The sequence below is a fragment of the Rutidosis leptorrhynchoides genome, chromosome 3, assembly GCF_046630445.1.
Source record: "Rutidosis leptorrhynchoides isolate AG116_Rl617_1_P2 chromosome 3, CSIRO_AGI_Rlap_v1, whole genome shotgun sequence".
NCBI lineage: Eukaryota > Viridiplantae > Streptophyta > Magnoliopsida > Asterales > Asteraceae > Rutidosis > Rutidosis leptorrhynchoides.
In genome coordinates this window covers 526,468,923-526,541,011 of record NC_092335.1, presented here as the reverse complement: position 1 = coordinate 526,541,011, position 72,089 = coordinate 526,468,923, and the positions used below count along the sequence as shown (strand labels likewise).

Here is a 72,089-nt window from a genome sequence, read left to right as displayed (position 1 = left end):
GAGATGGCGGCACGATAGCGGCCTGACTCGATCTCTTTGTAGCGACGGCGGCACACGCATGAGGGCCTGACTTGGACTCGCTTTGTAAAACCGCTTACCTGAGCTCTGATATCATGACAGAATTAATAAATCGTATAGCTCAACAACATGTACAACATATAAGTCCAAGAGTCCATCCTTTTCTAAAACCAATTGGTGATAGAAGGACTTTCCCTTAGACTTATATACTTACATTTATTTTATCTCATGGCTGATGTGGGATAACTTCCCAACACGCCCCCTCACATCGAGGTGTGGAACGGTTATAGATATGGCGGTAAGACAACGGCCTAACTTGGTCTCTTGTGTAGCGACGGCGGCACACACATGGGGGCCTGACTCGGACTCGCTTTGTAAAACCGCATATATGAGCTCTGATACCATGACAGAATTGATAAATTGTATAGCCCAACAACATGTACAACATATAAGTCTAAGAGTCCATCATTTTCTAAAACCAATTGGTGATAGAGGGACTTCCCCTTAGACTTATAAGTACACATTTATTTTTGTCTCATGGTCGATGTGGGATAACTTCCCAACACACTTGAGCAGCCTTTTTTTCCAAAATCACTGTGAAAAAATTTCTTGATTGCGCCCCCCAGCCGTACATGAACACATTCTGGGTATGATCCCTAGTGGGGTGCCATTATGAAGGTATTCCAATCCATATCCAGGCCCTAGGGTGACCCTCATTCGTTGCATCCAAGAATAATGAGTTGCTGAAAATAGTGAGGTGGATACATGAATTTCTTAAACATTCTTCTTAGACCGTCTGGACGCCACATCTGTAGTGACCCGAACTTTTCCATGTTTATATATATATATTAAATGAAATTGTTATTTACATGATTAAGTGTTTCCAACATGTTAAGCAATCAAACTTGTTAAGACTTGATTAATTGAAATAGGTTTCATATAGACAATTGACCACCCAAGTTGACCGGCGATTCACGAACGTTAAAACTTGTAAAAACTATATGATGACATATATATGGATATATATATATAGTTAACATGATATTATGATAAGTAAACATATCATTAAGTATATTAGCAATGAACTATATATGGAAAAACAAGACTACTAACTTAATGATTTTGAAACGAGACATATATGTAACGATTATCGTTGTAACGACATTTAATGTATATATATATATATCATATTAAGATATAATAATACATCATGATATCATGATAATGTAATAATTTAATATCTCATTTGATTTAATAAATAATGGGTTAACAACATTTAACAAGATCGTTAACCTAAAGGTTTCAAAACAACACTTACATGTAACGACTAACGATGACTTAACGACTCAGTTAAAATGTATATACATGTAGTGTTTTAATATGTATTCATACACTTTTGAAAGACTTCAAGACACTTATCAAAATACTTCTACTTAACAAAAATGCTTACAATTACATCCTAGTTCAGTTTCATCAACAATTCTACTCGTATGCACCCGTATTCGTACTCGTACAATACACAGCTTTTAGATGTATGTACTATTGGTATATACACTCCAATGATCAGCTCTTATTAGCCCATGTGAGTCACCTAACACATGTGGGAACCATCATTTGGCAACTAGCATGAAATATCTCATAAAATTACAAAAATATGAGTAATCATTCATGACTTATTTACATGAAAACAAAATTACATATCCTATATATCTAATCCATACACCAACGACCAAAAACACCTACAAACACTTCTATTCTTCAATTTTATTCATCTAATTGATCTCTCCCAAGTTCTATCTTCAAGTTCTAAGTGTTCTTCATAAATTCTACAAGTTCTAGTTTCATAAAATCAAGAATACTTCCAAGTTTGCTAGCTTACTTCCAATCTTGTAGAGTGATCATCCAACCTCAAGAAATCTTTCTTATTTACAGTAATATATCTTTCTAATACAAGGTGATACTCATATTCAAACTTTGATTCAATTTCTATAACTATAACAATCTTATTTCGAGTGAAAATCTTACTTGAACTTGTTTTCGTGTCATGATTCTGCTTCAAGAACTTTCAAGCCATCCAAGGATCCTTTGAAGCTAGATCTATTTTTCTCATTTCCAGTAGCTTTATCCAGAAAACTTGAGGTATTAATGATGTTCATAACATCATTCGATTCATACATATAAAGCTATCTTATTCGAAGGTTTAAACTTGTAATCACTAGAACATAGTTTAGTTAATTCTAAACTTGTTCGCAAACAAAAGTTAATCCTTCTAACTTGACTTTTAAAATCAACTAAACACATATTCTATATCTATATTATATGCTAACTTAATGATTTAAAACCTGGAAACACGAAGAACACTGTAAAACCGGACATACGCCGTCGTAGTAACACCGCGGGCTGTTTTGGGTTAGTTAATTAAAAACTATGATAAAATTTGATTTAAAAGTTGTTCTTCTGGGAAAATGATTTTTCTTATGAACATGAAACTATATCCAAAAATCATGATTTAACTCAAAGTGGAAGTATGTTTTCTAAAATGGTCATCTAGACGTTGTTCTTTCGACTGAAATGACTACCTTTACAAAAATGACTTGTAACTTATATTTCCGACTATAAACCTATACTTTTTCTGTTTAGATTCATAAAATAGAGTTCAATATAAAACCATAGCAATTTGATTCACTCAAAACGGATTTAAAATGAAGAAGTTATGGGTAAAACAAGATTGGATAATTTTTCTTGTTGTAGCAATGTGAAAATTGGTAACAAATCTATATTAATCATATCCTAGCTAACTTATATTGTATTATACATGTATTCTAATATATTATATAATCTTGGGATACCATAGACACGTTTGCAAATGTTTTGACATATCATATCGACCCATGTGTATATATTATTTGGAACAACCATAGACACTCTATATGCAGTAATGTGGGAGTTAGCTATACAGGGTTGAGGTTGATTCCAAAAATATATATACTTTGAGTTGTGATCTAGCCTGAGACGTGTATAAACTGGGTCGTGGATTGATTCAAGATAATATATATCAATTTTTTTCTGTACATCTAACGTTGGACAACTAGTTGTAGGTTACTAACGAGGACATCTGACTTAATAAACTTAAAACATCAAAATGTATTAAAAGTGTTGTAAATATATTTTGAATATACTTTGATATATATGTACATATTTGTTATAGGTTCGTGAATCGACCAGTGGCCAAGTCTTACTTCCCGACGAAGTAAAAATCTGTGAAAGTGAGTTATAGTCCCACTTTTAAAATCTAATATTTTTGGGATGAGAATACATGCAGGTTTTATAAATGATTTACAAAATAGACACAAGTACGTGAAACTACATTCTATGGTTGAATTATCGAAATCGAATATGCCCCTTTTTATTAAGTCTGGTAATCTAAGAATTAGGGAACAGACACCCTAATTGACGCGAATCCTAAAGATAGATCTATTGGGCCTAACAAACCCCATCCAAAGTACCGGATGCTTTAGTACTTCGAAATTTATATCATATCCGAAGGGTGCCCCGGAATGATGGGGATACTCTTATATATGCATCTTGTTAATGTCGGTTACCAGGTGTTCACCATATGAATGATTTTTATCTCTATGTATGGGATGTGTATTGAAATATGAAATCTTGTGGTCTATTGTTACGATTTGATATATATATATATATATATATATATATATATATGTTAAACCTATAACTCACCAACATTTTTGTTGACGTTTAAAGCATGTTTATTCTCAGGTGAATACTAAGAACTTCCGCTGTTGCATACTAAAATAAAGACAAGATTTGGAGTCCATGTTTGTATGATATTGTGTAAAAACTGCATTTAAGAAACATATGTCGATGTAATATATTTTTCTATTGTAAACCATTATGTAATGGTCGTGTGTAAACAGTATATTTTAGATTATCATTATTTGATAATATACATAATGCTTTTGAAACCTTTATTGATAAAATAAAGGTTATGGTTGTTTTAAAAATGAATGCAGTCTTTGAAAAACGTCTCATATAGAGGTCAAAACCTCGCAACGAAATCAATTAATATGGAACGTTTATAATCAATATGAACGGGACATTTCAACATCCTTCAGCATGAAGTGAATAAATCAGCATATTAGAAAATTATTGTAAAGCATATTCAACTGTGTAAAGCAAGTGAGTAGCATGCCTGAGAACTAACAATTTATCGGTATTAAAATATTTTTATAAATTTGTTTATTAGAAAGTTTTAAAGAGAAAATTTCTCCATGTTTATTTATGTCCTCAAGCCAAATAATATAATCATGAAAAAACATTCTTCTTAGACTGTCTGGACGCCACATCCTTCAACATGAAGTGAATAAATCAGCATATTAGAAAATTATTGTAAAGCATATTCAACTGTGTAAAGCAAGTGAGTAGCATGCCTGAGAACTAACAATTTATCGGTATTAAAATCTTTTTATAAATTTGTTTATTAGAAAGTTTAAAAGAGAAAATTTCTCCATGTTTATTTATGTCCTCAAGCCAAATAATATAATCATGACACGTGTTGGTGGCCTGCCTCCTTTAAAGGAGGTCAGGAGTTCGACCCTTGTTGGCTACATATTAAAAACACAATTTCATCTCTACCATGAAGTATCCACCCATGTCACTTTTCCCATATCGTTTGGGGGGGGGGGGGGGTAAAAGGGAGTGGGGTTTTACTTGGTCGTGCCCTTGGATCGATTTCAAGGTTTCCTCCCGAGCAGCGATGGGGGCGGGGTTATTATCGCTGCATCGACATAGTCGAAAAGGGAGATGATCGCAACGGGTGGTTTAGTCCCCCTCGGGTGATCCCAATCACTGTTCAAAAAAAAAAAAAAAACTTCAAACTTACCTAAAAATGTGTCACGCTGATGTTAGCATAACATAATTCCTTTTTGTTATGGTAGTGTTCGATTTCCTTTTGCTTTGCTTGTGTGGTTGTTTTGTTAGGCATTTTGTAATTGTCGTTAGGCTTCAATCATGTTTGTTAGTTGAGGTGTTGTAATTGTAAGTTTGTGATTGCTTTTCGGCAAGGCTCACGTGTAGATAGCCTTATATATAGTTAGGCTCATTAGGGTGTTAGGTTTTCACTTTCTAGTTGTGAGGCCTACCGTCACTTCAGTACTTGTTAGGTCTTTCATGAGTTGATGAAAGCCCATCGGATAAAGCATATATGAAAAATTGCTTGATCAGTTGTTTGTCGGTTTTATGTTTTCTCAAGGGTGGTGTTATCCCCTTGTAGTTGTGTCTAGGGGTGTTCATTGGTTTGGTTTTTAGTATTTCAGTTTATTCGGTTCGGTTTTTTCTGTTTTGAAACTTATAAAATCAAAACCCAAAACCAAACCGAAACCAAATTTAAATATTAAAACCATAACCAAAATCGAACCAAAAACCGAATTTGATTTCGGTTTGGTTTCGGTTAAAACCGAAAATCACTAAAAATAAAAATCTCAACCAATATAAACTTACATATAAATTAGGAATAACGGTTGTGGAATTAATTTAAGTATACATGGTATATAATGTTGGAAATTTAGTGTAATTGAGGGATTTAATCTACACTTGTAAATGGGTTAGGAGGTACGGAGTGTACACCCATTAAGTGATAGATTACCCGGACCCGAAAGTGGTTTTCCATTATCACAAATTTGAGTGATTACGGAAGTATTATTCCTGCACTAGGTGAAACATCTCCATCGTGGAAATAAAACAAACAACTTTATGAAAAGGATTTAATCGATTTCCTTGATTTGGTTGTTGAAAATAAAACAAACAACTTTATGAAAAGGATTTATTTTAGATTTGAAAAGGAAATTAGTTAGTGAAACATCTCCATCGTGGAATAATACTTGTTTTTGGGTGCCTATAAATAAGGACTATCATTCATGAGAAAAAATAGATAAAAAAACCCATTAATACTCTTATGCAAAAGAGTTCTTGTTTACTGCCAATAACAAGAACTAATCTCTGTCTTATCTCAAAGTGATATTCGTGTAACCCAGGCAATAAGGGTCGAATAATCACTTTCGGAAAGTGATACCACGATTCAGTGATTTATCCGACTATCGATTATTTTACCCTACACGAAATTTCAATAAAACCTCCAACAATCGAAAGTAATTATTTGTTATAATCGATGGCGGCTACGATGAAACACATGACGATGAATTTCTCTAAAGTTGATAAGTTTGAGGGAATTGATTTTAGGAGATGACAAAAGAAGATGCACTTCTTTCTGAGCAGCATGAGTGTGGTGTACGTACTCAGCACACCAATTCTTGAAGATCATGGTGATGATGCCATTGTTGAACAAATTCGGAAAAGGTTCAAGTGGGAGAACGATGACTACATCGTTAGAGGTTTAATCCTCAATGGTATGGCTGATTCCCTTCTTGATATTTACCTAAATGTTGAATCTGCTAAAGAACTATTGGACTGTTTAGAAACCAAGTATATGTCTGAGGATGCTTCTAGTAAAAAGTTCCTTGTGAGTAATATTAATAATTACAAGATGGTCGATTCTAGACCGGTCTTGGAACAATACAATGAGCTCATTCGTATACTTGGTCAATTCACATAACATAAGATGAACATGGATGAGTCTATTCAAGTCTCAAGCATAATTGATAAACTACCTCCATCTTGGAAAGAATTTAAACATTCTTTGAAACATAATAAGGAGGAGTTAACTCTTGTTGAGTTGGGTAGTCATCTGCGTATTGAGGAATCTCTCAGGTTGCAGGATAATGACAAGCCAAAGAGCAACGAAATTTCTGGTACGTCTGTTGTCAATATGGTGGAACATAAAAAGTTCACTAGTAATAATGACAAAAAGGGAAAACGTAAACATCAAGGTAATAACAAAGTTGATCCTAATAAGAAGTCTAAATTGACTTGATGGAAGTGTGGTAAATCTGGACACTTGAAGAGGGATTGTAAGGTTATTTTTGGCACTAACAATGCTAAAGGATCTAGCACAAATGGTTCGGGCAATGGTTCGAACAACCAAGCCCCGAAAGGTCAGAATATATTTAATAATTCAATTGAGAATTATTATGTTTCGTATATATCTGAGATTTGTTTTGTGCAGGATGATGATGTTGCGTGGTGGGTTGACTCTGGAGCTACTATTCATGTATGTAAGGATAGATGTTGGTTCAAGACTTACGAGTCGGTGACTGATGGATCAATTCTTCATATGGGAAATGAGTCAACAGCCTCTATTCATGGACGTGGTTGTGTGGATTTAAGTTTTAGTTCTGGAAAGATTGTTTCTTTGTTTAATGTATTGCATGTACCACAAATTAGGAAAAATTTGGTTTCAAGTAGTATGTTGAATAATTGTGGTTACAAGCAAGTTATTGAATCTGACAAGTTTGTTCTATCTAAAAATGGTTTATTTGTTGGATTTGGTTATTTGAGTAATGGAATGTTTAGACTAAACATTGAACATGTAAGTGTTGATATTGCTTGTTTGTCTACTACTAGCATAAATAATTCTATTCTTTGGCATGCTAGACTAGGACATTAACACTTTAAAAGAATGCAAGATATGTCTAAAGATGGATTAATACCGGCCTTTGATATGAACAATGAAAAGTGTAAAACGTGTATGTTGACAAAGATCACTAAGAAACCTTTTCAAAATATACATCGTGATACTGAGATTTTGAAATTAATACATAGTGATTTATGTGATTTGCATGCAACTCCTACTTTAGAGAACAAGAAATATTTTGTGACTTTTATTGATGATGCTTCTAGGTTTTGCTATGTTTATTTGTTACATACTAAGAATGAAGCATTAGATAAATTTAAAATATTTAAAACTGAAGTAGAATTACAACAAAAGGCATTGATTAAAAGACTTAGAATGGATAGGGGAGGTGAATACATTGACCAATTGTATTTCCAATCCGTTGGTATTATCCATGAGACCACAGCTCCTTATACTCCACAACAAAATGGTATATCTGAGAGGAAGAATAGGGTCCTCAAAGATATGGTTAATTTCATGTTATCCTATTCGGGTTTAAGTAAGGGATTTTGGGAAAAAGCTATATTAACAGCTTGTTATTTGCCTAATAGAGTTCCTAACAAAAGGAACAAGATTACACCTTATAAACTTTGGAATAAAAGAAAACCTAACTTGAACTATCTTCAGGTATGGGGTTGTAGGGCTGTTGTAAGACTGCCTGATCCCAAGAAGAAAAGTTTGGGTGAAAGAGGTATAGATTGCATATTTATTGGATATGTTGAACATTCCAAGGCGTATAGGTTCTATGTTATAGAGCCTAATGAGTTTGTCTCAATTAATTCTGTGATTGAATCAAGGGATGCAATCTTTGATGAAAATCGATTTTCATCTATACCTAGACCAAAGGATATGATTCCAAGTAACAATGGAATCAATAAGGATTGTAATGATAAAGTCTCTGAAAAGGCTGTTGATCAGTCACTTGAGATTCGAAAAAGCAAAAGAAAAGGGAAACCTAAATCATTTGGACCTGATTTTCAGTTATACTTAATTGAAGGTTCTAGGGATGATGTTTCTACCCAATATTCGTATTGTTTCAATGTTGATGATGATCCTAAAACATATGATGAAGCAATGAGGTCTCAGGATGTTGCATTCTGGAAAGAGGCAATTAATGATGAGATGGATTCTATCATGGGCAATAACACTTGGGTGTTAGCTGATCTACCTCCTGGTTGCAAACCTTTGGGTTGCAAATGGATCTTCAAAAAGAAGATGAAGGTAGATGGAACTATTGAAAAGTTCAAGGCAAGGTTAGTCATTCAAGGCTTTAGACAAAAGTCTGGAATTGACTATTTTGATACTTATGCTCCCGTGGCACGTATCACTACCATTAGACTGTTGATTGCTTTGGCTACAATTCACAATCTGGTTATTCACCAGATGGATGTGAAGACAGCATTCTTGAATGGTGAATTGGATGAGGAGGTTTATATGAACCAACCTCAAGGTTTTGTCATGTCAGGTAATGAAGGTAAGGTGTGCAAACTTGTGAAGTCCTTATATGGTTTGAAACAAGCACCTAAGCAATGGCATCAGAAATTTGATGAAGTGGTTTTATCTAGTGGTTTTAAATTAAACCAAGCAGATAAATGTGTATATAGCAAATTTGATGATTCTGGTAAAGGAGTTATAATTTGTCTATATGTTGATGACATGTTAATCTTTGGGACTGACCAAAGTCAGGTTGATTTAACAAAAGAATTTTTGTCATCAAAATTCTCCATGAAAGATATGGGGGAGGCTGACGTTATCCTTGGCATTAGGATCAAACGTGAAAGCAAAGGAATTTCGATTTGTCAATCTCATTATGTTGAGAAGGTGTTGAAAAAGTTCAATTGCTTTGAATGTACTTCTGTGAGTACCCCTGTTGATCCAAGTGAGAAGCTTATGCCTAATCAAGGTGAAGCTGTATCACAACTTGAGTATTCTCGGGTGATTGGCTGTTTGATGTACGCCATGACTTGTACAAGGCCGGATATTGCTTTTGCTGTGGGAAAACTGAGTAGATATACTAGTAAACCTAGTACTCATCACTGGCAAGCAATTAGGCGGGTACTGAAGTACTTGAAGAAAACTATGGACTATAGTTTATCTTATAATGGGTTTCCTTCGGTAATAGAAGGATATTCTGATGCGATTTGGATAACCAATATTGAAGATCATTCTTCAACGAGTGGTTGGGTGTTCTTGCTTGGGGGAGGTGCTATTTCATGGGCTTCTAAGAAGCAGACATGTATTACCAACTCAATGATGGAATCTGAGTTTGTTGCTTTAGCTGCTGCTGGTAAAGAAGCAGAATGGCTTAGAAACTTGATCCATGAGATACCATTATGGCTTAAACCTATAGCACCCATGTCTATCCATTGTGATAGTGCTGCGACATTGGCAAAGGCTTATAGCCAGATGTACAATGGAAAGTCTAGACACTTAGGTGTCAGACATAGCATGATTCGTGAACTCATCATGAATGGGGTGATTTCTATAGTGTTCGTGAGGTCACAACAGAATTTAGCTGATCACTTGACGAAGGGATTGGCAAGAGACTTGGTTGACAAGTCTGCTGTGGGGATGTATTTAAAGTCCACATAAATGTCTAATTATAAGATACCCAATTCCCTTCCAATGAAAATTAGAAGTTGAATTCAATGCGGAAGGCTTATACTTAGAAATTTGGAGTACATAAATTTTATATCATCCCAAGGTAAGGTATGTACTCGGACCTGCTGAAGGTGAGGTTGAAGTCTAGCTTCTTAACAGTTCATTTGAAAAAGTGCAAGAGCAGGTGCATGACTGAAGTGAACTACCTATGTGAATGTGAAGTTTTGACGCTTCAACAAAGCTTGGACTTTTAGCTTTGGATACATTCATGAAAGGATATGGACACATGGCTTGTAAAGTGTCAGGATAGCTTTAGAGTATTTGAAAACTTATGTGTATATTATTTTCAGTTATTCAAATGGGTTGAAGGGTTCAATTCTTAGAACACCCTGATTCTCGAATATTTGGAATGTGTAATGTACTAAGGTGAAAATTCAATCTTCAAGATATTTTCATTTATGCATGAGTTTTTGTTTTAATTTGTTTAATTCTCATGAAACGAATTGCACTAAATTGGGGAGGATTGTTGGAAATTTAGTGTAATTGAGGGATTTAATCTACACTTGTAAATATGTTAGGAGGTACGGAGTGTACACCTATTAAGTGATAGATTACCCGGACCCGAAAGTGGTTTTCCATTATCACAAATTTGAGTGATTACGGAAGTATTATTCCTGCACTAGGTGAAACATATCCATCGTGGAAATAAAACAAACAACTTTATGAAAAGGATTTAATCGATTTCCTTGATTTGGTTGTTGGAAATTAAACAAACAACTTTATGAAAAGGATTTGTTTTAGATTTGAAAATGAAATTAGTTAGTGAAACATCTCCATCGTGGAATAATACTTGTTTTTGGGTGCCTATAAATAAGGACTATCATTCATGAGAAAAAATAGATTAAAAAACACATTAATACTCTTATGCAAAAGAGTTCTTGTTTACTGCCAATAACAAGAACTAATCTCTGTCTTATCCCAAAGTGATATTCGTGTAACCCAGGCAATAAGGGTCGAATAATTACTTTCGGAAAGTGATAACACGATTCAGTGATTTATCCGGCTATCGATTATTTTACCCTACACGAAATTTCAATAAAACCTCCAACATATAACATGTTTATTGTATAATAAAAATATAATAATACATCAAATATAAGATAAATATATAAATATCATAAATATAAATATGTTTAATATGTTATTAATTTGAATTCGGTTTTTAATTCGGTTTTCGGTTAACCGAATTTAAAATTTTCAAAACCGAAAACCGAATTACAAATTCTGTTTCGGTTTCGATCGATCCGAAAACCGTTTAAAAATTTGGGTTTGTTTTTTTTATTTTTTGGATTCGATTCGATATTCAATTTTTTTGGTTCGAGACCAAATGGTGCACACCCCTAGTTGTGTCTAGCATATGTTAGATTTGGGTTTTTTGGCTTGTATTTGGACTATAGAGCATTTCTATAGTCTTTGAACTTTCTTGTAAAATTTTCTACTACTAATCCAATTTGCCGGGTGAATTACCCTTTAAAAAAAAATAAAAAAAAAAATCCATTGTAATTTTAATATTAACAGACCAGAGGTGTTGTCTTCTCCATCCATCCCCATGTAACAAGGTATCACAAACAGCTTATGATACAACGAATATCAAAGTTCTTTTTATTATCTCGCAGAAAGTTTTGAATTCTTTATCTGCAATACTATATGATGACATCATCATTCTTGAAACACTGATATATTAGTACATTTTACTGTTACAATTCACATCGAATAGAGACATCGCTAGGGCGACTGCCAGGGCCACCATCTAGAAACAATACAGTTACACTTATATCGTCATGGAAGTGACGCCGCACCCCCTTATCAATCTTTCGCAAATGTGAAAATCGCATCTCTCTTCTTTTTGCAGCTTCATGAAGAGCAACATCCACTAGCCTCTTGGCTATTCCCTGAAACATGGGAACCATCAACGACATTATATAGTTGCATGAAGGTAATAAAACATAAATGTGATGGTCAACACAGTTCTATATTTATCATGTGATGTACCACACATTTACTCGTAGCACAAAATGCAAATATAAGAAAAGGAAGAAGAAGAAGAAGAACAAAGATGAGGAACTCTTACAGTGCGTGGATTATTGTGAACGATATCCACAGCTTCTTGATTACTCAATAATTCCCATAAACCATCGGAAGCAAATATAAGAAAAGAATCATTTGGCTCGATATGACGTGTAAGGATTGATGGAGTGGCAGACAGGATAGGCTTAACCAATGGTTCACGAAGTCGGAATTTCATTGGAATTAGGTCAGTATTGTACTCCGAGTGTTTCAAGTAAACATCTCCAATGGATCTCGAAAACTGCACCACAAACATATATTATGGCTCCAAATAATGCAATGTATCTATATCTACAAAAAATCTGAAGTTCGGTACATAAAAAATGAATCAAATTTACAAAAGATACAAAGCAATAAACAATATGATCACTGTGTGTCGCCAACTTTATTACTTAGTAGATAGGAACTATAATTGTTCAGCTTAATAACTTACACTTTTCATATTTTAAAAGGGGCACCGTTGGTTGATTGGTTCATCCTACCAACTCCAAAAAAACTTAGCATATAACCTCTAAGTTAAATTTATAAGGTTTTTCCCGAATAATCTAGGAGGGCGAGTATTCCGTCCCCATATTCTAATATATGTGGCCCGGCCAGATTACTCTGTGTGGTGTTTCCAACCTATTCCTAACCACCACAAGATTTGAACCTGAGATATCTTGTGAGGATATCAAGGGCCCAACCACATTGTGCTATCTTGTGATGGTTCCTAACTTTGTAACCACTTGCAAGGGTAACAATGGAATCATAGTCGACATCTTACGCCTATAACCTAAAAATATTTATGGTACTCTTAACTATTTTGAGCTGAAAAGTTGTTGCTTGCTATTTTTAAATACATCATCAAATGTTGCTTCCTTTAAATTATCGTTTTTTCGGTCCTTCCTTCATTTGTCTTTGCAACACATATGTAGGTCCCATGGTCACATTTTTGTTAATTCTCACATCATAAACAGAACCGACAAAATCAAAATGTGAAAGTAAAGGTTAAACAGGGTTATATGTGTAATGTGTCACATATAAATGATAGTTTGCATCATATCCTGATTTCACATGGGTATGCACATAGAGCAATCCACGGGACAACAAAATCAAATATTTATCAAGGAAAGCGAATATATATACTCAATGAAAAAAAAAAATATTGGCATGGAAGAATGAAGATACAAGGGTAGCTTAATTCCAACAACATTAGACATTACCTGAACAAGGCCTTTGACTCTCCAGATATTATGTTTGAAGATGACAATTTGCGGATCATGTGGATGTAAACTTCGCAGCTCGTGTCTAACCTCCTCACTTTTAACAGTATGCTCTGATGACAGCTGTATGGCTTCCACACCTTTGGAATTATCTTTTTTACCAAGTACAACACGAGAATCTCCAAGATTGGCAATGAAAATAGTTTGCTGATGTATTACTCCAACCAAGCAACATGATCCAACAGTCGCAATGAGTGGTTGTTTATTAAACAGCTGAGATACATGATCAGTGAACCCATCCTCTGTTTGAAGAAAAGCATTTTCAATTGTCTTTGGGGTCACAACACCGTGATTCTTGGCAGTTGTGTCTACATGAATACCAAACATGAGAACAATGACTTGAAAATTCGTACCATTTTTACTCTCATATAAAAGTAGTAAACCTAGTTGCAGCAATTTCAACCCATTGTTATAAAGACCAGTTATTTGGGTCATATTTTATTGCTATAGGAGGTAAAACAACGAATCAGTTAATAATGGAACTGATTAAGCCGCTAGAAATTCACCTAACATGTATCCAAGATAGCCTAGTGGTTGGGGCTCTCAATATCTCTAGAAGAGGCCTCAAGTTCGAATCTTGTGGTGGACGGGATGGCTTGGAAACGGTCGTGGAGTAATACGACTGGGCCGCGTAAATTAGATTATGGGTTCGCGGAATACACGCCCTTCCAGGTAACCAGAATAGGAAAAAACCTTTTAACCGTAACCATATTTAATACACTAGCTAATAGAATGGACCAATTATTATTTGCGACCAGGGCCAATTTCACAGTCTCTTTTGACTCAACCCTATCTTGATCTACGTGTGACACCGTGACTATGACCCACTCATTTTGCCACTTCTAGTAAAATCCAACGTTCACTAGGTTCTAGTGTTAGCTTAGTCTTTCACCCCACCATTCTTAAAAGAAAAGTAGTGTTATCCTTTTTCATTCAACTCCAACTAATAAAGCTTGTCATATTTCAATTTTAGTCCCGCTACTTATGTTGTGAATTATTAGAAAAAGTATAATCTTAACTTAACCCCTATTACGTAAGGGGGATTTAGTTAATAAAATCGTCTAAATAACACAAAGATACAATTCGAGTCGTATTTCCAACGCTAATTATTACCTCACCATCTGGTATTGTAGCTCATTCGATAACGTTAGGATAATTCAATATCAATATATCACATGATCACACTCAAATCACGTCAAAACACCACCATTACAATGTTTTCCCTAGAATAAAAAAAAAATCAATAATAATCAATCCATGTATTGTGGGGTCAAAGAAAAACAAACCTTGAAGATTCCTGAATAAGTTATCACAAACGTAACGGGCAGCCACAGGTCCTCAATGGCCATCATAGATTCCAACAAACGTACCGAAAAGCCCGGATTCGATCTGGCATTGGTCTTCAAGCATATTGTTGGCCTGAACCACGGCCATGGAATACTGACCACCAGTGCACTTCCCAATATTTTGAAACCACAACAAACCATCTTTTTCACCACTCTCCTTCTTAATGACCGGTTTCTGAAACACAGATAGCAGACTCATCAACCTTTTAACCAATTTCTGGCTCACATATGTTATTATTATTATTATTTAATTTTTTTAAATATTACGCGTATCATTTAAGGCCAAGATTTTTAGAAAATATGAATTTTTGAAAAGTTCAATCTTTAAGTGCAAATCTAGAAATGTAAGGTATCTTAATTTTACCAAAAGAAAAAAAATCATAAACATGCAAATATAATTTAAATAATGTCACTCTCACCTCAAGTGCTAGTGCAATTACTTTACGTGAATTCCACTGTATTTAAAAAGGTAAAGGTATGATGTATGTTGAGTATCATTAACTCTTATGAGCGTGGCCTATCCGAAACAATCCACGACGGTTTCCAAAACCCACCCGACTACCCCAAGACTTGAACCTAAGACCTTTAACAAGGATATCAGGTCCATACCACCCCTGCTATCTTAGTTCAGAAGCAGGACAGTGTAAGTCAATATATTAGCCAATGAGGTTAGCCTAGAGAAAATTATAGTACATATGACTACGATAAATTTATCTGAATAATGAAAATGCCTTCTTTAAGTAAAAAACCTTCTCTGTTCCACTGTTATATTGATTTTCTTTTCAAATTTGCTTGTTATATAAGTCAGATTTGGTAGATACAATGATCAGTATCAATATCCATTTCTTTAGCACTGATTATGATTTGATTATTATCAGCTAGATACCACGGACATAATAAAGTTGGAAGGTTTTCCCTGTTCGGGTTACCCGGGAAGGGCGAGTAATCCGACCCCATACTCTAGTGTACGCAGCCCATCAGGAATACTCCCTGGCTGTTTCCAACCCTTCCCTGGCCACCCCAAGAATTGAACCTGAGACCTCTTGCAAGGATCTCAGGGCCCCAACCACTTAGTGCTAGTAATTTAAGACTCATTTAACATATTTTTGAAGGTAGTAATGCAGTATGTATCATTAATGAAATGTGAACCATGAAACTGAAATTTACCTTGGCTCTTTTAAAAATCGAAAGTCCCTTTTGAAAAAGCGGGGTAGTGCTTTGTTTTAAAGTAGCTAATACATTCCATCCTCCCGATAACCTGCTCACCGACGCCTTTTCCTATAAAACCATCACAACCTCACATTTATGTCAAATGATTCGGAGTATAATACTAAGAGTAACCAAACTCTGATACAATGTAATTAACACAACAATTATATTGAAATATTCTCATATATTTCTCACATGCAAATGATATCCACAACCTATTTATAGATACAAAAAGATAGATATGTTAAAGGTCAGGAGGCAAACCAATAGCCTCTATTATTAATTAACTACATACCAAATAATGCACTTAAATGTTTTCTAACAATATACATAGACTAACAACTCATATATATACTCAAGAAAAAGCTTTTTCCAAAAGTTTTTTTTTAGTCGTAAAAACTTTAGAAGAAAGCTACTGCTATAGATGATCGGAAGAAGAATTTTCAAATTGTTTCTTAAAGAAAGTCAATTTCCTACATCTGAGATATTAAACACTTCAAACGTAAGCTCCATTACTATTTTTGTGTAGACCTAGTCAGAATATGTTTATTACCCGATGACAGATTTAACTCATTTCATTTGTAAACTAGGTTAAATGGTGTATTACCTTTGTTTTCGATTCGCTAGATGAAGATGTGGCATCTGGTTCCGTTTTCTCTTCGACCAAGCTTTTTGTAAACTCCAAAGTCTCATCGATGACAGATGATTCAGATATTTCCAATGCCTGTTGGTTGAAATCTTGTAAGTTTTGGGGAAACACATAAAGTTTCTCCACAACAAAACATTGAATTTTCATTTATCATCAACTTAATTTTTATATACCTCTATTTCAGTATCACTAAACCCAGACGTAATTCCTGATATGGTTGTCTCCCCAACTATGCTTGAAGTGAACCCCACAGTTTCATCGGCAAAAGATGAACTAGAAATCTCTGCAATCTTTTTTGATAAAGAACATAGCAAAATAAAAAAAAATTAATAATAAAAACAGATTATCATACAAGTTACAATTAAATTGTTAAATAATTAATTCATTCCATAGTGAAATATTTCACGTAATATTTACCGTTAAGGGATAATGGATGATGCATCCGACGCTTTTCAGTTCGGTAAATGATTGATATGAGAGAAAATTGTGCGGTTGGCCCTGTAGTTTACATGAAATGGGGTGTTTAGTCCCTGAACTTCATTTTCGGGGTTGTTGGTCGCTGTGATTTTCAAAACACGTGTGGTTGGTCCCTGACAGGAACCAACTACACAAGTTTTGAACTTTCATTTTCGGGGTTGTTGGTCCCTGACAGGGACCAACCACACGTGTTTTGAAAATCACATGGACCAACAACCCCGAAAATGAAGTTCAAGGACCAAACACCCCATTTCATGTAAACCACAGGACCAACCGCACAATTTTCTCTTGATATGATTGTCGAGGTCGACCAGCCATTCTCCATCCTCGTACCTCTGTGACAGTGTGTGGTATCAGGATTTTTTTGTTATTTTTTTGCAGTTTAGAATTAATTTCCAACACCCAAAAATAGAATTTTGAAAGAGGGGATACCTGTATCATCAATGGTATCACCAACTATTTTACCCAACCATCCAGGAGTCAGTTTGCCCACCTCCATTAACTTATAGAAATCACGCCTGCAAAGATAGTACGATTCGTTGCTTAATTTAAATCCAGACAAGTCTCTTTCCACAGTTTCTACCCATCCCAGTTTATTTTCGTTCTTTTCACGTGCTACATTATCATCGGTGTACACCAGGCTTGCACCACATTCAATTACTTCCAACCCACTCATGACAACGATAGACACAGTAATTTCATCTCCAACGTCCAATAAGTTTCCAATTGGCCAATAGCTCAGCCATATACAAACTTCACCCGAACCAGGTCTTCCGAATACTCTGGGGTTGTAAATCAAATCACCTCTGTTGTTCATAGTGATTTTAGCAAACCAAGCCCAATCTTCACCGAATATTTTATATCTTAGAATAACTGTTAAACCTAAGAGGCGACGAGCAATTGGACAAGTAGGCACGTCAAAAGACACGGACGCCGATTGTGACGTATACTCGGGAACCAGGTTAGGATGCTTTATGTCTAGCAGAGATGCGCTCATTATGTCATATTCATATAACATTAAGTTATAATTAGCTGTAGTGTTTTGATTAATTAGAAGTGTTGATTAGTTTTGATTTAGATGTAGTAAGTTTGTAGTGTTTAGTTGATTTGTATTGAAAGAGGGGATGTGGAGAAGATTTGTGATTTAGAATAATTTGAGTGTTTATTAATTGAAATGTCTTATGTGTTTGGTTACATCAAAATGGCGAGGCCTTATGCCTATTTATAGGCCTCATGAGTGAGTCTTAGATATTTTAATAGAAATATCTAGATTTCTAATAAATAATATCTAGATATTTTTTGTTAATAATATCTAGATATTTTGTGATTATATCTAGATATTTTTAGTTAATAATATCTAGATATTTTTGTTTTATAAATATCTTCTTCTACTAATTAATTCTAGAATACTCTAGAAATACATTAACATTTTAACACTCCTCCTTAATGTATTTCGATGTTACTCCGAGCATGTTGCGTAAGAACTCGAACTTTGGTCTTGGTAGTGCTTTAGTGAATATGTCTGCAATCTGCTCTTTGGTCTTGCAGTATTTTAATTCAATATCTTTCTTGGCGGAGACTTCTCGCAAAAAGTGATATTTGATATCAATGTGTTTTGTTCTACCATGGAACACTGGATTCTTTGCCATCGCGATTGCAGACTTGTTATCGCAATATATCTTTGTTGCTTCGTCTTGTTTCTCGCCCATATCTTCTAGTATTCTTCTTAGCCATATAGCTTGATTAGCTGAGTTTGCGGCTGCGACGTACTCGGCTTCTGCTGATGATTGTGCCACCGTTTCTTGTTTCTTTGATGCCCATGAGAAGACACCGGATCCAAGTGTGAATGTGTATCCTGAAGTACTTCTCATGTCATCTACCGATCCGGCCCAGTCACTGTCTGTGTATCCATGAAGCTTCGAGTCTGTAGTCGGCTTTTACCATATTCCATAGTCTATGGTACCTTGCAAGTATCTTAGTATTCTTTTAGAAGCTCTGTAATGTATTTGATTAGGGTTTTGCATGTACCTGGATAGTAGACTGGTTGCGTACATGATATCTGGTCTTGTTGCTGTCAGATAGAGTAGGCTTCCAATGAGACTTCTGAATCTTGAAGCGTTTGCTTTCTCAGATCCATCTTCTTGTCTCATCTTCTCATTGGCAACTAGTGGCGTGACTACGGTTTTACAACCGTATAGTTTAAACTTTTTTAAGAGATTTTCTGTATATTTCTTTTGGCATATGAAGATGCCTTCATTTTCTTGACTGATTTCGATTCCAAGAAAATAGCGCATCAATCCAAGGTCGCTCATCTCGAACGTTTTCATCATGTCTTCTTTAAACTCTTGTATCATTCTCTCATTGTTTCCCGTATATATAAGATCATCTACATACAAGGAAATAATGAGAGTGTCAGAGTTACCTTGGGTTTTGATGTAGAGTGTGGGCTCACTTTGACTCCTCCTGAATCCTGAACTTGTGAAGTAGCTGTCAATACGACTGTATCACGCACGCGGCGCTTGTTTAAGTCCGTATAAGGCTTTCTTTAGCTTCAGGACTTTGTCTTCTTTTCCTTTTTGAATGAACCCTTGTGGTTGCTCGACGTATATTTCTTCTTCTAGAAACCCATTTAGAAAGGCTGATTTCACATCTAGTTGGTAAATCTTCCACCTTCGTTGAGCTGCTAGCGCTACAAGTGCTATTATAGTATCCAGTTGTGCTACGGGTGCGAAAGTTTCATTGTAGTCGACTCCAGGCTGTTGTGAATAGCCTTTAGCTACTAGCCTTGCTTTATGTTTTTGTATAGAACCATCAGGATTGAGCTTTGTTTTGTAAACCCACTTTACTCCAATGATTTCTTTATTTTCAGGAGGATCAACTAACTCCCATGTGTTGTTTTTCTCGATCATTCTTATTTCTTCGTTCATAGCAGCCACCCACTTTTCATCTTTGGCTGCAACTTCATAGCTTTCAGGTTCTATAGTTGTGAAGTTACATGCCTCGTATACCTCTGCTAATGCTTTGACTCTTCCAGGTGTGGACTCTGGGCTTGACTCGTCTTGCGCCAAAGGTAATCTTGTCGACGGAGAAGTTGGTGTAGTAGGACTTGTTTCTCCGGTACTTTCCTGTTGTTGAGAATGCTCCATTTGTAATGGTTGTTGAGCTGGAGTTTCCATAGATATCTGCGGCAGATATGTTTGTCTTTCAACTTTGTCTTTCTCCCAGTTCCAAGAAGCGTCTTCGTCAATCTCCACGTCTCGGCTAATCACGATGTTATTTGTTTTCAGATTATAGACTCGGTAGCCTTTTGACTGTGTAATGTAGCCTAAGAATATTCCCTTCTCTGATTTTTCTTGGAGCTTGTGACGTTTCTCCTTTGGAATATGGATGTAGCAGATAGATCCAAATACTCGCAGATGTTTCGCCGACGGTTTCCTTCCACTCCATGCCTCTATCGGAGTCTTATTTTCGATGGCTTTCGTGGGGCATCGATTTAGTATATATACAGCTGTGTATACAGCTTCAGCCCGGAAACTGTTTGGAAGGCCTTTTTCATGTATCATTGTTTTGGCCATTTCCATTACAGTTCTATTTTTTCATTCAGAGACACCATTTTGCTTAGGGGCATAACCAACAGTGTGTTGGCGTTTAACTCCTTCATCTTCGCAAAATTTATTGAATTGTGTAGAGGTATATTCCTTTCCTCTATCACTCCTTAGTGTTTTTATATGATGGCCACTACTCTTTTCTATGAAATTCTTGAACTTCTTGAATATAGTAAATACTTCAGATTTTTCACGCATGAAGTACACCCACGTCATTCTAGAATAGTCATCGATAAAGAGAATAAAGTACCTGTTTTAGTTAAGTGACGGGGTCCTCATTGGTCCACAAACGTCGGTGTGCACAAGCTCCAATATATCTTTCGCTCTCCAAGCTTTGTCACGAGGGAAAGGTTTTCGATGTTGCTTGCCCATCACACAGCTTTCACACGTGTCGGTGATCTCTTCTATGTTAGGCAAGTCTCTCATCATATTCTTCTGTTGGAGGATTTTTAGTGCGTGAAAGTTAAAGTGGCCAAATCTTCGATGCCATAGCCATGATTCTTCAACTTGAACTTTCATGGCTGTGTCTTGGATATACTGCCAACGAAGCGGAAAGTTGCGGTTCTCCATTGGCACTTCGGCTATTAATTTATAGTTATTTTTCTTGTTACGAATAACACATGATTTATCTTCGAAGAGTAAAGAGTATCCGTGCTCCATCATTTGTCCAACACTTAGCAAGTTACTTGCTAAGCTTGGTACTAGAAGAACGTCATTAATAGATCGAGTGCAGTTGTTAGTTTGAACAGTTATTGTACCTTTTCCTTTAGTGTTAACAAGCGCTCCATTCCCAAATTGGACGCGGGACTTGACGGAGGTGTTGATATTATGAAATAGCTTCTCATCTCCTGTCATGTGATTGCTGCACCCACTGTCGATAAACCAAGTGTCGTCCCTTTGTTCATTCGCAACATGGCAGGCATAGAATAGCTGGTTTTTATTCTTCGATATATCTTCATTTTCTTCCGTGAAGTTAGCTCGATGATTTTGTTTTAGACGGCAATCTTTTTCTAGATGCCCAAATCTTTTGCAGTTATTGCATTATGGTTTCCCTTTGTGAAAACAATCTTTCTCCAAGTGGTTTGTCTTTTTGCAGATACCACATGGAGGGTAGCTTTTTCTTCTCGGATCGAACTCGGTTCTGGGTTTTTCTCCTCCTCTCGAATTTTCTTCAAGATTTCTTTTCCCCCCATTATTAGATTTTTGAGACCTTAATTTGAGTTTAGACTGAAAGGCACTTTCGAGTGAGTTTTCACTACGCCGACTCAGTCTAGCCTCATATGCTTCAAGAGAGCCAATTAATTCCGTTACTGACAGAGTCTCAATGTCTTTTGACTCTTCAATAACGGTAATTACATGATCGTATTTCTCGGTCATACTGATAAGTATCTTTTCTACGATCCTCTTATCAGTTATGTTATCTCCATAGGCTCTCATTTGATTTACTATTTCTTTAATTCTAGAATAGTAGTCTTTAACGGTCTCAGTTTCCTTCATATTTAAATTTTCAAAATCTCGTCTTAGAGTTAGTAGTTTAACAGATCTCACCTTGGCATTTCCTTGAAATTCTTCCTGAAGGATCTTTCACGCCTCCTTGGCTGTCGTAGCTCCCATGATTCGTGGAAAGATAGACGGTGTCAAGGCTTGTTGAATGTAGCCTAAAGCAGCAGCATTTCTGACTACATTTTTGTTGTATTTTTCTTGATCTCCTGCGGACAGAGTTTCGTTGTCTTTTGGAGTTGTAAACCCGACTTCGACAATATCCCACAAGCTTTGTGCTTCGAAATATGACTCCAAAAATCATAGTTGTCGCCATCAAAGATGGGGACGGGAATATTGTACGCACCAACGGTAGTCATGGTGTACACGAACAACGCCCAACACGGCTCTTGATACCACTTGTTAGAATTAGTTGTAGTGTTTTGATTAATTAGAAGTGTTGATTAGTTTTGTTTTAGATGTAGTAAGTTTGTAGTGTTTAGTTGATTTGTATTGAAAGAGGGGATGTGGAGAAGATTTGTGATTTAGAATGATTTGAGTGTTTATTAATTGAAATGTCTTATGTGTTTGGTTACATCAAAATGGTGAGGCCTTATGCCTATTTATAGGCCTCATGAGTGAGTCTTAGATATTTTAATAGAAATATCTAGATTTCTAATAAATAATATCTATATATTTTTTGTTAATAATATCTAGATATTTTGTGATTATATCTAGATATTTTTGGTTAATAATATCTAGATATTTTTGTTTTATAAATATCTTCTTCTACTAATTAATTCTAGAATACTCTAGAAATACATTAACATTTTAACACATCTGTGCCACACAGCCAAAGAACTTCATTCATTAGTTGACACACTATAAGAAGTACCCATCTAGGTAGCCTAATGTTCCTATACGTGTGTGTGTATATACACGTACATATATACATATACTTTTTTTTAAACGGTGAGATTTTATTAATGAACCAAAAACGGCTCTCTGACAAGGAGCTAGAAGAGCGTGACAATGGGCATAGCCAAGAGGTTCAATTAGAAACAAAATATAAAAGCCAAGAATTCCAATTAAAAACATATATACATATACTATATGTATATCTATATGCGTATATATATACATATGTAGTGAAATGATCTGGTGAGAATTTTTTAAAGGTGAGAACTGCGAGAACCAGATACTAACTGACAAACTAGTGGAAAAAAAATGAACTGTTTCCTGGTTATGAAAAGAGAATTCATACATTATCTAAAAAAAACATATTACGGAGTATTATTTTGCGACGTAGACTGAGTCTGCATGACACGTAGGCTCGGTGTGTGGTGTGTAGTGTGTGGCATGTAGGCTCAGTGGCATGCAGACTCTGTCTGCATGACAGTTAAGCTCAGTCTGTGCGTGCCAAGCTGGCTCAAAAAAATCTTTTTAAAAAATATATGAAAAAGATTTTTATCAAAAATATATAAAAAATGAATTTTTTTTATTCGCCAGTCCTATTCCGTTGGTCTGTTAGTCTGTCAATTAGTAAACTTTTGTTTCTCAGAGTTCTCACCCTTACTAAGTTCTCACATCATCCCTACATGTAAGCTCAGTATGTGCCATCGGATCCATTTAAGTGGTATCTCGCTGTACATGTATCATGTATGTGTTTGAGAGAGGGATCAAAAACCTGGAGAGAGCAACTTCTGCCTTTGGTGAGATCATAATCACCAACAAGACACACTTCATGATTTTGATATCTTTAACCCAATACATATGTCCCAAATCAGTTTCATCAAGTTTAGCTACCAGCAACAATTTCAACAGCCCCTCAATTTCACACAAATTAGAGCAGCCTTCGTAACCAAACTTTTGCAACGTAAATCGACCTGATTCGAAAGTAATTTTCTCTAATGACATACAGTTATATATATCCAATTCTGCAAGTGAACTCGGCAGACATAGAAGTCTTTTGAGTCTTGCACAATTTCTTAAGTCAAGAACTCGCAGATTTTCAAGACCATTGTATCTAGGCAGCACTTCAAACAGACCATTCCCCAAGTTTATGTTAAAATACAATGCAAATTTAGAATAATATGAAATTAGTTAATGTATATGGGTAAAATATCTAGATATTAATATGTATATGAAAAATATCTAGATATCAAAATGTAAGGAAAAATCTAGATATTTATGTGTGTAAGAAATATCTAGATATTTATATGTATAAAAATATCTAGATATTTATATATATCCATGGAAATATAGGTGGGTGTTTCATTTGTGTAAGGTGTGAAAGTTGTGAGAGTGAAATAAGAAGTGAGTTGTGAAGAAGAGAAGAAGAGTGTGAGTTAGCGAAAGTAGAGAAGATAAAGCTTGTAAGTAATATTGTAATTGTAATTTAATATAAGTGTTTTTGTTAAGTTTCCCGATCAAGCCTTAGTTTGTGTTTAAGTTCTTAGTGCACTTTTGTTGTTCTTATTATATGGTCGGCTCTGCCGCCTAAGTAATACATGGTCGGTTATACCGCCTAAAGATATATGGTCGACACTGTCGCCTAAGTACATTGTGCACTAAGGATTTATAAAATTAAAGGCTAACCAACGTCAAAGTGTTGGTGTAGTGAGTCTAGTATAGTCTAGATCCTCTATAGTGGTGTGTTGGGCTCGTCGAAGCTTCCAACAATTGGTATCAGAGCGGGTCGTTCGGGACCATTTCTAGTGGAGGAAATCGGTAAACGTTGGACGTTTACATCGGCTTGTTTTCACCAAGGCTCTAAGGAAGATTCTGTCGGAGCACAGTTAGGAACTGTGAAAGCTCATCGGTCAGGGACCAAGCTTATTGGACGTTGGACGTCATGATGGCAGATCTTGCAAGTACGAGCAGTGGAATCAAGAGTCTCAATAACCACAACTATGGTTATTGGCGGACTTGCATAGAATCCTACCTACAAGGACAGGATTTATGGGAAATAGTTGCTGGCAGTGACACAACGCCTCCACCGAAAGAAAATGCTGAAGCCTTGAGGAAATGGAACATCAAGGCCGGGAAGGCTTTATTTATATTGAAGACTACAATCGAGGAGGATCTATTGGAGCACATCCGTGACGAGAAAACACCAAAGGCAGCTTGGGAAACTTTTGAAAAGTTATTTTCAAAGAAGAATGAAGCACGCCTCCAGCTCTTGGAAAATGAGCTCGCAGGTATCTCACAAGGAAGTCTATCTATTTCTCAGTATTTCACCAAGGTGAAATCTATTTGTCGTGAGATATCTCAACTTGCTCCTGAAGAGAAAGTGAGTGATGCAAGGATGAAGAGAATTATCATCCACGGCTTAAGGTCCGAGTATAATGGATTTATAGCCGCTGTGAGAGGATGGCCTACTCAACCATCATTAATAGAGCTGGAGAATCTATTGGCAAATCAAGAGGCATTAGCCAAGCAGATGAATGAAGTAACCATAAAAGACGGAGAAGATGCACTCTTCACCAATAAAAAGAAAGCAACATCTCGAAGACAAGAGGCGATGAAAGAAAGTAAGACATATGGGTGGAAGGGTCACCCAAAATCAAAAGGCAACGCTTCAGGGGGAGCTCAACAAGGAAGAAGAGATCATCGCCAACAATACGGGGAAAATGATAAGAGAAAGAATGGTGAATGCTTCAATTGTGGCAAGAAGGGTCATTTTGCTCGAGATTGTAGATTCCCCAGAAGGCGAACTTTTGAAGGAAATGTGGCCGCCGCAAGAGATGAGAAGAAAGAGGTCACATTCGAAGCAACCATTAATGAGGAAACATGGGATGCAGAAGCAGGACTCTCCGTTGAAGCTGACATGGATGATCAAGCTCTTGCAGCAACCTTAAAGTCAAAAATAAACTACAAAGATGATTGGATCATCGATTCTGGGTGCTCAAATCATATGACCAACGATGGGACGAAGCTGCAAGAAATGGAGGATTACAAAGGAAAGAGAGTCGTGTTGACAGCCAACAATTCAAGGTTGTCTATTTCTCACATTGGAAAGACAATAATTCCAAATGAAGGCGGCTCTCATAAGCTCCAACTTGAGAAGGTGTATCTTGTCCCTGGCCTAAAGAAGAATTTACTGTCAGTACCACAATTGACAGCAGAAGGAAATTATGTGCTCTTTGGACCAGAAGATGTGTCTGTATTCAAGAGAGTGAAGGTGGTTGGCAATCCAATTATGCAAGGAAAAAGAATAGAGTCGGTCTATGTACTATCTGCTGAAACGGCATATGTGGATACGACTCGAAAGAATGAGACGGCTGATCTTTGGCATGAACGTCTTGGGCATGTGGGCTACAACAAGTTAAAGGAGATGATGGTGAAACACATAGTAAATGGCCTTCCTCAAATTGATATTCGAACAGATACAATATGTGCTGGATGTCAATTTGGCAAAGCTCACCAATTGCCATTCAAGGAGTCAGAGCATCAGTCCAAGACACCACTAGAGCTCATACACTCAGATGTCTTCGGCCCAGTGAAACAAACATCACTTGGAGGTATGAAATATATGGTGACATTCATTGATGACTTCTCAAGATATGTGTGGGTTTACTTTATGAAGGAGAAGTCGGAGACTTTTATGAAGTTTAAAGAGTTCAAGAACAAGGTAGAAAGTGAGCTCAATACTAAGATCCGGTGCTTACGCACAGATAATGGAGGAGAATATTTATCGACTGAGTTCAATATCTATCTTGAGAAGCACAAGATTAGAAGACAATTAACTTGTCCCAATACTCCACAGCAGAATGGAGTGGCGTCACGTTGCCGAAACTTGTCGAAGTATGCTTCATGGTAAGAATGTACCAGGCAGATTTTGGGCCGAATGTATGAGGACGGCATCGTACGTGATTAACAGACTCCCACAAACAAAGTTGGGATATATTTCACCATATGAAAGATTATGGAAGATCAAACCAACCGTCAACCATCTCAAAGTTTTTGGATGTGTATGCTACGTCTTCGTGACAGATCATCTACGAAGCAAATTTGAGAAGAAGGCAATTCGGTGCATTTTTGTCGGTTATGATGAATCAAGAAAAGGATGGAGATGTTGTGATCCAAATACCGGAAAGTGTCATACTTCAAGAAATGTGGTATTTGATGAAGCGTCTTCATGGTGGTCACCTCAAAAGATAGAGCTTCCAGAATCTCATGGATTAGAAGAAGGTCCAGAAGAAAAAGAAGAACATAAAGAGCACATATCGGATCCAATTAAAGAAGGAGATGGATCGTACTCTAAGGAAACGAGTCAATGGAAAACTGGGGTACATCAATCTACATCCGAAGAGGTTCGTCCAAGCCAAATGGATGCCGAGGAGCATGTGCAAGAATTACGGAGATCAACAAGGTCGAGGAAACCTAATCCGAGGTATGCCAATGCTGCTCATGTGGATGAATCAATACCTATTGAGCCTTCCACTTATGAAGAAGCAGCACAAAGTCAAGAATGGCAAAAAGCGATGGAAGAAGAAATTAATGCACTAAAAAAAAACCAGACATGGAGTTTAGTTCCAAAGCCAAAAGATGTAAAACCAATATCTTGTAAATGGGTTTACAAGGTGAAGACTCGATCAGATGGCTCCATTGAAAGGTATAAAGCTCGACTTGTTGCTAGAGGTTTTTCTCAACAATATGGGCTGGATTATGAAGAAACGTTTAGTCCAGTGGCGAAGATCACAACAATTCGAGCTCTACTAGCTTTAGCTGCTAGCAAATCTTGGAAGTTATGGCAAATGGATGTCAAGAACGCTTTCTTACATGGAGAACTTGACAAAGACATTTATATGGAGCAACCAATAGGCTTTGAGAACAAGATCCATCCTGAGCATGTCTGCAAATTAAAGAAAGCATTATACGGCTTGAAGCAGGCTCCAAGAGCTTGGTACGGGAAGATTGGCGAGTTCTTAGTACAAAGTGGTTTCACAGTTGCTCCTTCAGATTCTAGTTTATTTATGAAACAAGATCGAGGAAAACTAGCCATGGTGCTAGTATATGTGGATTACTTAATTATCACGGGAGATCACTATGAGGAGATCCAAAGAACAAGGGAGAATCTGTCTAGGAGATTTCATATGAAGGAGCTTGGAGAACTCAAACATTTTCTTGGACTCGAAATAGAGCAGAAAAGAGAAGGATTATTTCTGGGACAACAGAAATATGCGCGAGATCTTTTACAAAAGTACGGAATGCTTAATTGCAAACCTATCTCAACTCCGATGGATCCGAATACAAAACTACGAGCAGATGAAGGAAAAAGTCTTCAAGATGTTACCATGTATCGAAAGATGGTCGGAAGTCTTATTTATCTCACACTAAGCCGGCCAGACATATCTTATGCAGTTGGAGTGGTTAGTCGATACATGAGCAATCCGAAGAAGCCTCACCTTGATGTTGTACGACGCATCTTAAGGTATGTTAAAGGCACTATTAACTTTGGTATTTTATACAAGAAAATAAAAGAATGTCACGTGACTGGATATTGTGACGCTGATTACGCTGGAGACTATGATACACGACGATCAACAACTGGATACATGTTTAGTCTTGGATCGGGAGTAATATCATGGTGCAGCAAGAGACAACCAACTGTATCCTTATCAAGCACCGAAGCAGAATATCGATCGGCAGCATCAGCAACACAAGAAATTACTTGGTTGAAGCAGCTAATGGAAGATCTTCATCAATCAACAGATTATCAAGTAAAGCTTTTATGCGATAACTTATCAGCTATACGTCTAGCAGAAAATCCAGTCTTTCATGTGAGAACAAAACATATAGAAGTGCACTATCACTATGTTCGCGAGAAGGTCCTTGAAGGGAAGATCAAGATGATGCCAACAAAGACAGATGAACAGGTTGCAGATATATTCACCAAGAGCCTAAGTAAACCGAAGTTTACAAAATTCAGAGAAGCACTTGGAATGGTCTGCAAGACATCGTTGGAAGAAAATTTGCATTGAGAGGGAGTGTTAAAATACAATGCAAATTTAGAATAATATGAAATTAGTTAATGCATATGGGTAAAATATCTAGATATTAATATGTATATGAAAAATATCTAGATATTAAAATGTAAGGAAAAATCTAGATATTTATGTGTGTAAGAAATATCTAGATATTTATATGTATAAAAATATCTAGATATTTATATATATCCATGGAAATATCTAGTTTCTAGAAACTTCAATGGAGTAGTATAAATATAGGTGGGTGTTTCATTTGTGTAAGGTGTGAAAGTTGTGAGAGTGAAATAAGAAGTGAGTTGTGAAGAAGAGAAGAAGAGTGTGAGTTAGCGAAAGTAGAGAAGATAAAGCTTGTAAGTAATATTGTAATTGTAATTTAATATAAGTGTTTTTGTTAAGTTTCCCGATCAAGCCTTAGTTTGTGTTTAAGTTCTTAGTGCACTTTTGTTGTTCTTATTATATGGTCGGCTCTGCCGCCTAAGTAATACATGGTCGGTTATACCGCCTAAAGATATATGGTCGACACTGTCGCCTAAGTACATTGTGCACTAAGGATTTATAAAATTAAAGGCTAACCAACGTCAAAGTGTTGGTGTAGTGAGTCTAGTATAGTCTAGATCCTCTATAGTGGTGTGTTGGGCTCGTCGAAGCTTCCAACAGTTTACGTATTGCAGAGATTTTTGATCATCGAAACTCAGAAGAAAATAATCTGTGCTTTCTAGATTACACTCGTCGAGAAAAAGTTGTAGTAGAAAATGTGGCAAGTGAAAAGATGGCTCTTGTGTACTTCCTCCACCGGATGTCGAAGCATTAAGCTCGGCTAATGCGTATACATGTTCCCTATTACACATGTTTTTACACCCCGTCATGTGTAATAAAGAAAGTTTTCAAGGTTTCGAATGTTCCTACACACACGAAACAAACTATGACAGTTCCAGAGAATCAAAGTCTCAAGATTAGGTATCCGATCAATGCTGCGAATTTCTAAAAGATCATGTGAGTCCTTAAAATTTAAATACTTCAGTGATTGAAGAACCTGTTACAGTAATAACAGAATATATTTAGTCTAGTACCATAAAGAGAACAGTGAATGACTGAATTGCCTACCGTGGGTGGTTCGAACTCTTTCAAGCGGCTATAGCTCATATCTAAAGCAACCAAATTCGATTTGTCAATGAATAAGTCAGTGGCTACAGTGCTTTTGCTGAATCCAACCCATCAGAGCCATATTAAATGTTCAGATAAATCCCGGTAAGAACCAGTGAGTTCAACATAATTGAGTTTGAGTAATTTCAGTTGATCCATCTGCTGAAGTGAATAGCTTGAAAGCTGTTCAGTACAAGAAAGGGAACAGAATCAGGACGTGCAAAGTACTATTTAGTAATTATACAACAACAATAATAACAAACCCCATCCCGCAAAAGTGGGGCATGGGGGAGATAAAATGTAGTTTGAGTAATTATTTAGTAATTATATTTAGTTAATATTTATATTTATTTATCTATATTAGTTTGAGTTTAATTTTGTTTCCAATTAAATTGGGTTACTTATTCATCTAATAATCACGACTAAAGATAATAATAAACTACATGGTTTTCATTATTCAACGGAGACGCAACATACACTAGAAAATCAGTATTCAACTTTAAGGTGCAAATATTTCTAACAGATTTAAAATACCTAAATCTACTCCTTCAATGCTAATTTATATAAACGATTTCGTAGAGATCTAGCAGAGAGGAAAAAAATATTAGAATAGTAAAATCAATAATACACCCTCGAAATATTAGATTAAGTGGTTCAACAAGGCATAAAGGCTTCTAGGTGGCTAAGATCTTAGATTATTGGTGACACAAAACATATATCTTTGAGCATTAATTTTTTTGGTAAGCAAGGAAACCCTCCTATGAACGAGCACATTGGCTCCCCCATAGAAGGTAAAACCTCGGGTAATCAAGCCCCCCGAGGTTAGATTCCAGTAACAAACTCCTACCGCAAAAAGTATATATATCTTCATATGGAGAGCCATTCAAAAAAAGATTCCTGTTAGATTCGAAATTGACAAAAGGGGCATTGGTCTCGATTCCACTTTATGCCCTTTATGCGAATTGGATATAGAAACCACCAAACATATCCTTAGTTCTTGCCCCAAAACGGCACTCATATGGAAACTTGTCCTCGATTGGTGGGCCCAAGATGACTCTTTAATCTCCAATCTTAACGATGCCATTATCAATAAACAACCATTCGCTCTCAACAATTTCGGCTCTTCATTATGGCAAGCAACCAAATGGATTACTTGCTATATAATTTGGAAACATAGGAACTTGAAAGTATTTTCCAAAAAAACGTGGTCCCCTGGGTCGATTCTATCTGAAATTCAAACTCAAAGTTATAGCTGGACTTCCAAAAGATGGCGTAAAAAGAAATCAATCGAGTGGCATCAATGGCTCATTAATCCTTCCTTCTTTGTTGCAGATTCTCCCCACCGAGTTGGGATTGGCTAATTTTCCCACTAACACTTACGGGTAGCCCACGGATTCCATCTCTTCTATTGAGGGTTTGATTAATCGGGCTAGTGTGTGTAAATTTGTTGGCGCTAGATCGTCACTGTTATCTGAAATGTCCCGTTCTTATTGATTAAAAACGTTCCATATTAATTGATTTCGTTGCGAGGTTTTGACCTCTATATGAGACGTTTTTCAAAGACTGCATTCATTTTAAAACAAACCATAACCTTTATTTCATCAATAAAGGTTTAAAAAGCTTTACGTAGATTATCAAATAATGATAATCTAAAATATCCTGTTTACACACGACCATTACATAATGATTTACAATACAAATATGTTACAACAAAATAAGTTTCTTGAATGCAGTTTTTTACACAATATCATACAAGCATGGACTCCAAATCTCGTCCTTATTTAAGTATGCGACAGCGGAAGCTCTTAATAATCACCTGAGAATAAACATGCTTAAAACGTCAACAAAAATGTTGGTGAGTTATAGGTTTAACCTATATATATCAAATCATAATAATAGACCACAAGATTTCATATTTCAATACACATCCCATACATAGAGATAAAAATCATTCATATGGTGAACACCTGGTAACCGACAATAACAAGATGCATATATAAGAATATCCCCATCATTCCGGGACACCCTTCGGATATGATATAATTTCGAAGTACTAAAGCATCCGGTACTTTGGATGGGGTTTGTTAGGCCCAATAGATCTATCTTTAGGATTCGCGTCAATTAGGGTGTCTGTTCCCTAATTCTTAGATTACCAGACTTAATAAAAAGGGGCATATTCGATTTCGATAATTCAACCATAGAATGTAGTTTCACGTACTTGTGTCTATTTTGTAAATCATTTATAAAACCTGCATGTATTCTCATCCCAAAAATATTAGATTTTAAAAGTGGGACTATAACTCACTTTCACAGATTTTTACTTCGTCGAGAAGTAAGACTTGGCCACTGTTGATTCACGAACCTATAACAATATATACATATATATTAAAGTATGTTCAAAATATATTTACAACACTTTTAATATATTTTGATGTTTTAAGTTTATTAAGTCAGCTGTCCTCGTTAGTAACCTACAACTAGTTGTCCACAGTTAGATGTACAGAAATAAATCAATAAATATTATCTTGAATCAATCCACGACCCAGTGTATACGTATCTCAGTATTGATCACAACTCAAACTATATATATTTTGGAATCAACCTCAACCCTGTATAGCTAACTCCAACATTCACATATAGAGTGTCTATGGTTGTTCCGAAATATATATAGATGTGTCGACATGATAGGTCGAAACATTGTATACGTGTCTATGGTATCTCAAGATTACATAATATACAATACAAGTTGATTAAGTTATGGTTGGAATAGATTTGTTACCAATTTTCACGTAGCTAAAATGATAAAAATTATCCAATCTTGTTTTACCCATAACTTCTTCATTTTAAATCCGTTTTGAATGAATCAAATTGCTATGGTTTCATATTGAACTGTATTTTATGAATCTACACAGAAAAAGTATAGGTTTATAGTCGGAAAAATAAGTTACAAGTCGTTTTTGTAAAGGTAGTCATTTCAGTCGAAAGAACGACGTCTAGATGACCATTTTAGAAAACATACTTCCACTTTGAGTTTAACCATAATTTTTGGATATAGTTTCATGTTCATAATAAAAATCATTTTCTCAGAATAACAAATTTTAAATCAAAGTTTATCATAGTTTTTAATTAACTAACCCAAAACAGCCCGCGGTGTTACTACGACGGCGTAAATCCGGTTTTACGGTGTTTTACGTGTTTCCAGGTTTTAAATCATTAAGTTAGCATATCATATAGATATAGAACATGTGTTTAGTTGATTTTAAAAGTCAAGTTAGAGGGATTAACTTTTGTTTGCGAACAAGTTTAGAATTAACTAAACTATGTTCTAGTGATTACAAGTTTAAACCTTCGAATAAGATAGTTTTATATATATGAATCGAATGATGTTATGAACATCATTACTACCTCAAGTTTAGTAGGTAAACCTACTGGAAGTGACAAGAAATGATCTAGCTTCAAAGGATCTTGGATGGCTTGAAAGTTCTTGAAGTAGGATCATGACACAAAAACAAGTTCAAGTAAGATTTTTGCTCGAATTAAGATAGTTTATAGTTATAGAAATTGAATCAAAGTTTGAATATGAATATTACCTTGAATAAGAAAGATAACCTACTGTATATAACAAAGGTTTCTTGATCTTAGATGATTACTTGGAATGGATTAGAAAGCTTGGAAGTAAATTAGTAAACTTGAAGGGATTTTTGAAGTATTCTTGAAGTGTTCTTCCTATGATGATTATAGCTTGATTCTTGAAGTGATTTTTGATGAAGATGATGATTAACTACTGGAAAAATACGTTCATAATAGTGTGGGTGTGTTGAGAGAGAATTAGAAAGAGATTTGGAAGTGAAATGGAGTGAATGATGAGTGTTAATTGGTGAGTGGTGAGTGGGGTTAAAAGGAGTTCTAGTTAGTTGACTAGCTCATGGTAGAAGTTAAAATTGATTAGTCATACATGACATAATCAAGAGTGGAATCCCATGCTAGTTCCTATTGGTATATACCCATAGTAAGTACGTTTTGAAGCTGTGTATAATACGGGTAAGAATACGACTAGAATTCTTGATGAAAGAAAAGAATGGGAAAGTAACTGTAACCATTTTCGTTAAGTATGAGTGTTTCGATATATGTCTTGAAGTCTTCCAAAAGTATTTTAATACATCTAAATACACTACATGTATATACATTTTAACGGAGTCGTTAAGTCATCGTTAGTCGTTACATGTAAGTGTTGTTTTGAAACCTTTAAGTTAACGATCTCAATTAATGTTGTTAACCCATTGTTTATTATATCTAATGAGATGTTAAATTATTATATTATCATGATATTATGATATATTAATATATCTTAATATGATATATATACATTTAAATGTCGTTACAACGATAATCGTTACATATATGTCTCGTTTAAAAATCATTAAGTTAGTAGTCTTGTTTTTACATATGTAGTTCATTGTTAATATACTTAATGATATGTTTACTTATCATAATATCATGTTAACTATATATATAACCATATATATGTCATCATATAGTTTTTACAAGTTTTAACATTCGTGAATCACCGGTCAACTTGGGTAGTCAATTGTCTATATGAAACCTATTTCAATTAATCAAGTCTTAACAAGTTTGATTGCTTAACATGTTGGAAACGTTTAATCATGTAAATATCAATCTCAATTAATATATATAAACATGGAAAAGTTCGGGTCACTACAGTACCTACCCGTTAAATAAATTTCGTCCCGAAATTTTAAGCTGTTGAAGGTGTTGACGAATCTTCTGGAAATAGATGCGGGTATTTCTTCTTCATCTGATCTTCACGCTCCCAGGTGAACTCGGGTCCTCTACGAGCATTCCATCGAACCTTAACAATTGGTATCTTGTTTTGCTTAAGTCTTTTAACCTCACGATCCATTATTTCGACGGGTTCTTCGATGAATTGAAGTTTTTCGTTGATTTGGATTTCATCTAACGGAATAGTGAGATCTTCTTTAGCAAAACATTTCTTCAAATTCGAGACGTGGAAAGTGTTATGTACAGCCGCGAGTTGTTGAGGTAACTCTAGTCGGTAAGCTACTGGTCCGACACGATCAATAATCTTGAATGGTCCAATAAACCTTGGATTTAATTTCCCTCGTTTACCAAATCGAACAACGCCTTTCCAAGGTGCAACTTTAAGCATGACCATCTCTCCAATTTCAAATTCTATATCTTTTCTTTTAATGTCAGCGTAGCTCTTTTGTCGACTTTGGGCGGTTTTCAATCGTTGTTGAATTTGGATGATCTTCTCGGTAGTTTCTTGTATAATCTCCGGACCCGTAATCTGTCTATCCCCCACTTCACTCCAACAAATCGGAGACCTGCACTTTCTACCATAAAGTGCTTCAAACGGCGCCATCTCAATGCTTGAATGGTAGCTGTTGTTGTAGGAAAATTCTGCTAACGGTAGATGTCGATCCCAACTGTTTCCGAAATCAATAACACATGCTCGTAGCATGTCTTCAAGCGTTTGTATCGTCCTTTCGCTCTGCCCATCAGTTTGTGGATGATAGGCAGTACTCATGTCTAGACGAGTTCCTAATGCTTGCTGTAATGTCTGCCAGAATCTTGAAATAAATCTGCCATCCCTATCAGAGATAATAGAGATTGGTATTCCATGTCTGGAGACGACTTCCTTCAAATACAGTCGTGCTAACTTCTCCATCTTGTCATCTTCTCTTATTGGTAGGAAGTGTGCTGATTTGGTGAGACGATCAACTATTACCCAAATAGTATCAAAACCACTTGCAGTCCTTGGCAATTTAGTGATGAAATCCATGGTAATGTTTTCCCATTTCCATTCCGGGATTTCGGGTTGTTGAAGTAGACCTGATGGTTTCTGATGCTCAGCTTTGACCTTAGAACACGTCAAACATTCTCCTACATATTTAGCAACATCGGCTTTCATACCCGGCCACCAAAAATGTTTCTTGAGATCCTTGTACATCTTCCCCGTTCCAGGATGTATTGAGTATCTGGTTTTATGAGCTTCTCTAAGTACCATTTCTCTCTATCTCCAAATTTTGGTACCCAAATCCTTTCAGCCCTATACCGGGTTCCGTCTTCCCGAATATTAAGATGCTTCTCCGATCCTTTGGGTATTTCATCCTTTAAATTTCCTTCTTTTAAAACTCCTTGTTGCGCCTCCTTTATTTGAGTAGTAAGGTTATTATGAATCATTATATTCATAGATTTTACTCGAATGGGTTCTCTGTCCTTCCTGCTCAAGGCATCGGCTACCACATTTGCCTTTCCCGGGTGGTAACGAATCTCAAAGTCGTAATCATTCAATAATTCAATCCACCTACGCTGCCTCATATTCAGTTGTTTCTGATTAAATATGTGTTGAAGACTTTTGTGGTCGGTATATATAATACTTTTGACCCCATATAAGTAGTGCCTCCAAGTCTTTAATGCAAAAACAACCGCACCTAATTCCAAATCATGCGTCGTATAATTTTGTTCGTGAATCTTCAATTGTCTAGACGCATAAGCAATCACCTTCGTTCGTTGCATTAATACACAACCGAGACCTTGCTTTGATGCGTCACAATAAATCACAAAATCATCATTCCCTTCAGGCAATGACAATATAGGTGCCGTAGTTAGCTTTTTCTTCAATAACTGAAACGCTTTCTCTTGTTCATCATTCCATTCAAATTTCTTCCCTTTATGCGTTAATGCAGTCAAGGGTTTTGCTATTCTGGAAAAGTCTTGGATGAACCTTCTGTAGTAACCAGCTAGTCCTAAAAACTGGCGTACGTGTTTCGGAGTTTTCGGTGTTTCCCACTTTTCAACAGTTTCTATCTTTGCTGGATCCACCTTAATACCTTCTTTGTTCACTATGTGACCGAGGAATTGAACTTCTTCCAACCAAAATGCACACTTTGAAAACTTAGCGTACAATTCTTCCTTCCTCAATACTTCTAACACCTTTCTCAAATGTTCACCGTGTTCTTGGTCATTCTTTGAGTAAATAAGTATGTCATCAATGAAAACGATGACAAACTTGTCAAGGTATGGTCCACACACTCGGTTCATAAGGTCCATGAACACAGCTGGTGCATTAGTTAAACCAAACGGCATGACCATAAACTCGTAATGACCGTAACGTGTTCTGAAAGCAGTCTTTGGAATATCATCTTCTTTCACCCGCATTTGATGATACCCGGAACGTAAGTCAATCTTTGAATAAACAGACGAGCCTTGTAGTTGATCAAATAAGTCGTCGATTCTCGGTAGTGGGTAGCGGTTCTTGATGGTAAGTTTGTTCAACTCTCGGTAGTCGATACACAACCTGAATGTACCATCTTTCTTCTTGACAAACAAAACAGGAGCTCCCCACGGTGATGTGCTTGGTCGAATGAAACCACGCTCTAAAAGTTCTTGTAATTGGCTTTGCAGTTCTTTCATCTCGCTGGGTGCAAGTCTGTAAGGAGCACGAGCTATTGGTGCAGCTCCTGGTACAAGATCTATTTGAAATTCAACGGATCGATGTGGGGGTAATCCCGGTAATTCTTTCGGAAATACATCGGGAAATTCTTTTGCAATGGGGAACATCATTGATGCTCTTTTCTTCAGTTTGTACTTTCTCGACGTGTGCTAGAACAGCATAGCAACCTTTTCTTATTAGTTTTTGTGCCTTCAAATTACTAATAAGATGTAGCTTCGTGTTGCCCTTTTCTCCGTACACCATTAAGGGTTTTCCTTTTTCTCGTATAATGCGAATTGCATTTTTGTAACAGACGATCTCTGCTTTCACTTCTTTCAACCAGTCCATACCGATTATCACATCAAAACTCCCTAACTCTACTGGTATCAAATCAATCTTAAATGTTTCGCTAACCAGTTTAATTTCTCGATTCCGACATATATTATCTGCTGAAATTAATTTACCATTTGCTAATTCGAGTAAAAATTTACTATCCAAAGGCGTCAATGGACAACTTAATTTAGCACAAAAATCTCTACTCATATAGCTTCTATCCGCACCCGAATCAAATAAAACGTAAGCAGATTTATTGTCAATAAGAAACGTACCCGTAACAAGCTCCGGGTCTTCCTGTGCCTCTGCCGCATTAATATTGAAAACTCTTCCACGACCTTGTCCATTCGTGTTCTCCTGGTTCGGGCAATTTCTAATAATGTGGCCCGGTTTTCCACATTTATAACAAACTACATTGGCATAACTTGCTCCGACACTACTTGCTCCGCCATTACTCGTTCCGACACCATTTGTTCCTTTCGTTCTATTAACCCCTGGTCCGTAGACCTCACACTTCGCCGCGCTATGACCATTTCTTTTACACTTGTTGCAAAATTTGGTGCAGAACCCCGAGTGATTCTTTTCACACCTTTGGCATAGCTGCTTCTGATTGTTGTTGTAGTTGCGGTTATTATTGTTGTTAGGATGATTGTTGTAGTTGCTGTTGTTGTTGTTGTTGTTGTTGGGCCGTTTGTTGTAGTTGCGATTGTTGGGATAATTGTTGCGATTATTGTTGTAATTGCTGTTGTTGCTGTATTGGCGATTCTTATCACCGTTTTCCTCCCACTTTCTTTTGACTTGCTTCACATTGGCCTCTTCAGCAGTCTGTTCTTTAATTCTTTCTTCAATCTGGTTCACTAGTTTGTGAGCCATTCTACATGCCTGTTGTATGGAGGCGGGCTCGTGTGAACTTATATCTTCTTGGATTCTTTCCGGTAATCCTTTCACAAACGCGTCGATCTTCTCTTCCTCATCTTCGAACGCTCCCGGACACAATAGGCACAATTCTGTGAATCGTCTTTCGTACGTGGTAATATCAAATCCTTGGGTTCGTAACCCTCTAAGTTCTTTCTTGAGCTTATTGACCTCGGTTCTGGGACGGTACTTCTCGTTCATCAAGTGCTTGAATGCTGACCACGGTAGTGCGTACGCATCATCTTGTCCCACTTGCTCTAGATAGGTATTCCACCATGTTAACGCAGAACCTGTGAAGGTATGCGTAGCGTACTTCACTTTGTCCTCTTCAGTACACTTACTTATGGCAAACACCGATTCAACCTTCTCGGTCCACCGTTTCAATCCGATCGGTCCTTCGGTTCCATCAAATTCCAAAGGTTTGCAGGCAGTGAATTCTTTGTAGGTGCATCCTACACGATTTCCTGTACTGCCAGATCCAAGGTTATTGTTGGTATATAGCGCAGCCTGTACTGCGGCTATGTTTGAAGCTAGAAAAGTACGGAATTCCTCTTCATTCATATTCACGGTGTGTCGAGTAGTCGGTGCCATTTCCTTCAAAATAGTCAAATGGAACAAGTTAATCATACAGAATATTAAGAGTAGTTAATAGTATTTCGTAGCATAATATGAACTCATTTATAAAAGCTTTTTCTTCATATTAGCGTTTTATAAGTTTAAATTCGGGTAGTACCTACCCGTTAAGTTCATACTTAGTAGCTAATATACAATTCAACTACTACAATTCTATATGAAAAACTGATTATAATAATATTTCGCGTTCAAACTTTTATACAATATTTTACAAACTTACAATACCGCTTATTTTACATAAAGCATGAAATATAGCACACAATAACTTTGATACAAGATAGTTGTGAAGATAATTCTAGCTAGTACACAAGTCGTTCAGCAAAGGCAATAAAGACACGTAATTCATACGTCCAGAAACAAGTCATGCATTCTGGTTTTACTAGGACTACTTCCCATCCTTGGTCTTGTGGAACATAACCGTTATGGCCGTTGATAAGACAGCGTGTTGTAACGTCGTCAAAGGGACGAGGGTTACGTAATGACCAACAGTCTCGTAATAACCTAAAAACCTCATTTCTTACCCCAATTACCGACTCCGTCACTTGAGGGAACGTTTTGTTTAATAGTTGTAGCCCGATGTTCTTGTTCTCACTTTGGTGAGAAGCGAACATTACTAACCCGTAAGCATAACATGCTTCTTTATGTTGCATGTTAGCCGCTTTTTCTAAATCACGAAGTCCTATATTTGGATATACTGAGTCAAAATAATTTCTTAACCCGTTGCGTAAAATAGCATTTGGGTTCCCCGCAATATATGCGTCAAAGTAAACACATCGTAACTTATGGATTTCCCAATGTGATATCCCCCATCTTCCGAACGAAAGCCTTTTATAAACCAAATCATTCTTGGAACGTTCTTCGAATGTCTTACAAACTGATCTCGCCTTAAATAGTTGTGCCGAGGAATTCTGACCGACTCTAGACAAGATTTCATCAATCATGTCTCCGGGTAGGTCTCTTAAAATATTGGGTTGTCTATCCATTTTGTGTTTTTATACTGTAAAATAGACAAGAGTTAGATTCATAAAAAAAATACTTATTAATACAAGCAATTTTTACATATATCATAAAGCATAAGCACACTATATTACATATATTACACCACACGAATACAACTATCTTATTCCAACTCGCTTGTTTCTTCTTCTTCGGTTTTGGTTCGTTTTGCCAAGTTTCTAGGGATATATGATGTTCCCCTAATACGAGCCGTAATTTTCCACATTGGTTTAGAAAAACCTGGTGGTTTAGAGGTTCCCGGGTCATTGTTACAACTTAAGGGCTTCGGGGGTTGACGATACATATAAAGTTCATCGGGGTTGGAATTAGATTTCTCTATTTTTATGCCCTTTCCCTTATTATTTTCTTTTGCCTTTTTAAATTCAGTTGGGGTAATTTCTATAACATCATCGGAATTCTCGTCGGAATCCGATTCATCGGAGAATTGGTAATCCTCCAAATATTTTGCTTCCTTGGCGGAAACACCATTGACCATAATTAACCTTGGTCTGTTGGTTGAGGATTCTCTTTTACTTAACCGTTTTATTATTTCCCCCACCGGTTCCGATTCTTCTTCCGGTTCCGATTCTTCTTCCGGTTCTGATTCTTCTTCCGGTTCCGACTCTTCTTCCGGTTCCTCTTCGGGAACTTGTGAATCAGTCCACGAATCATTCCAATTTACATTTGACTCTTCATTATTATTAGGTGAGTCAATGGGACTTGTTCTAGAGGTAGACATCTATCACATAATATCAAACACGTTAAGAGATTAATATATCACATAATATTCATATGTTAAAAATATATAGTTTCCAACAAAAATGTTAAGCAATCATTTTTAAAGAAAACACGGTCGAAGTCCAGAATCACTAATGCATCCTAACAAACTCGATAAGACACACTAATGCAAATTTTCTGGTTCTCTAAGACCAACGCTCGGATACCAACTGAAATGTCCCGTTCTTATTGATTAAAAACGTTCCATATTAATTGATTTCGTTGCGAGGTTTTGACCTCTATATGAGACGTTTTTCAAAGACTGCATTCATTTTAAAACAAACCATAACCTTTATTTCATCAATAAAGGTTTAAAAAGCTTTACGTAGATTATCAAATAATGATAATCTAAAATATCCTGTTTACACACGACCATTACATAATGATTTACAATACAAATATGTTACAACAAAATAAGTTTCTTGAATGCAGTTTTTTACACAATATCATACAAGCATGGACTCCAAATCTCGTCCTTATTTAAGTATGCGACAGCGGAAGCTCTTAATAATCACCTGAGAATAAACATGCTTAAAACGTCAACAAAAATGTTGGTGAGTTATAGGTTTAACCTATATATATCAAATCATAATAATAGACCACAAGATTTCATATTTCAATACACATCCCATACATAGAGATAAAAATCATTCATATGGTGAACACCTGGTAACCGACAATAACAAGATGCATATATAAGAATATCCCCATCATTCCGGGACACCCTTCGGATATGATATAATTTCGAAGTACTAAAGCATCCGGTACTTTGGATGGGGTTTGTTAGGCCCAATAGATCTATCTTTAGGATTCGCGTCAATTAGGGTGTCTGTTCCCTAATTCTTAGATTACCAGACTTAATAAAAAGGGGCATATTCGATTTCGATAATTCAACCATAGAATGTAGTTTCACGTACTTGTGTCTATTTTGTAAATCATTTATAAAACCTGCATGTATTCTCATCCCAAAAATATTAGATTTTAAAAGTGGGACTATAACTCACTTTCACAGATTTTTACTTCGTCGAGAAGTAAGACTTGGCCACTGTTGATTCACGAACCTATAACAATATATACATATATATTAAAGTATGTTCAAAATATATTTACAACACTTTTAATATATTTTGATGTTTTAAGTTTATTAAGTCAGCTGTCCTCGTTAGTAACCTACAACTAGTTGTCCACAGTTAGATGTACAGAAATAAATCAATAAATATTATCTTGAATCAATCCACGACCCAGTGTATACGTATCTCAGTATTGATCACAACTCAAACTATATATATTTTGGAATCAACCTCAACCCTGTATAGCTAACTCCAACATTCACATATAGAGTGTCTATGGTTGTTCCGAAATATATATAGATGTGTCGACATGATAGGTCGAAACATTGTATACGTGTCTATGGTATCTCAAGATTACATAATATACAATACAAGTTGATTAAGTTATGGTTGGAATAGATTTGTTACCAATTTTCACGTAGCTAAAATGATAAAAATTATCCAATCTTGTTTTACCCATAACTTCTTCATTTTAAATCCGTTTTGAATGAATCAAATTGCTATGGTTTCATATTGAACTGTATTTTATGAATCTACACAGAAAAAGTATAGGTTTATAGTCGGAAAAATAAGTTACAAGTCGTTTTTGTAAAGGTAGTCATTTCAGTCGAAAGAACGACGTCTAGATGACCATTTTAGAAAACATACTTCCACTTTGAGTTTAACCATAATTTTTGGATATAGTTTCATGTTCATAATAAAAATCATTTTCTCAGAATAACAAATTTTAAATCAAAGTTTATCATAGTTTTTAATTAACTAACCCAAAACAGCCCGCGGTGTTACTACGACGGCGTAAATCCGGTTTTACGGTGTTTTACGTGTTTCCAGGTTTTAAATCATTAAGTTAGCATATCATATAGATATAGAACATGTGTTTAGTTGATTTTAAAAGTCAAGTTAGAGGGATTAACTTTTGTTTGCGAACAAGTTTAGAATTAACTAAACTATGTTCTAGTGATTACAAGTTTAAACCTTCGAATAAGATAGTTTTATATATATGAATCGAATGATGTTATGAACATCATTACTACCTCAAGTTTAGTAGGTAAACCTACTGGAAGTGACAAGAAATGATCTAGCTTCAAAGGATCTTGGATGGCTTGAAAGTTCTTGAAGTAGGATCATGACACAAAAACAAGTTCAAGTAAGATTTTTGCTCGAATTAAGATAGTTTATAGTTATAGAAATTGAATCAAAGTTTGAATATGAATATTACCTTGAATAAGAAAGATAACCTACTGTATATAACAAAGGTTTCTTGATCTTAGATGATTACTTGGAATGGATTAGAAAGCTTGGAAGTAAATTAGTAAACTTGAAGGAATTTTTGAAGTATTCTTGAAGTGTTCTTCCTATGATGATTATAGCTTGATTCTTGAAGTGATTTTTGATGAAGATGATGATTAAATACTGGAAAAATACGTTCATAATAGTGTGGGTGTGTTGAGAGAGAATTAGAAAGAGATTTGGAAGTGAAATGGAGTGAATGATGAGTGTTAATTGGTGAGTGGTGAGTGGGGTTAAAAGGAGTTCTAGTTAGTTGACTAGCTCATGGTAGAAGTTAAAATTGATTAGTCATACATGACATAATCAAGAGTGGAATCCCATGCTAGTTCCTATTGGTATATACCCATAGTAAGTACGTTTTGAAGCTGTGTATAATACGGGTAAGAATACGACTAGAATTCTTGATGAAAGAAAAGAATGGGAAAGTAACTGTAACCATTTTCGTTAAGTATGAGTGTTTCGATATATGTCTTGAAGTCTTCCAAAAGTATTTTAATACATCTAAATACACTACATGTATATACATTTTAACGGAGTCGTTAAGTCATCGTTAGTCGTTACATGTAAGTGTTGTTTTGAAACCTTTAAGTTAACGATCTCAATTAATGTTGTTAACCCATTGTTTATTATATCTAATGAGATGTTAAATTATTATATTATCATGATATTATGATATATTAATATATCTTAATATGATATATATACATTTAAATGTCGTTACAACGATAATCGTTACATATATGTCTCGTTTAAAAATCATTAAGTTAGTAGTCTTGTTTTTACATATGTAGTTCATTGTTAATATACTTAATGATATGTTTACTTATCATAATATCATGTTAACTATATATATAACCATATATATGTCATCATATAGTTTTTACAAGTTTTAACATTCGTGAATCACCGGTCAACTTGGGTAGTCAATTGTCTATATGAAACCTATTTCAATTAATCAAGTCTTAACAAGTTTGATTGCTTAACATGTTGGAAACGTTTAATCATGTAAATATCAATCTCAATTAATATATATAAACATGGAAAAGTTCGGGTCACTACATTATCCTCTCTAGTCCGGCTTGTTCTTTCAAGTTCTTATTCCCTCTTTAGTTTTATTGGTCTTCGTTGGTTACCCGCGATATAATAGCCTCCAATATTTGTACTTCCGTTCCATTATTGTATAGATATGTATAGGGCCTTGTAACTCCATTTTTTATTAATGATAATTAATCTTGCTTTTCAAAAAAAAAAAAAAAAAAAATCAAGCCCCCCGAGCGCGAGACCTGGTACCGGGTGAATTGCGCATTATGCGCACCCTCTAGTAACACTCCCTTTTTGAACAATTTGGCATAGCCAAGGATTGAACCCGGGTGGTGTCAATGAAGCACACCACATTTGAAAACCCCTAATCACATTTGAAAACTACGATAGCAATTAAAAGAACCCCATCATACTCTAGTGGATAGTATCCACATTCTTGGCCAGTTAAGGCTGAAGTATACATATATTTCCATTACCATAATGGAAAGCACGTGATTCCTCACACTCTTCATATGATCAAAGGTAGCATTGATGTGTTTATCATTAAGTTACTAATGGTCAAACATCTCGTGATTTGTTGTACCTAAACAATAAGTCGCGACCTTTGAATCGTTAACCATTTTTCTAAAAAATCTTACGATTTCGCCTTGGTGTTAAAAGCATGTTAGATGTATCATTAAATGATCATATAACAATAGGCAAGTGACACCATGTCTTAACATCGCCCTTACTCATTGGGGAAATTCATACTATCCCGGCATTAATCACAGCATATCTCACTTGACAGCAATAGCTTCACACATGCAAATTTTGAATTCCAAGAACATATGCCCTAATAATAGTCAACAACCGCATTTAAACACAATAGATTCCAAGAACATATCACCCGAAATTTTCAAAAATCCTTCACTCAATCTTTTTCCAACTTGAAAATTCTGCTTACCAAAATTTTACACAAACTATTTTACGGTGCGATCCTCTCGAAATTCTATAAAATAAATTTATTTACTGCCATTCGTGCAAATTTTATAAATCGTATATGTTTATATAATAAAGTAAATTTACCTTTACTTATTTTTGACTAGTACATATAAAATTATACTCACTTTTACAAATCAATTATTTTATTCAAAAGATATTTTACTTCAAATAGTACATGTTGTACATAACTCTAGTTTTACAAAGAACTTCGTTCGTTTTTTACATTGTTACCTTAAACGACTCGAACTTCTATAAAATTTTCATTGTTTTTTTTATATAAAATTTTTCGTATTATTCTACACCACGTATTAATCACAATTCCTCTTGCCCTTTGAAACTTATCATTGAGTTCATCATTCAAAACTCTATGTTCTCGTCAACTTTTCCCTTTTGAGGTTGACCGTTGAGAAGATTTTACTTCTAATATTTCACGGTTAAACCGCAACACCCTGATGAACATCAATTCTATGATACTATATCTTGTGGTACAAGAAATCATTTTTGGAGATTTTCTCACCTGGTGTAAACTATTCTTTATACCCAATGATTCATATTTCTTTTTATCCGCACTTAAACTCATAGGTGAATGATAGATCGACTCGCCATAGGTGCGAGAATGTCTTTCTCATCAAGAGATCACACCTTTCGTACGGCTTCCTATCAGAAATATAATTTATGATCCTCGCTATCCTCTCTAAAGGAGTTATCTTAAACGATTATGGTGTTTACACTAAATATTTCTTCCTCACTAGTTACAACTAGATATTATCCTAGTCAAGTTTCAACATCTGTTTCAACATATAGCTATAGACACATTCTGCAAATGTGTTTTTCAAAAACTTTTTCCAAGTATAAGTTCGCATGTATTATGATCTTTCGTTAATCTTTCATACTATTCTAAGGGCATCTTAGTAATTATGGCTTGCTTTGCATATAAGCCTGATTAGTGACTTCTCAGCTGGAATCTCGTTTCGTCTATTCACATTAGACATTTCTTGAAAACCAAAGGTATCATGTCTATAGTTACCTTCCGGAATTTGAAGTTGGTACCATCTCTAACAAACACAAGTCATGCATCAAACTACTTGGCTGTGATCTGCAAGTACTACTCTCTGATTGTCTGCCATAATGGTGACATAAACGCTCAAGGTTTCAAATAAACTTAGTAATGTTCATTGCACATTTCAGGTGTTCAACTTACTGAAATGCTTGTACGACTAAAATATCACAATCCCTTTTAAGGAAACCTAGTCAGATGATACTCATGTTATCCCTTTGAAATTATCTCCGCATTTCATAGAAGAACCTGTAGAAGTTATGGATCGTGAGATCAAACGCTTGAAACAGGACAACAGTTCCTATTGTTAAGATCCGTTGGAATTCACGAAGAAGCTCCGAGTATACCTGAGAACGTGAAGACCAGATGAAGCGGAAATATCCACATCTATTCTCAACCGCTAATGCATCCGAGAAGTTTTCCTGAAACTTCGGGACGAAGTTTAAATTAACGGGGAGGTACTATAACAACCCTCACTTTTCCATTCTGAAATTACCAGATTGCCCTTAGGGTTTCATTTCCTGCTCATGTGTATTGTCATTAGGGTTGTTAACCAGTTAATTAAATGCTCTATAATTAATGCATGTCATTAATAACTTGAAACCCTAACCTCAAATATTAATTAAAAATCCTAATCCTATAAACCATAACCCTAATATTATATTAATAATAAAAACTATATGTATTAAATAAATTATGACATTATATAAATTAAACTAATAAGAACTAGGAAATGATTAATAAAAGATATGGCTAATAATTAAATGATTAGATAGAATGTATCTAAAATAAATGTAACTTTAATAATAAAAATAATAATAAATATATATAAAAACTAAAATGCCGAAAAAAATAGTATATATATAAATAAATACATGCTAATAATAAATCGACTAGGAGTTATGAAAAAGGAAATTACTTGATCTTCAAGTTAACAACAAATCCTAATTAGCTTCAAACTCTATTCATCCTAATCTAATCCTAATACTAGACCTTGATCTCCAAGTAATCCCTTAGAGTTATAATGTGATTATGATTCAAAACTCCACTCTATAAAAGGACCCCTTTAGTTCTTGATCCTCATTCACAATTAAACCAAAAATCCCTCTTCTTGTTGCTTGTTCTAGTCGATGGATACATGCAGCAGTTTGTCCACCACCATCGCCTCTCCACATCACCAAAACCACCCTCTTAACACCACTTCCTGCTGCTGTAAAATCAGTCGACTATTACCACCAAACAGCCCCTTTTATCTCCTGTTTTTGGTGCGTTTTCTTGCTGTTCCAGTCGAGCAAAACAGACCCAATTGGGCTGAATTTGTTGCTGCTATTCCTGCTGTTTCTGCGAACCAAAACAGCCCAGGAAAAATCCTTGTGTGATCGTGATTGTTGATGCACTTGTTGCTATTTCCTGTCATGACCAGGAGACCCAAAACTCAACCAATTACGTCACCTTTTGATCTTTATTTGCTGCTGTTCTCTGCTGGTGTTCGTGACCCAAAAATAACCCAAACAGCTTGCTCGTTGGTCCCAATGTTGCTGTGACTTTCAGCCTGTTTTCCTGCTTGTTTGTATGTCCAAGTCAGCCCAAGAAACCCTCTGTTGGGTCGTGGGTTGCTGCTGCAATCCTGCTTCTGTTTCGGTTCACATTCATCCTCTTATTCTTGATCTCTAACCTATTAAGGTATCCCTAAAACCCTAGCTTAATCATGCATTTAAATCTATTACTTTTAAGTTATTTATAAGTGTTATGTTAAATATAAGATGTATTAAGTATGATTGTGATATAGTGTATGAATAAATCTTGCATGAATAATAATAATGAATAATGATTAATAAGTTAAGGTTGTTGAATTATGATTATAATTTTAAATAAAAGTGAACTAGTTTTTGAATGTGATTAGTAAGATTGTACATTAAAAGTATTAGGTTAAGTGTGATGTCCCGTACAAAACCATCGTGTACGAATCATCAACAACAGAATCATTACAAGGTCAAACACTATATGCTAACTCAAAATACGTTTGCAATTATGATAAAAGGTGACGTCATAACTAACGTCGAATGTTTTACATCAAAAGTATGCTTTAACGAATAGAAGCATGGATAATAGTATGTGTCCCATAGGTCATTACAAATCATAGTTTCAAAAGTAATAATGTTTATGAATGCAAGATAAACGGTCATGCGGTGACATCTCTAAAGCAGCGGGTGTCTACAGCAAGACTAGTACACAGCGGAAGCTAGCAACCTTAAGCACCTGAGAAAAACATGCTTAAAAACGTCAACACAAAGGTTGGTGAGCTATAGTTTAAGTATAACAGTATGTAAGGTAGGCCACGAGATTTCAGTGTTACAAAGAGCGTTTCAAAACTGTATGATAAAGTATATATTTAACCGTGGGCACTTAGTAACTAACTTAACGTTTATACCCCCTGAAAGTACACTTGGCAAGTGCGTATGTTTACGAAGTATTAAACACTCATTAAATGCTAGCGCGACTAGCCCGAGTGGGGATGTCAAACCCTATGGATCCATATCTAAGATTCACGTTCACCGGTTCAAAAACCAATGACTAAACGTTACCGAGCTAAAGGGAATGTTTATGCCGTTGTATAACCCACACATATAAAGTTTAAGTACTCGTGCCTAGTATGTAAAACGTAAAATGCGCATGTATTCTCAGTTCCCAAAATAGTTAAAGTAAAAAGGGATGCTATAACTCATAGTGGTAAAGTAGTGGTAAAGTCGAGTCGGGAAAATAAGCAAGTACGTAGGTCCGAAAAGTCCTCAACCTAAGTCAAATAGTACTAAGTCAGTAAATCGTCCCAATAGGTTAAATGTATGTAAATAAGGTCTTAAAGGTGTAGTGACCCGAACTTTTCCATGTTTATATATATATTAAATGAAATTGTTATTTACATGATTAAGTGTTTCCAACATGTTAAGCAATCAAACTTGTTAAGACTTGATTAATTGAAATAGGTTTCATATAGATAATTGACCACCCAAGTTGACCAGTGATTCATGAACGTTAAAACTTGTAAAAACTATATGATGACATATATATGGATATATATATAGTTAACATGATATTATGATAAGTAAACATATCATTAAGTATATTAACAATGAACTACATATGTAAAAACAAGACTACTAACTTAATGATTTTGAAACGAGACATATATGTAACGATTATCGTTGTAACGACATTTAATGTATATATATCATATTAAGAGATATTCATACATCATAATATCATGATAATATAATAATTTAAAATCTCATTTGATATTATAAACATTGGGTTAACAACATTTAACAAGATCGTTAACCTAAAGGTTTCAAAACAACACTTACATGTAACGACTAACGATGACTTAACGACTCAGTTAAAATGTATATACATGTAGTGTTTTAATATGTATTCATACACTTTTGAAAGAATTCAAGACACTTATCAAAATACTTCTACTTAACAAAAATGCTTACAATTACATCCTCGTTCAGTTTCATCAACAATTCTACTCGTATGCACCAGTATTCGTACTCGTACAATACACAGCTTTTAGATGTATGTACTATTGGTATATACACTCTAATGATCAGCTCTTAGCAGCCCATGTGAGTCACCTAACACATATGGGAACCATCATTTGGCAACTAGCATGAAATATCTCATAAAATTACAAAAATATGAGTAATCATTCATGACTTATTTACATGAAAACAAAATTACATATCCTTTATATCTAATCCATACACCAACGACCAAAAACACCTACAAACACTTCCATTCTTCAATTTACTTCATCTAATTGATCTCTCTCAAGTTCTATCTTCAAGTTCTAAGTGTTCTTCATAAATTCTACAAGTTCTAGTTTCATAAAATCAAGAATACTTCCAAGTTTGCTAGCTTACTTCCAATCTTGTAGATTAATCATCCAACCTCAAGAAATCTTTCTTATTTACAGTAATATATCTTTCTAATACAAGGTAATACTCATATTCAAACTTTGATTCAATTTCTATAACTATAACAATCTTATTTCGAGTGGAAATCTTACTTGAACTTGTTTTCGTGTCATGATTCTACTTCAAGAACTTTCAAGCCATCCAAGATCCTTTGAAGCTAGATCCATTTGTCTCTTTTCCAGTAGGTTTATTCACAAAACTTGAGGTAGTAATGATGTTCATAACGTCATTCGATTCATACATATAAAGCTATCTTATTCGAAGGTTAAAACTTGAAATCACTAGAACATAGGTTAGTTAATTCTAAACTTGTTTGCAAACAAAAGTTAATCCTTCTAACTTGACTTTTAAAATCAACTAGACACATGTTCTATATCTATATGATATGCTAATTTAATGATTTAAAACCTGAAAACACGAAAAACACCGTAAAACCGGATATACGCCGTCGTAGTAACACCGCGGGCTGTTTTGGGTTAGTTAATTAAAAACTATGATAAATTTTGATTTAAAAGTTTCTCTTCTGGGAAAATAATTTTTCTTATGAACATGAAACTATATCCAAAAATCATGGTTAAACTCAAAGTGGAAGTATGTTTTCCAAAATGGTCATCTAGACGTCGTTCTTTCGACTGAAATGACTACCTTTACAAAAATGACTTGTAACCTGTATTTCCGACTATAAACTTATACTTTTTCTGTTCAGATTCATAAAATAGAGTTCAATATGAAATCATAGTAACTTGAAACACTCAAAACGGGTTTAAAACGAAGAAGTTATGGGTAAAACAAGATTGAATATTTTTGCTTGTTGTAGCTACGTGAAAATTGGTAACAAATCTATATTAATCATATCCTAGCTAACTTATAAAATATTATACATGTATTCTAATATATTATGCAATCTTGGGATATCATAGACACGTATGCAAATGTTTTGACATATCATATCGACCCATCTATATATATTATTTGGAACAACCATAGACACTCTATATGCAGTAATGTTGGAGTTAGCTATACAGGGTTGAGGTTGATTCCAAATATATATATATACTTTGAGTTGTGATCTAGCCTGAGACGTGTATACACTGGGTCGTGGATTGATTCAAGATAATATATATCGATTTATTTCTGTACATCTAACTGTGGACAACTAGTTGTACGTTACTAACGAGGACAGCTGACTTAATAAACTTAAAACATCAAAATGTATTAAAAGTGTTGTAAATATATTTTGAACATACTTTGATATATATGTACATATTTGTTATAGATTCGTGAATCAACCAGTGGCCAAGTCTTACTTCCCGACGAAGTAAAAATCTGTGAAAGTGAGTTATAGTCCCACTTTTAAAATATAATATTTTGGGATGAGAATACATGCAGTTTTATAAATATTTTACGAAATAGACACAAGTAAATGAAACTACATTATATGGGTGAATGATCGAAGCCGAATATGCCCCTTTTGCTTGGTAGCCTAAGAATTAGTAAACCGATCTACTAATTGACGCGAATCCTAAAGATAGATCTATTGGGCCTAACGAACCCCATCCAAAGTACCGGATGCTTTAGTACTTCAAATTCGTTTTTATCATGTCCGAAGGATTTCCCGGAATGATAGGGGATATTCTTATATGCATCTTGTTAATGTCGGTTACCAGGTGTTCACCATATGAATGAATTTTATCTCTATGTATGGGAAGTATATTGAAATATGAAATCTTGTGGTCTATTATTATGATTTGAAAATATATAGGTTAAACCTATAACTCACCAACATTTTTGTTGACGTTTTAAGCATGTTTATTCTCAGGTGATTATTAAGAGCTTCCGCTGTTGCATACTAAAATAAGGACAAGATTTGGAGTCCATGCTTGTATGATATTATGTAAAAACTGCATTCAAGAAAAGTATTTTTGATGTAATATATTCTTATTGTAAACCATTATGTAATGGTCGTGTGTAAAAGGTATATTTTAGATTATCATTATTTGATAATCTACGTAATGCTTTTTAAACCTTTATCGATAAAATAAAGGTTATGGTTGTTTTAAAAATGAATGCAGTCTTTGAAAAACGTCTCATATAGAGGTCAAAACCTCGCGATGAAATCAATTAATATGGAACGTTTATAATCAATATGAACGGGACATTTCAGTTGGTATCAGAGCGTTGGTCTTAGAGAACCAGAAAATTTGCATTAGTGTGTCTTATCGAGTTTGTTAGGATGCATTAGTGAGTCTGGAATTCGATCGTATTTTCTTTAAAAATGATTGCTTAACATTTTTGTTGGAAACTATATATTATTAACATGTAAATATTATGTGATATATTAATCTCTTAACATATTTGATATTGTGTGATAGATGTCTACCTCTAGCACAAATCCCATTGACTCTCCTAATAATAACGAAGAGTCGAATATATATTGGCAAGATTCACAAGTTCCCGAAGAACCGGAAGAAGAGGAAACGGAACCGGAAGAAGAGGAACCGGAAGAAGAGGAACCAGAAGAAGAGGAACCGGAAGAAGAAGAGGTTCCGGAGGGGGGAATAGTAGGAACCACATAAAACCGGTCAAATAAAAGAAAATCCTCAACCAATGGACCAAAGTTAATAATGGTCAATGGTGTTTCCGCTAAGGAAGCAAAATATTGGGAAAATTACCAATTTTTCGATGAATCGGATCCTGATGAGGATTCTGATGATGTTATAGAAATTACCCCGACCCAATTTAATGAGGCAAAAAAAATAATAAGGGAAAAGGCATCAAAATAGAGAAATCTGATTCCGACCCCAATGAACTTTATATGTACCGTCAACACCCGTATTTTCAATATCGTGACAATAACCCGGGAACCTCTAAACCACCAGGTTTTTCTAAACCAATGTGGAAAACGACGACTCGTATTAGAGGAACATCATATATCCCTAGAAGATCAGGAAAAAGAACCAAGTCCGAAGAAGAAGAAACCAGTGATTCAGATTAAAGGGGTGTGAGCATGTTGTGTAATAAATGTATTGTAGTGTGCTTGTACTTTTATGTTCTATGTAAAAATTGCTTGTATTGTTTGTTATTACGAATCTAATCCTTGTCTATTTTACAGTATAAAAACAAAATGGACGTTAAGGGTAGACAATCGAATATTTTAGAAGACCTACCAGAGGATATGATTGAGGAAATCTTGTCTAGAGTCGGTCAGAATTCATCAGCACATTTAGTTATGGCGAAATTAACTTGTTAATCATTTGAAAGACTTTTCGGAAATGCTTTAGTTTATAAAAGGCTTTCCTTTGATACGTGCGGTATATCACATTGGGGAGACCGTAAGTTACGCCGTGTTTTCTTTAAAGCATTAAATGCGGGGAACCCAAAATGCAATTTTACGCTACGGGTTAAGAACCTATTTTGACTCAACATATCCTAACATAGGATTTCGTGAATTAGAAAGAGCTTCTAACATGCAACATAAAGAAGCATGTTATGCTTACGGGTTAGTGATGTTCGCTTCTTACCAAAGTGAGAAAAAGAATATCGGATTACAATTTTTAAATAAAACCTTCCCACAAGTGACGGATTCAGTAGTTGGGGTGAGAAACAAGGTTTTTAGATTATTACGGGGCTGTTGGACATTACGAAACCATCGTCCTTTTGACGACGTTACAACATGCCGCCTAGCCAATGGTCATAACGGTTATTTTCCACAATACCAAGGATGGGAAGTCGTCTTAGTAAAACCAGAATGCATGACTTGTTTCTGGACTTATGAATTACGTGTCTTTATTTCCTTTGCTGAACAACTTGCGTATTAACTAGATTTATCTTCAAAACTGTCCTGTATCATAGTGTACTATATTTTATGTTATATGTAATATAGCGAAATTGTAAGTTTGAAGAATATTTGTATGTGATATATTATTATAATCAGTTTTTCATATGGAATTGTAGTAGTTGAATTGTATATTAGCTGATAAGTATGAACTTAACGGGTAGGTAGTACCCGAATTTAAACTTATAAAACGCTAATATGAAGAAAAAGCTTTTATAAATGAGTTCATATTATGCTACGAAATACTATTGACTACTCTTAATATTCTGTATGATTAACTCGATTCAGTTGTCTATTTTGAAGGAAATGGCACCGACTACTCGACACACCATGAATATGAACGAAGAGGAATTTCGTACCTTTCTTGCTGCAAACATAGCCGCAGTACATGCTGCGCTACATACCAACAATAACGCTGAATCTAGCAATGCCGCTAACGGCGCAAGAAATCGTGTAGGATGCACCTACAAAGAATTCACTGCCTGCAAACCTTTGGAATTTGATGGAACCGAAGGACCAATTGGATTGAAACGGTGGACCGAGAAAGTCGAATCGGTGTTTGCCATAAGTAAGTGTACTGAAGAGGACAAAGTTAAGTACGCTACGCATACCTTCACAGGTACTACGTTAACGTGGTGGAACACCTATCTTGAACAGGTAGGACAAAATACTGCTTACGCACTACCGTGGCCGACATTCAAGCAATTGATGAACGAGCAGTACCGTCCTAGAAACGAAGTCAATAAACTCAAGGAAGAACTTAGAGAGTTACGAACACAAGGGTTCGACGTTACCACATATGAACGACGATACTGTGTACCACATATGAACGACGATTCACAGAGTTGTGACTATTGTGCCCGGGAGCATTCGAAGATGAAGAAGAGAAGATCGACGCATTTGTAAAAGGGTTACCAGTAAGGATTCAAGAAGATGTAAGTTCACACGAGCCCGCTTCTATACAGAAGGCAATTCGAATGGCTCATAAACTCATAAATCAGATTGAGGGAAGAATTAAAGAGCAGGCGGCTGAAGAAGCCAACACGAAACAACTCAAGAGGAAGTGGGAAGAAAACGGTGACAAGAGTCACCAGTACAACAACAATAACAATTACAACCACAATCGCAACAACTATCCCAACAACCGCAACAACAATCGAAACAATAACCGCAATCCTAACAATAACTACAACAAACATCCCAACAACAACAATAACTACAACAACCATTTCAACAACAATAACAATCCCAACAACAACCTCAATAACAACAACGGCAACAAAAACCAAAAACAGCCATGTCATAGGTGTGAAGAAAATCACCAGGGGTTTTGCACGACATTTTGCAACAGGTGTAAAAGAAATGGTCATAGCACGACAAAGTGTGAGGTCTACGGACCAAAGTTTAACAGAACTAAGGGAGCAAATAATGCCGGAACAAGTAATGCCGAAACGAATAGTGTCGGAGAAAGTAATACGAACGCTGTTTGTTATAAATGTGAAAAACCGGGCCACATTATTAGAAATTTCCCGAATCAGGGGAATACTAATGGGCAGGGTCGTGGAAGAGTTTTCAATATTAATGCGGTAGAAGCACAGGGAGACTCGGAGATTGTTACGGGTACGTTTCTTATTGACGATAAATCTGCTTATGTTTTATTTGATTAGGGTGCGGATAGAAGCTATATGAGTAGAGAATTTTGTGCTAAATTAAGTTGCCCATTGACGCCTTTGGATAGTAAATTTTTACTCGAATTAGCAAATGGTAAATTAATTTCAGCAGATAATATATGTCGGAATCGAGAAATTAAACTGGTTAGCGAAACATTTAAGATTGACTTGATACCAGTAGAGTTAGGGAGTTTTGATGTGAAAATCGGTATGGACTGGTTGAAAGAAGTGAAAGCAGAGATCGTTTGTTACAAAAATGCAATTCGCATTATACGAGAAAAAGGAAAACCCTTAATGGTGTACGGAGAAAAGAGCAACGCAAAGTTAAATCTTATTAGTAACCTGAAGGCACAAAAACTAATAAGAAAAGGTTGCTATGCTGTGCTAGCACACGTCGAGAAAGTCAATTCCGAAGAAAAGAACATCAATGATATTCCCGTCGCAAAAGAATTTCCCGATGTATTTCCGAAAGAATTACCGGGACTACCTCCACACCGATCCGTTGAATTTCAAATAGACCTTGTACCGGGAGCTGCACCAATAGCTCGTGCTCCATACAGACTCGCACCTAGCAAAATGAAGGAACTTCAGAGCCAATTACAAGAACTTTTAGAGCGTGGTTTCATTCGACCAAGCACATCACCATGGGGAGCTCCTGTTTTGTTTGTCAAGAAGAAAGATGGTACATTCAGGTTGTGTATCGACTACCGAGAGTTGAAGAAACTTACCATCAAGAACCGCTACCCACTACCGAGAATTGATGACTTATTTGATCAACTACAAGGCTCGTATGTTTATTCGAAGATCGATTTACGTTCTGGATATCATCAAATGCGGGTGAAGGAGGATGATATTCCAAAGACTGCTTTTAGGACGCGTTACGGTCATTACGAGTTTATGGTTATGCCATTTGGATTGACTAATGCACCAGCTATGTTCATGGACCTCATGAACCGAGTGTGTGGGTCATATCTTGACAAGTTTGTCATTGTTTTCATCGATGACATACTTATTTGCTCGAAGAATGATCAAGAGCATGAAGAACACTTGAGAAAAGTGCTAGAGTTATTAAGGAAAGAAAAACTGTACAATAAGTTTTCAAAGTGTGCATTTTGGTTGGAGGAAGTTCAATTCCTCGGTCACATAGTGAACAAAGAAGGTATTCAGGTGGATCCAGCAAAGATTGAAACCGTTGAAAAGTGGGAAACCCCGAAAACTCCGAAACACATACGCCAGTTTTTAGGACTAGCTGGTTACTACAGAAGGTTCATCCAAGACTTTTCCAGAATAGCAAAACCCTTGACTGCATTAACGCATAAAGGGAAGAAATTTGAATGGAAGGATGAACAAGAGAAAGCGTTTCAGTTATTGAAGAAAAAGTTAACTACGGCACCTATATTGTCATTACCTGAAGGGAATGATGATTTTGTGATATATTGTGACGCCTCAAAGTAAAGTCTCGGTTGTGTATTAATGCAACGAATGAAAGTAATTGCTTATGCGTCTAGACAATTGAAGATTCACGAACAAAATTATACGACGCATGATTTTGAATTAGGCGCGGTTGTTTTTGCATTAAAGACTTGGAGGCACTACTTATATGGGGTCAAAAGTATTATATATACCGACCACAAAAATCTTCAACACATATTTAATCAGAAACAACTGAATATGAGGCAGCGTAGGTGGATTGAATTGTTGAATGATTATGACTTTGAGATTTGTTACCACCCGGGGAAGGCAAATGTGGTAGCCGACGCCTTGAGCAGGAAGGACAGAGAACCCATTCGAGTAAAGTCTATGAATATAATGATTCATAATAACATTACTACTCAAATAAAGGAGGCGCAACAAGGAGTTTTAAAAGAGGGAAATTTAAAGGATGAAATACCCAAAGGATCGGAGAAGCATCTTAATATTCGGGAAGACGGAATCCCGTATAGGGCTGAAAGGATTTGGGTACCAAAATTTGGAGATATGAGAGAAATGGTACTTAGAGAAGCTCATAAAACCAGATACTCAATACATCCTGGAACGGGGAAGATGTACAAGGATCTCAAGAAATATTTTTGGTGGCCGGGTATGAAAGCCGATGTTGCTAAATACGTAGGAGAATGTTTGACGTGTTCTAAGGTCAAATCTAAGCATCAGAAACCATCAGGTCTACTTCAACAACCCGAAATCCCGGAATGGAAATGGGAAAAATTACCATGGATTTCATCACTAAATTGCCAAGGACTGCAAGTGGTTTTGATACTATTTGGGTAATAGTTGATCGTCTCACCAAATCAGCACACTTCCTGCCAATAAGAGAAGATGACAAGATGGAGAAGTTAGCACGACTGTATTTGAAGGAAGTCGCCTCCAGACATGGAATACCAATCTCTATTATCTCTGATAGGGATGGCAGATTTATTTCAAGATTCTGGCAGATATTACAGCAAGCATTAGGAACTCGTCTAGACATGAGTACTGCCTATCATCCACAAACTGATGGGCAGAGCAAAAAGACGATACAAACGCTTGAAGACATGCTACGAGCATGTGTTATTGATTTCGGAAACAGTTGGGATCGACATCCACCGTTAGCAGAATTTTCCTACAACAACAGCTACCATTCAAGCATTGAGATGGCGCCGTTTGAAGTACTTTATGGTAGAAAGTTCAGGTCTCCGATTTGTTGGAGTGAAGTAGGGGATAGACAGATTACGGGTCCGGAGATAATACAAGAAACTACCGAGAAGATCATCCAAATTCAACAACGGTTGAAAACCGCCCAAAGTCGACAAAAGAGCTACGCTGACATTAAAAGAAAAGATATAGAATTTGAAATTGGAGAGATGGTCATGCTTAAAGTTGCACCTTGGAAAGGCGTTGTTCGATTTGGTAAACGAGGGAAATTAAATCCAAGGTATATTGGACCATTCAAGATTATTGATCGTGTCGGACCAGTAGCTTACCGACTTGAGTTACCTCAACAACTCGCGGCTGTACATAACACTTTCCACGTCTCGAATTTGAAGAAATGTTTTGCTAAAGAAGATCTCACTTTTCCGTTAGATGAAATCCAAATCAACGAAAAACTTCAATTCATCGAAGAACCCGTCGAAATAATGGATCGTGAGGTTAAAAGACTTAAGCAAAACAAGATACCAATTGTTAAGGTTCGATGGAATGCTCGTAGAGGACCCGAGTTCACCTGGGAACGAGAAGATCAGATGAAGAAGAAATACCCGCATTTATTTCCAGAAAATACGTCAACACCTCCAACTGCTTAAAATTTCGGGATGAAATTTATTTAACGGGTAGGTACTGTAGTGACCCGAACTTTTCCATGTTTATATATATATTAAATGAAATTTTTTTTTATATGATTAAGTGTTTCCAACATGTTAAGCAATCAAACTTGTTAAGACTTGATTAATTGAAATAGGTTTCATATAGACAATTGACCACCCAAGTTGACCGGTGATTCACGAACGTTAAAACTTGTAAAAACTATATGATGACATATATATGGATATATATATAGTTAACATGATATTATGATAAGTAAACATATCATTAAGTATATTAACAATGAACTACATATGTAAAAATAAGACTACTAACTTAATGATTTTGAAACGAGACATATATGTAACGATTATCGTTGTAACGACATTTAATGTATATATATCATATTAAGAGATATTCATACATCATAATATCATGATAATATAATAATTTAAAATCTCATTTGATATTATAAACATTGGGTTAACAACATTTAACAAGATCGTTAACCTAAAGGTTTCAAAACAACACTTACATGTAACGACTAACGATGACTTAACGACTCAGTTAAAATGTATATACATGTAGTGTTTTAATATGTATTCATACACTTTTGAAAGACTTCAAGACACTTATCAAAATACTTCTACTTAACAAAAATTCTTACAATTACATCCTCGTTCAGTTTCATCAACAATTCTACTCGTATGCACCCGTATTCGTACTCGTACAATACACATCTTTTAGATGTATGTACTATTGGTATATACACTCGAATGATCAGCTCTTAGCAGCCCATGTGAGTCACCTAACACATGTGGGAACCATCATCTGGCAACTAGCATGAAATATCTCATAAAATTACAAAAATATGAGTAATCATTCATGACTTATTTACATGAAAACAAAATTACATATCCTTTATATCTAATCCATACACCAATGACCAAAAACACCTAAAAACACTTTCATTCTTCAATTTTCTTCATCTAATTAATCTCTCTCAAGTTCTATCTTCAAGTTCTAAGTGTTCTTCATAAATTCTACAAGTTCTAGTTTCATAAAATCAAGAATACTTCCAAGTTTGCTAGCTTACTTCCAATCTTGTAGAGTGATCATCCAACCTCAAGAAATCTTTCTTATTTACAGTAAGATATCTTTCTAATACAAGGTAATACTCATATTCAAACTTTGATTCAATTTCTATAACTATAACAATCTTATTTCGAGTGGAAATCTTACTTGAACTTGTTTTCGTGTTATGATTCTACTTCAAGAACTTTCAAGCCATCCAAGATCCTTTGAAGCTAGATCCATTTGTCTCTTTTCCAGTAGGGTTATCCACAAAACTTGAGGTAGTAATGATGTTCATAACATCATTCGATTCATACATATAAAGCTATCTTATTCGAAGGTTTAAACTTGAAATCACTAGAACATAGTTTAGTTAATTCTAAACTTGTTCGCAAACAAAAGTTAATCCTTCTAACTTGACTTTTAAAATCAACTAAACACATGTTATATATCTATATGATATGCTAACTTAATGATTTAAAACATAGAAACATGAAAAACACCGTAAAACTGGACATACGCCGTCGTAGTAACACCGCGGGCTGTTTTGGGTTTGATAATTAAAAACTATGATAAACTTTGATTTAAAAGTTGTTTTTCTTGAAAAATGATTTTTCTTATGAACATGAAACTATATCCAAAAATCATGGTTAAACTCAAAGTGAAAGTATGTTTTTCAAAATGGTCATCAAGACGTCGTTCTTTCGACTGAAATGACTACCTCTTACAAAAACGACTTGTAACTTATATTTCCGACTATAAACCTATACTTTTTCTGTTTAGATTCATAAAATAGAGTTCAATATGAAACCATAGCAATTTGATTCACTCAAAACGGATTTAAAATGAAGAAGTTTTGGGTAAAACAAGATTGGATATTTTTTGATTTTTGTAGCTACGGGAAATATTAACAATTCTATACAAATCATATCCTAGCTAACTTATATTGTATTATACATGTATTCTAATATATTATGTAATCTTGGGATACCATAGACACGTATGCAAATGTTTTGAAATATCATATCGACCCATGTATATATATTATTTGGAACAACCATAGACACTCTATATGCAGTAATGTTGGAGTTAGCTATACAGGGTTGAGGTTGATACCAAATATATATATATATATACTTTGAGTTGTGATCTAGCCTGAGACGTGTATACACTGGGTCGTGGATTGATTCAAGATAATATATATCGATTTATTTCTGTACATCTAACTGTGGACAACTAGTTGTAGGTTACTAACGAGGACAGCTGACTTAATAAACTTAAAACATCAAAATGTATTAAAAGTGTTGTAAATATATTTTGAACATACTTTGATATATATGTACATATTTGTTATAGGTTCGTGAATCAACCAGTGGCCAAGTCTTACTTCCCGACGAAGTAAAAATCTGTGAAAGTGAGTTATAGTCCCACTTTTAAAATATAATATTTTGGGATGAGAATACATGCAGTTTTATAAATATTTTACGAAATAGACACAAGTAAATGAAACTACATTATATGGGTGAATGATCGAAGCCGAATATGCCCCTTTTGCTTGGTAGCCTAAGAATTAGTAAACCGATCTACTAATTGACGCGAATCCTAAAGATAGATTTATTGGGCCTAACGAACCCCATCCAAAGTACCGGATGCTTTAGTACTTCAAATTCGTTTTTATCATGTCCGAAGGATTTCCCGGAATGATAGGGGATATTCTTGTATGCATCTTGTTAATGTCGGTTACCAGGTGTTCACCATATGAATGAATTTTATCTCTATGTATGGGATGTATATTGAAATATAAAATCTTGTGGTCTATTATTATGATTTGAAAATATATAGGTTAAACCTATAACTTACCAACATTTTTGTTGACATTTTAAGCATGTTTATTCTCAGGTGATTATTAAGAGCTTCCGCTGTTGCATACTAAAATAAGGACAAGATTTGGAGTCCATGCTTGTATGATATTATGTAAAAACTGCATTCAAGAAACGTATTTTTGATGTAATATATTCTTATTGTAAACCATTATGTAATGGTCGTGTGTAAATGGTATATTTTAGATTATCATTATTTGATAATCTACGTAATGCTTTTTAAACCTTTATCGATAAAATAAAGGTTATGGTTGTTTTAAAAATGAATGCAGTCTTTGAAAAATGTCTCATATAGAGGTCAAAACCTCGCGACGAAATCAATTAATATGGAACGTTTATAATCAATATGAACGGGACATTTCAAAAGGTCATCATCAATCATCATCAAACAAAAGGTGTAAAGTAAGTTTCGTTTATGAAAGAAGTTTAAAACAAAGGCTGACTTTGGTCAGTCGCCACGACCTCAATACCTACTGAAATAAGGTGAAACCAGTGGCCATGGCTCCGTATATGAGTCCTTTATTTGTGGTAAAAATTCCAGAAGCAAACTCATCTTCGTTTGACCGTGGCGACGGTCTAAGTGCGAGTAGGTCAGAATTTTCAGCACAACGTTAAAAGACATAGTGACACTCGGAGGGCCATAAATCCTAAACCATAACTCGGATTAAGACGAGTCCTAAATGAAAAGTTATCTACTCGAACAGAGCTAACTTAAAATCATCTTTACAGTAGCCCAGGTTGTACTGATCAGACCCAGAACAGTAAAATATTAGGTTCCGGTGGGTCTTGGTGTTCGATGCTTATCACGGTTCTCATCCTTGATGCATATAGCTTCAAGTGTACAACTCGTTGATGTGTTTGCATCATCTTAACCAAGTTTTGACCATCATAACACTTGTGTAAGTCTAAGACATGTAGCACAACTCAATTAAGTGTTGTATGTAGTTTGATGAACCAAAGTTACATCAAAGTCTTAGATTTAACACATACATGAACTATAAAAGTAATATTGAACTACAAACTTGAAAGTAAACTAACTAATCAAGATCTTAAGATGTAGAACATAGTTCTTAGTTAGATCTTGAAGATCCAAGACCCAAAGGTCTAGATCTAAAGTTATTAAGATAAATCTAACACAAGTGTCTGAAGTTATAACTAAAAAGTTATACTTCCATGTTCTTGAACTTATAAAGTTAATTTTAGTTCAAGAAAAATGAGATCAAAGTTAACTAGTAACACTTGACCAACAACAACATGATTCATGAATTTAAAAAGTGCAAGAATGAAGTAATAGAACAAGTAACTAGTTCATTGTTGTTCATACTTTAAAGATTCAAGCCAAAGTCTTGATCTTTAAGAATGTAAACTTTTAAGTTTACAACATGAATTACAAGTATGACTTACAACACATGAACTTACAATCTTTTAAAATATTAGATGTAGAACATAAACTAGAGAGTTTAGCTCTTGTGTGTTCTTCTAAATACAAGATAATATGAAGAATTAAACTAAAAAGTTTGATTCTTGATAACTAGTAAGTAAGCAACAACAAGTAAGTAAACAACTACAACAAGTAACAAAACAACAATCAAAGACAAGTAATCAAACAAGCAAAGATGATGATGAAGGTGTATGTGTATATACTTCGGTTTTGCAAGGAAAAGAAGAGAAGAAAATGTTCATATTACTTACAAGTATTTGAGAGAAAAAGAGAGAAAAAGTTGAGAGAAATTGTGAAGTGAGTTTGTGTGTGAAAAGTGAGATGAATACAAGCAAGTAAGTAGTGTAAAAAAAAAAGATTTTGAATCCCCTTGTATCCAAAAAAGTCGACGGTTTCAATGGGGGGAGGGAGAAGAAAATTTGCCCACTAGATTATTGCATGTAAAGACTTAAAAAAAGATGTATATAAGGAAGCTTCCATGGGAACTAGGTATAAATGACAAGTAACTAGATTCCTTCACATAACTAATCAAGTTAATCCTCATTCTTAATACTTACATGAAAGTAGTGGGTTAATTAATCCATTTAAGTGAGTAGGGTGGGCTTCTAAGCCCATGTACAATTATAAAGCCCAAGTATGCTTGTAAGTAACAAATTAAATAAATAAGCCCAAGTAATTAACTAGTAACCTTAGTTAATTAAAATGATTAATAAAACTTAATCATGAATGTAAATAATATCTGAAAATATTATTCGTGTAATGTACGTATGTCACAAAGACGTTTCGAGCATTTAAAGTTAATCGCGGTAACAAGTAAATGTATGTAAATAATACATTCATTTAATCACAAGTATTAATAATAAATATTAATAATTAATCGTTGGAAAATCCAGGGTCGTTACATTACCCACCTGTTAAAGAAAATTTCGTCCCGAAATTTTAAGTTGAGGTAGATGGAGGAGTCGGGAAAAGGTGAGGATACTTCTGCATCATTTGATCCTCTCGCTCCCAAGTAAACTCAGGTCCTCGTTTGGCATTCCATCGTATTCAGACGATCGGAATCTTGTTGTGTTTCAAAGTTTTGATCTCACGATCCATAATTTCAACAGGCTCTTCCACGAAGTGGAGTTTGTCATCAATAGTAAGTTCTTCAAGTGGTATGATAAGTTCGGGTACAGCAAGACACTTCTTCAAGTTTGACACGTGGAAGGTAGGATGAACTGAGCTCAATTGTGCTAGTAGATCCAAACGGTAAGCAATGGGTCCAACACGCTCTAAAATTTCGAAAGGACCAATGTATCGCGGGTTCAACTTTCCGCGTTTTCCAAAATGGATCACACCTTTCCAAGGTGCAACCTTCAACATTACACGGTCGCCCACGTTGAATTCAAAGTCTTTACGTTTAACGTCAGCATAACTCTTTTGACGATCGCGGACAGTCTTAAGTCTCGCTTGAATCTGAGCAATCTTCTCCGTCGTTTCATGGACTACCTCGGGTCTGATGATTTGCTTTTCGCCTACTTTGGCCCACCAAATAGGAGATCAGCACTTGCGGCCATACAACGCTTCAAAAGGTGTGGCATTAATACTCGAGTGATAACTGTTGTTGTAAGAAAATTCGGCGAGTGGCAAATGCCTTTCCCAGGCCTTTCCGAAATCAATGACACATGCACGCAACATGTCTTCCAATGTCTGAATCGTTCGTTCACTTTGCCCGTCGGTCTGTGGGTGATATGCAGTACTCATGTTGAGACGGGTTCCCATGGCTTCTTGCAAAGAACGCCAAAATCTAGAAGCAAAACGGGGATCGCGATCTGAGATGATCGATAAAGGTACACCATGACGAGATACAACCTCCTTGATGTATAATTGAGCAAGTCTCTCCATCGTATCTGTTTCCTTCATAGCTAGGAAGTGTGCAGATTTAGTAAGACGGTCAACGATAACCCAGATGGTATCGTATCCGCCCACCGTCTTTGGCAGCTTAGTAATGAAATCCATTGTGATCCTTTCCCACTTCCATTGCGGGATTTCCGGTTGCTGAAGTAACCCAGAAGGTCTCTGATGCTCGGCTTTAACCTTCGAGCAAGTCAAACACTTACCAACATAAGTTGCAACGTCCTTCTTAAGATTCGGCCACCAATACTGTTCCTTAAGATCGTGGTACATTTTTCCCGCTCCGGGATGAATCGAATATCTCGATTTGTGTGCTTCATCAAGTATAAGGTTCCGTAGATCTCCATAAAGAGGTACCCAAATTCTTCCGGCATAACATCGAAGTCCGGTTTCCCTAACCTCGAGTCGAGAAACGAGGATGTTCAAGTGTTCGTGAGATATATTCTCCTCCTTGAGAGCCTCATCTTGGGCTACTCAGATCTGACTGTTGAGATTCGAATGGATGGTGATGTTCAGAGCCCGAACACGAAGAGGTGCCGTCCTCTCCTTTCGGCTTAAAGCGTCAGCTACAACATTGGCCTTGCCAGGATGATAGCGAAGTTCACAATCATAGTCGTTTAGCATCTTGATCCATTGACGCTGTCTCATATTCAGTTGCTTCTGATCGAATATGTGCTGGAGACTCTTGTGATCGGTGAAGATAGTACTTTTCGTTCCATAAAGATAGTGTCTCCATAACTTGAGCGCAAAGACAACGGCTCCAAGTTTGAGATCGTGAGTAGTGTATTTCCATTCGTGGATCTTCAGTTGACGAGAAGCATAGGCAATAACCTTTGATCTTTGCATCAGTACACAACCAAAACCACTTTTCGATGCATCACAATAAACAACAAAGTCATCACTGCCTTCAGGAAGAGATAAGATAGGTGCGGTGGTTAACTTCTTCTTCAAAGTTTGGAATGCTGATTCGTGTGCGGGTTCCCAAATGAACTTCTTTTCCTTATGAGTCAGCGCGGTCAAAGGACGCTCAATCAGAGAGAAACCTTCAATAAACCTCCGGTAATAACCAGCGAGACCTAGGAATTGGCGAATGTGCGTCAGAGTAGTAGGGCCTTCCCACTTGCTGATAGCTTCAATCTTGGTAGGATCAACCTTGATACCCTGGTCGCTCACAACATGACCCAGAAACTGGACTTCCTTCAACCAAAATTCACACTTGGAGAATTTGGCGTAAAGTTGCTCTTGCCTCAAGAGTTCAAGTACTAGTCGGAGGTGTTGCTTATGCTCTTCTTCACTCTTAGAGTAGATGAGGATATCATCTATGAAGACGATAACAAATTTATCCAGGTACGGCTTGCAGACACGATTCATGAGATCCATGAACACGGCAGGTGCGTTGGTTAGACTGAATGGCATCACGAGGAACTCATAATGACCATACCGAGTTCTGAATGCAGTCTTCATCACATCACTTTCCTTCACCCTCAACTGGTGATAACCGGATCGCAAATCGATCTTAGAGTAAACACTCGATCCTTGTAGTTGATCAAAAAGATCGTCAATGCGGGGAAGAGGATACCGATTCTTGATTGTCAATTTGTTGAGTTCACGGTAGTCGATACACATAAGGAAGGATCCGTCCTTCTTCTTCACAAACAAAATAGGTGCGCCCCAAGGCGAGAAACTGGGTTAGATAAATCCACGGTCTAGCAGTTCTTGTAATTGGCTCTGTAATTCTTGCATCTCAGAAGGTGTGAGTCGATAAGGTGCGCGAGCTACAGGTGCAGCTCCTGGTACTAAATCGATCTGAAACTCTACTGCTCTCGGCGGCGGTAATCCAGGCAATTCTTCAGGGAAGACATCAGAGAATTCGTTCACAATTCGAACGTCGCTCACATTCTTCACCTCGGTTTCTACCGTTTTCACATGTGCTAGGATAGCAAGACGTCCCTTCTTCATGATCTTTTGCGCTTTCACGCAACTAATGAGGTTCAGCTTCGAGATACATCTCTCTCCGTAAATGATCAGTGGTTCACCATCTCCTTGTGGTATACGAAGAGCTTTATATCCACAGATAATGTCAGCCTTTATCTTGGTCAACCAATCCATACCGACGATCACGTCAAAACTTCCCAGTTTGATGGGTATCAAATCAATTTCGAAATCTGCACCAGCTATGTTGATAATAGCTCCTCGACTAACATGGTCAACTTTCTCAAGTTTTCCATTGGCGACCCTGACAAGCATACTCTCTTTTAAAGGGACTAACGACCAATTAATCTTATCGCAAAAATGTCTACATACATAACTTCTATCGGCACCAGTATCAAATAGGACAGAAGCTAAAAGGTTGTTGATAGTGAATATACCTGTCACCAAGTCGGGATTCTCGCGTGCATCCCTTGCATTAACGTTGAAAGCTCTACCACGGGGTGGTCCGTCGTCTTTTCTTTTGTTGGGGCACGCATTTCTGAAATGGCATGTTTGTCCGCATTCGTAGCACTTTTTAGGTCCATTAGTGTTCGGCTTCCCATTCAAAGTGGTGACCTTGCAGTCCTTCCCGATATGCCTAGTCCGTTGGCACTTTTCGCAAACAACATTACAATACCCAGTATGGTGCTTGTAGCACCGCTTGCATTGAGGTAAGGTTCCCTTGTAGTTGGGGTTGGAGTTCCCACCATTGTTGTTTCCTTTGAAACCCTCATATCGTTTCGCCGGGTTTTGATCATAGGTCCTTCCCCTATCGTTATCCCATTTTCGCTTCTCACTACTACCTGCTTCAGACTTAGCCTTCTCCGGTTCATCGATGATGATTTGGTTCATTAAAGTATGCGCCATGCGCATCGCTTCCAGGACATTTGGTGGCTTGGACGAAGTGACGTTTCCCTTAATGCTCTTAGGATGTCCCCAGAAGTACCTTTCCATACGCTTGAATTCCGGGGTGACCATTGTCGGACACATCAGGGCTAATTCCAAAAACCTCTAGTTGTAACTATCAAGGTCGTTCCCAACAGTCTTTAACTGCATAAATTCAATCTCCATCTTCTGGATCTCGGTCCTAGGGCAATATTCCTCAATCAGGGCCCCTTTGAACTCCTCCCATGGAGTAGCAAACGCCTCATCAATACCTTTTGCTTGAGCCAACGTGTTCCACCACGTTAGTGCGCCATCAGACAGCGTGCATAAAGCAAACTTGGTTTTATTCTCCTCTGAACAGTTACTAACTCGAAACACAGATTCTAACTTCTCGAACCATCTAGTGAGACCAACCGGCACCTCTGTTCCACTGAAGTTGTGGGGTTTGCAGCTTTGGAACTCTTTGTACGTGCACCCATTACGAATGGGTTGAATAACCGGTGGTGGTGGCGGTGGAGCTTGGAGGTTTCTTTCTGCTAAAGCTGCGGTGACTCGCTCATTGATCATCTCCTCGATTTGGGCTGCGGTAGGTGTTGGTGTTGATCGTCCGTTGGCCATGGTGTTCTAAACAAAAATTTTGACTCAAGTCAAAATCCAGTATTCAAATAGTAATAATACAGTATATGGTAACCAACATGGAATCAACACATCACATGTTTATTAAGTAACTCATCCAGGTACAAATGCCACAGAATCATACAGTAACGTAAATAGAACACCGTACAAGAATTAAATAACGCAAAGTTCCATTCATTAATAATAAGTTGCATACATCTGTAAAGGTTCGTACAATACATAAGTGAAACATAAAACTACAACTAGATTACATAATGAAATCTACTACAAAAGCCCTACGGTGAAGGTGGGTGTAGGATGTCCAATACGTGGGACATCTGGTCCTCGAGCTCAGTTACCCGAGCATGGAGGATCTCTACCTCCCTCATCAGTTCCTCGACAGAGGGAGTGGGTGGGGCAGGCTGTGCAGTCGGTACGGGTGGTGCTGGTGGAGCTGGTGGTGCAGACGGTCCGGCTCCAAAAGTAGAGGCTTCGAGGCGGTAAGGCTTACGGATGAATGGATCAGCAGGATACGGCACAAGCCGCTTTCGGGCGGTAACCTTACGACGTCGACCAAATGCGTCAGTGAATGCTCGACCTCCGTTGATCCCGGGAATGACGGTACCATCGAAACGGTATCGTTTCTTTGGCGGGGTGGAGGGTGGCTGAACAGGTGCATCATCGAGGTCCTCCTTGTCAGAGTCATCGGTGGAATCCTCGACACTAGAGTCGTCTGAGGATGTGTCGTCGGATGAAGGACCATCAGAATCATGTGGAGGTGGCTGCACGGGTGGCTGTACAGGCTCTCCTCGGGCAGCCATCATCTGTCGGTATCTAAAAGGCGGGATCGGCACGAGTCGTCCATCAGGAGCACGTCGGCACCAATGACGATACTGATTACGGAATGGACCTTCCCCAAATTCCGTGGGAATCACAACACCACCAGGATGGTGCTGTGGCTCCTGAGGTACTGGGGCTAGTGGAGCTGGAATCTCCGGGAGGTCCTGGGCTCCGTCTGCAGTACTCACTGGGCCAGGCGCATGACTACTAGCTCCGGAGGACGAAGCGCCTGGGTCACTAGAGTGTGTCACCGACGAGATCGGTGGATCGGCAACAGTAGCAGGTGAAATGGCTGAAGAGTCTGAACTGCCCAAAACGATAGCAGGTGGAATATCCGACATCTGAATAAGGAAAAATAAATTTTCCATGTCAGTAAGTCATAAAGCAAGCACGTATTAGGCCAACAGTCTAAATCATGTGTAACAGTAAGTAGCATGGCAATAACGACAAGTATCATGCAATCGAAACAGATAATAGCATGCAGTAGTGAAATCATGTAATAGCATACGACATATAGCAGTAAAAGTAAGCGGCAGCATGCAGCAAGTTCAGCGGAAACAAGTAAACTAGCAAGTTGTAGATTAGTCCTATTAGTGAATCCTACTCGGGTCGGTCTTAGACTCACTAATGCAACCTAATTCCCTACAACCAATGCTCTGATACCAAATGTGATGCCCCGTACAAAACCATCGTGTACGAATCATCAACAACAGGATCATTACAAGGTCAAACACTATATGCTAACTCAAAATACATTTGCAATTATGATAAAAGGTGACGTCATAACTAACGTCGAATGTTTTACATCAAAAGTATGCTTTAACGAATAGAAGCATGGATAATAGTATGTGTCCCATAGGTCGTTACAAATCATAGTTTCAAAAGTAATAATGTTTATGAATGCAAGATAAACGGTCATGCGGTGACATCTCTAAAGCAGTGGGTGTCTACAGTAAGACTAGTACACAGCGGAAGCTAGCAACCTTAAGCACCTGAGAAAAACATGCTTAAAAATGTCAACACAAAGGTTGGTGAGCTATAGTTTAAGTATAACAGTATGTAAGGTAGGCCACGAGATTTCAGTGTTACAAAGAGCGTTTCAAAACAGTATGATAAAGTATATGTTTAACCGTGGGCACTTGGTAACTAACTTAACGTTTATACCCCCTGAAAGTACACTTGGCAAGTGCGTATGTTTACGAAGTATTAAACACTCGTTAAATGCTAGCGCGACTAGCCCGAGTGGGGATGTCAAACCCTATGGATCCATATCTAAGATTCGCGTTCACCGGTTCAAAAACCAATGACTAAATGTTACCGAGCTAAAGGTGTAACGACCCGTCAAAATCGCTATTGACGCGGCACGTTAATCATTTATTCCACAGTGAGGTTTTGACTTCTATATGATACGTTTTGATAAAATATTGCATTCATTAAAATAAGTGACTTTCTAAACATAGAAAGTTATAAACATGTGGGCAAGTGCTTAGGTATACGCAAAACCCCGAAATACATAAGTCTTTAATTTACAGGTTGACATCACAGTCCAATTATTTATTACACAACGCAGTTTTATTTTGAATGCAATAAACTTTGTACAAAGCATGAGAGACTCCATGCAGGCAACAAGCACATCACAGCGGAAGTATTCTAAGGACCTGAG

At 36.2% G+C, this 72,089-nt stretch overlaps 1 pseudogene; it reads right to left on the bottom strand.

Annotated features, from left to right (window-relative positions):
* Window positions 1–11,964: 11,964 nt before the first annotated feature.
* On the bottom strand, window positions 11,965–70,407 carry LOC139901902 (uncharacterized; annotated as a pseudogene).
* Between the last annotated feature and the right edge of the window lie 1,682 nt (window positions 70,408–72,089).